A 60,948-nucleotide genomic window follows, 5' to 3' on the forward strand; every position below is an offset into this window, starting at 1 on the left:
AGTATAACCACATAGGGGGCACCTGGGTGGCTCAGTTGGTTAAGTGACTTCAGCTCAGGTCATGATCTCACGGTCCGTGGGTTCGAGCCCCGCGTCGGACTCTGTGCTGACAGCTCCGAGCCTGGAGCCTGCTGCGGATTCTGTGTGTGCGTCTCTCTCTGCCCCTCTGCCTGCCTCCCTCCCTCCCTCTCTCAAAAATAAATAAAACAGTAAAAAATAAAAAATAGGGGTGCCTGGTGGCTCAGTTAAGTGTCTGACTCTTGGTTTTCGGCTCAGGTCATGATCTCCGTTTCGGGAGTTCGAGCTCCACGTCTACTCGGCGCAGAGCCTCTCTGGGATTCTCTCTCTCCCTTTCTTTCTGCCCCTCCCCTGCTCATGCTGTCTCCGTCTCTCTCAGAATAAATAAATACACTTTAATAAACAAAAAATTTAAAAAACAAAGAAAGTATAACCACATATAGATAAATCTGCACGTATATTACATCTACATGGATTTCAATACAGCCATGACAATTAGAAAATGACACATGACACTTTGCTTGAGGACAGGCCCACCTGTCACATTTCCTCGGCAAGACCCGCTCCGCAGGAAATACTCCTCTCCAATGAACCAAATCATTCTTCCCCATGAATCATGCTCCCTCGGGTTCCTGTTTTGAGACCTGATGCGGGAATGACAAGGAAAGCCGGGACCTCTGGGAGCTCAAGCACACTTTCAGTCAAGGACAGTGCCATTTGGAGTTACCAGTTGCCAAGGCGACGGTATTAGGTGCCATAGAAATGGATCATTGACGGAATGGATGGATCGATGACAGGTTGGAGCTAGAGTTTCTTCATCGGGCATGAGGATTGTGTGGCTGGCTACTAAATTATTCTCACCACATATACAAATGCTTCTGTCACCTTTTTGGCTGTCTAGAGGAGGAGAAATTGTCCACCAACGGGTAATGTTTTCTAAACAGACATGGTTATGCAAAAGAAAAGAAAAAGGCCAGAAAAGAGAACTGTCCTTCTAAATCTTTAGGCTTTTTAATGAACCCCTGGAAAAAGCCAGTAGGTTCGACACCCGGATTCCATCTTGCACCTGCCCCAGGAGAATTATTGTCACTGCCTACGCGCCTAGGAAAATAGCTCAGTTTTAGCTTCCTAAGGTGATCTTCCTCCGGGGCAATTTGGGGTTACCACATCTAAAAGTATAAGCATGGTGCCTCGGGGATACATTTACAGTCAGTCTCAAATGTGAGGGCAATTACTACCCACAATGTTCTTCAATACCAGGCACCTACCTACTATTTAAGGTTCCACCTGAGCTGCCTACCGCAGCAGCCTCCAGCCCCGTGCGGCTCTCCAAATCGATTAAAAGTAAAATTGGAAATTCAGTTCCCCAGGCACACCAGCCACGTCCCAAGCACTCAGTAGTCACATATGGCCAGCGGCAACCGCATTGGACATGGAGAACGCAGACCATTTCCATAATCACAGGAAGGTTGATTGACGGCGTAGCTCGAGGGCGATCTGAAATGAACTGGTAACACCCCACAACTTCCGTCCTAAAGGATCGCGTCCCCCAGTGAGTAAAAAGGGTAGCATCGAACAACCATCTCAAATAAAATTTTCACCAAATATATGCAGACTCTTATCCGTGAGCCCCGTTCTCGCCCCATCGCTCCTGGAGGCCCAGCTGTTACTCTTGTTTAAAGAGCTCCTCATAGAAGAGAAGGTGCCAGAATGAGGCCACCTCCCCGTCACATTACCTTGGATGCCATCCTGCAGGGAGAGTGCACCGGTTGTTAACAGCTCTTGCGCTGAGCCATTCAAAACTGCCTCCCCGTTGGCTTATGAGCCTTGATCCTGAGACGCCCAGCAGCAAGGTCTGATGCGATTCTAGCTCACTGGGCGGGGTGGTGTTAATAATTCATCCCAGGAGGTGGTGACTGCTCCCGATGGCCGCCCACCTGTGGCACACGGGGCTGCTTGCAACCGATAAGAACTGGAAACCGGACCTCCCTCGAGATTACGTTACAGCCACTGCTGATCTCTGATTAGTCACCTACATTCCTGACCAGTCACCGAATATCAAAGTCAGGACCCCCAGTGAGCTGTGCTAAAGAAAAGATGCTCTTGGCTTCTCAGCTGAGCTCCGGCTAGGTCCTCGGTGAACAGACGTGGTCACCAGAGAATCAACTAGACAGAGACGAGCTCCCATTCCACCCCTTAGTTACGCAGATCTTTTTTTTTTTTTTAAGTTTATTTTTATTTAGAGAGAGATAGAGAGCGAGGGGGGCGGGCAGAGAGAGAGGGAGACAGAACCCCAACTCGGTACTCAAACTCACGAACCATGAGATCATGACCTGAGCTGAAGTCAAGAGTCGGACGCCTAATTGACTGAGCCACCCAGGCGCCCTTCCCAGACTTCTCGAAAGAGTCATTTGAACAATTTCTGTGTTCTTCCAGAGTTACGTTATGCTTAAATATGCATGTACATGCAAGGGCATGCATCACTTAATGCACGCAACCAGGAGCATACAACGTATGCTTCCTTCCTTCTGAGGTTTCCCTTACTCACTCTTGATGATCATTCGGCGGTGCTAGGAAACTTCCAGAGGCATATTGGTGGGGCACTGGGAATGGCAGGAGCACCCAGGTGTCTGTAGAGAATTTACAAATCATAAGTAGACCAACTAGGGGCACGTGGTGGCTCAGTCGGTGAAGCATCCGACTTTGGCTCAGGTCATGATCTCGCGGTCCATGAGTTCGAGCCCCGCATCGGGCTCTGTGCTGACAGCTCAGAGCCTGGAGCCTGTTTTGGATTCTGTGTCTCCCTCTCTGCCCCTCCACAATTCACGTTCTGTCTCTGTCTCAAAAATAAATAAACGTTAAAAAAAAATTAAAAAAAAAACATCAACAAAAAGTCTGCTTTACCTCATCACCAGGCACCAGTAATTCTAGACAATGTCAGGGATAAAATACTCCATCCCACAAGAATCTTTTGTTCATCTAAGTCTTAGATTAGGGGCGCCTGTGTGGCTCAGTCGGTTAAGCGTCAGACTTCCGCTCAGGTCATGATCTCACGGTTTGTGAGTTCAAGCCCCGCGTCGGGCTCTGTGCTGGCAGCTCGGAGCCTGGAGCCTGCTTTGGATTCTGTGTCTCCTCCTCTCTCTGTCCTTCCCATGCTCATGCTCATGCTCTGTCTCTCAATAATAAATAAACGTTAAAAAAATTAAAAAAAAAAGATTATAGCTCAACTATTTCTGTTGAGTTTCAATAATGTATTTGTAAGCTTCAAATTAGCACAGTTTGTGGATTATCCTTTATTTATTTTTTTAACGTTTATTCATTTTGGAGAGACAGAGGCAGAGTGTGAGCGGGGGAAGAACAGAGAGAGAGGGAGACACAGAATCCGAAGCAGGCTCCAGGCTCCGAGCTGTCAGCACAGAGCCTGATGTGGGGCTTGAGCTCATGAACCGTGAGATTGGGACCTGAGCTGAAGCCAGACGCCCAACCGACTGAGGCACCCAGGCGCCCTGTGGATTATCCTTTAAACAGCACTGAATTCTATGTAGAACTTGGGGATTTCCTAGTTACGTGGTCTTCCTCTAACACACAGACTCCGCCACATGTGTTCCTATTCAGAGTGAGATCATGTTGAATTAGAATTGTGCTCACCTTGCGCACAGGTCTATGTGTCCAGCCTCTGTCATATTTTGTACCTGTTTCTGGGCTTAAACAATAGATTAGAAGTAAGGATAGCCAGGGGCGCCTGGGTGGCGCAGTCGGTTAAGCGTCCGACTTCAGCCAGGTCACGATCTCGCGGTCCGTGAGTTCGAGCCCCGCGTCGGGCTCTGGGCTGATGGCTCAGAGCCTGGAGCCTGCTTCCGATTCTGTGTCTCCCTCTCTCTCTGCCCCTCCCCCGTTCATGCTCTGTCTCTCTCTGTCCCAAAAATAAATAAACGTTGAAAAAAAAAATTAAAAAAAAAAAAGAAGTAAGGATAGCCATATGCATTTTTTTTCTTTTCGGAGTTCTTTTTCTCATAGGAAGTTTTAAATGAAGTTCATCAATCATTAAAAAAAAAAAAAAAAAAATTGTAAAGAGCCAGAGTCAGCCTTTAGAACTGTCCCTTGAAGATCCCTCCCAGAGAAAATTGTGTGAAAGCCATGATCTGTGGCTTAGCAGTGGAGAAATTCCTTAGATTTGCAACCGCAAAATGTAAGGAAGTGGATACACATATAGGGGGGGAAAAAAGAACAGGTTTTAAAGAATAGCAGGAGAAATGGGCAGAAGACATGAACAGACACTTCTCCAAAGAAGACATCCAGATGGCTAATAAACACATGAAAAAATGCTCAACATCCCTCCTCATCAGGAAAAGACAAATCAAAACCACACTGAGATACCACCTCACACCAATCAGAGCGGCTAAGATTAACAACTCAGGCAACAACAGATGCGGGCGAGGATGTGGAGAAATGGGAACCCTCTTGCACTGCCGGTGGGAATGCAAACTGGTGCAGCCACTCAGGAAAACAGTGCGGAGGTTCCTCAAAAAAGCAAAAATAGATCTACCCTATGACCCAGCAATAGCCCTACTAGGAAGGGCTACTCCTAGCCCTACTCCGAAGGATACAGGAATGCTGAGGCACAGGGGCACATGTACCCCAATGTTTACAGCAGCTCTTTCAACAAGAGCCAAATTTGTTGAATTAGCCAAATTCAACAAAGAGCCTAAATGTCCATCAACTGATGAATGGATGAAGAAGATGTGGTATATATACACAATGGAATACTACTCGGCAATGAGATAGAATAAAATCCTGCCATTTGCAATGATGTGGATGGAACTGGAGGGTATTAGGCTACATGAAATAAGCCAGTCACATGTTTTTACTCATACATGGAATTTGAGAAACTTATCAGAAGACCATGGGGAAAGGGAAGGGGAAAAATATAGTCTGAAACAGAAAGGGAGACAAACCATAAAAGACTCTTAAATACAGAGAACAAACTAAGGGTTGATGGGGGGATGCGGGGGAAGGGGAAAATGGGTGACGGGCACTGAAGAGGGCACTTGTTGGGATGAGCGCTGGGTATTGTATGTAAGCAATGAATCATGGGAATCTACCCCCGAAGCCAAGAGCACACTGTATATACCGTATGTTAGCTAACTTGACAATAAATTATATTAAAAAAATAAATTAGGTAAAGCAAAGGATGCAATAAGGTATCATGAGAGACTGACTATACAAACAATGACCAGCTCGTATATAAAAACAAAGCCCTGAACTACAACCGTGCAGCAAGCTGCCCAGAAAACTGACCCATTACCTATAACCAGCAGCCCAGGAAGCCAGCCTGCTGGGTCAGATCTGCCAGGAACCAAACTGCTATCTATCTCTAGTAACAATCCAGGAAAGCCAAGCAACGACCCCAAAACCAACAGCACAAAACTGCCAGGACTACATTCACAACGGCCAAGCTTCTCTCATTTTTGTTCCCATTTCCAACTGAGGACCAACCAGAGAAAGCCAAATAAGCTCCCTAACTGATCACACAGAATGCCCTTCTACTTAGCCCGCCTCCGGATTCCCGTGCCAACTGCCTCCCGCTCTGAGCTTACCAGAAGCTTCCTTTCTCCCCGCCCGCCCCATAAAGCTTTCCCACTTCTGTGCCTGCCTCAGATTCTCTGCCTCAACACGGGCCACGGTGGCCGACTCCCTTGTTACATACAGCAAGCTCTGAAGGAACAGCCTTTGGTTGGAAATAAACAAAGACCAACCAAATGGAAACAATCAGCCATGAACTGATTTTGGTCAAAGAAACGCTTGAGAACTTTTTACTAAATGTAACGAACTCTCTAGCGAAGTTATTTTAGTGGAAATTTTCGGCTATGGAGACATTTGAAAGCTCCGAGAATTGATCTGAAGATAGAAAGACACGGATACCGCCATTTCTGGAATGTGTTGTGAAAAGGAATTTTTGTGAGTCTCTACCAAATTTATCCTGCTTATTTAAGACTTCTCCTGCTTGGGGGTGCCTGGCTGCCTCAGTCTGGAGAGCATGTGACTGTGGATCTTGAGTTGTGAGTTCGAGTGTTGCGTGTAGAGATTACTCAAAAAAGAAAAAGAAGAAAGACTTTTCCTACTTGCATATCTATTGCTTCACATCTATTCAACATACATATGCAAAAAAAAAAAAAGATCACTATTGGAATCGCTGGCAAATTATGCAGAAGTCGAGGCTTAAAAACCTATCAAGTTATTATTCGTTACTGTGACAAATGTGCTGGTAGAACGTTCCCCACTTCGGTCAAAAGATATATTCATGTAATTATAAAGGACCAGCCCACTACTCCTTTCCCTATTTTGTGCTAAAATATTTTAATTTTGAAACGTTTTACTGGCATGATTTTATACATACAAAGTTCAATAAAACACATTGCACTGCATTTATTTTCTGACAGTTGTCATTTGCTTCATTTCACGATTACGGAAAAAAATTTTGTGGTGTAGAAAAGGGAGACGTTAAAAGTGACCTCTGCAGGTGCCAGGTACTCCAAGTGTGCAGTTATATTGTCTAGTGGTTTTTTTTCTTTTAATATTTATTTTTGAGATAGAGTGCGAGCAGGGGAGGGGCAGAGAGAGGAGACACAGAATCCAAAGCCGATTCCAGGCTCCGAGCTGTCAGCACAGAGCCCGACGCAAGGCTCGAACCCCCGAACTGGGGGATCATGACCTGAGCCAAAGTCAGACGCTTAACCGACTGAGCCACCCAGGCGCCCCATCTAAGGTTCTTTTTTGTTGGCCGTGAGGGTTCCTGTTGTGTTAAATCACTCTAGAATATTGAACCAGCCCCCCAGAGGTGAGTATTTAGGCTGTTCTAAGTTTTTGGCTACTATAGATAATGCCGTACATCTGACCGTGAGGCACAAACAGATGGCAAACTGTAGGATACGGACTTCCTAACTGAACCTGCTAAGTCAAGGTTTCTGTGCTGTTAGTGTTTTGCTCCACACTGCACGAAATTACATTTCCAGCAGGGCCCGAAGACGCATGTTCTTTCCACCACAGCTTGGCTTGCTGGTTATCACTCTGTGTTACCAAAAGCCTTGCTGGTCACCTCTCCGAGGGATAAACAGGAGGACTGCTTTAATTGTAAGGGAAGTTAAGCCGCTCTTCACATGCCCGAGATCCACAGGACTTCCAAGAACCCTTTATGATTTACGGAAATTGACCCTCAACCTGTGTTGCAATTAACTATCTCCGTTTGTTCCTTGCCCGTTGCCATGCAGGATTTTTTGTTTTCTCTTTGAATACAGTTAGATTTCACTCAAAGTCTCTTCCTCCATGTTTTCCTTCTCCTCCTCAATGTTCGTCAAGGCCTTTGCTACACTAAACGTTCTAGTGTTTGAAGGGACAACGGCTCCAGGTGAGAATGTTAACTTATTAATGGTAAGCCCTTCTTCCCGCCCCCTTAAAAATTTACACATGAAGCCTTAAGGTGTTTTGAACACTCTTTTATGGAAAAATAGGTAAGATTTTGAAGGCCTCCCATAAACAGAAGTGCTATGGCAGGAACACTGTTGCCCCCCACCCCCAATACACACACATACACGCATGCACACACATGCTCACAGTGTTATTCGACTCATTTCAAGAGATCAGGAAAGACTTTAGGATAAAAGGCCGAAGGGGCACCTGGGTGGCTCAGTAGGTTAAACCTCTGGCTTCGGCTGGGGTCATAATTTTGCAGTTCATGAGTTCGAGTCCCGCATCGGGCTCTGTGCGGACAGCTCAGAGCCTGGAGCCCGCTTCGGATTCTGTGTCTCCCTCTCTCTCTCGGCCCCTCCACTGCTCACATTCTCTCTCTAAAACACACGTTAAAGATATATATATTAAAAAAAAAAAAAAGAGGCCCAAAAGTTTTGCAGCCCAGTCAGTTGGGAGTGAGGTCTGTCTCCACTGCTTGCTGACAGAGGGACTTTGGGAAAGTGTCTTCATCTGGTTAAGCCTCAGTTTTTGCAACCATGAAATGAGGGGTGGGGGGAACAGTATACCCTACCTCACAGGATTGTCTTTGGATTGCATGAGGTAAGGAGCCCATGGAACCCAAGATAGCTCATCATAAGCACCACTAAATGCGAGTTGGGATGCTGTCAGCCACTCCCATTCGTAAGTACCTGCTGTGCAGGAGGGTCCAAGATGCAGAAATACTCCCTGAGAAGCATAAGATGTAGACACGATCAGATGATGCAGGAATGCCAGTAACCGATATATCAGGCCAAGAAAAAGACACGAACAAAGGGCTATCTCTACACAAGATCCATTTGGAGCCTCTGAGCAGGAGGTGGTATTTGAGATGGTCTTTGAAGGATGAGGTAAGAAATCCTTTCCAGCACTCCAACAACAACAAAAAGGCAGAAAAATCGGCAAACGTCCAGGTTTAGGTAGACTGCAGGATACTTAGGAACAAGTGGTTGGCTAGACAGGTCAGCTGTAATCCGGCTGCTGTGGCCCTTTGTAAGGTCTTTCGAATGGCGAAAACACATCTCTTTTTCTCTTAACGTTGCAGAGAGCAGGGACTCGACGTGGCCGACTGCCCCTTTTCTCTTTTTAGGACTAGAGAACCCTTCCCCAACTGTTAGCTAGGTGCATGGCTGCTCAGCTAGAAACTACATTTCCCAACCTCCCTTGCAGTTGGAAGTAGCCATGTGACTCATCACAGAAGGTGAGCAGGAGCAAGGTGCACACGTTCGGCCATTGTGTGGCTTCCCCTTCCGTCTGTCCTCTTCCCGTGAGTTGGATTATAGACCTGGTGGTAAGCTTTGACCACGCAAACAAGAAGAGCCCCCAGGAAACGGTAGAGCCATTCTAGATGGTCTGTGGAACAGAAACACCTGTCCACACTGGGCTACTCACCTCCCTCTGGACTGTTGAGCAAAACAGCTCCTATTGTCTTTAAGGCTCTGCTCTTTGGAGGTCTCCATTTCAGCAGCTTCGAGAGTGCCCTCATTTATATGGTTAGCAAGTGCTGCCTATTCCAGATTCACAGATCTCGGAATGTTGTCTCCTATTACCAAATCCCAGGAAATGAGGTATTAATGGAGCTGGGGAAAGCTGTAGTTCATCACCCCAGTAAACAATGACTGAACTGGACTGGGACCACAATTCTTCGGCGGTTTGTTCATTCTTTTCCTTGGCGTTTATTCGATCTCTGTGTGTATGTCCCTTCCCTTCTAGAATGTATTCTCCAGGAAGAGACAACTCACAAATATAGGATGCTTTAAGGAGAGGATTGAATAAGAGAAAGATGATGCGTGGCTGATTTATAGGACCTGTACTGAGAAAACTCACGGAGTGGCCAGAAAAATGGTCAGAGCATAGCAGGCTACATGGAGACAATGTGGAAAAGGTAAAATTTGAATCCAGTCTGTGAAGGAGGAATGGCCTTATATTGGTGGAAAGGTAGGAGGAGGCATAAAAGGCCAAGGAAATAGCAAAACTCAAGGCAAAAAGAAGATTGGTGACTAACGCAGTAAAGAAAATGGCTCAGTTCAACTGGACCGCCATGTTAGAAAAAACAAGAGATGAGGTTCAAAAGGTCTGGGACACATGATGGAAAAATTTGAATGGGAGACTAAATACGGAAGAAGATTGTTCATCCGAGAGCCTAGGATTTTATAACAACTAAGTGTGGACACAAACTAAGTGCAATAGACTGTTTACTTATTGATATTTAATACATTATAACTTTAAATGCACAAACCAAACACAAAGCAATTTAAGTGTGCTATTTCCCCGATGATTTCACGATTTACCATCTACACGTCTCGGTACCCGGCAGGCAAAACTATCGTAAAGTGAACCTTTGTCTTTTTTCAGTCCTGTTGACTTTTCTGTGTGAGTCTACAAACCATCCTCATTTGGAAAGGACGTCCAAAGCCTAACCATCTGGTTCTTGGCCACTGTAAGCTCAGACAAAATGGTTCTCTGGGCCTCTCCATCTGCAAAGAGCCCTTAGCACCCCCTGGCTACTTACAATTTAAATATGTTTGAAGGAAGGAGGAGGGTAGGAAGAAAGGAGGAGATAGATGAAGGGAAGAAAGAGGGAAAAGAAGGAAGGGAAGGACTTGAAGCAGAATATGTTAGAAGAAACAAACATTAATGTCCAATGTGATCAAGCCACCTCACAGCTGTCAATGTCATGTCCAGTCACAACTGTGCTTCCTAAACCTCAGATGCCACGTAGCTATTGAAGATTGCACAGGGAACCCAAGAACAGCTTAAAGGTAACTACTTACTGTTTAAAAATTTACCCTCATTAACCACGGTCTGGGTCCTTTAGCAATGTACGGGGATCCTATGGACGGAGTTTTTCTTTACGCTATTTTAGATACATGGATTGATATAGATTTGAAGAACAACTAAAAGCCATTCATCCGGTCGGATACCTCAAACCACCATAAATCCCTAAAATGGGTCAACTCTACATTTCTGATTTATTCCATTAGATTTATGTTCACTGAAAGTGTACGGGTGCGATCATCCTGTGACGTTACTTTTCTTGCTTAAGTGTGTCACCAGAAGAATGCCAAGTGATAAAAACAACAAAGATCTTCTTCAGACTCCTGGTTCCAGGGGCATGGGGTACGTGACTCATCACAGCCTGCGTCTACACTGCAGGTATGTCATTTAAAAACATTTTTTTAAAGTTTTTATTTAAATTCCAGTTAGTTAACATACACTGCAGGTATTTCAAACGTCACAGTTTCAAACTGTGAATTTGTAAGCATTTTGACACAGAGGGAGTTAAGCCCTCCTCCTTCCAATATTACTGTTATTCAGATTCAAGATAGCATATCCTAAGACAGAAAGAAGACAGTATTTAGTTTCATCTGATACATCTATAATTGCCTGGAATTATGTTTGGGTCATCAAAGAATCAGATTCCCCAGGATTTTTCTATTTGGGACGTATGCCAACAACAGTTATCATCTTACTAAGTGCTCACTATGTGCCAAACAACGTGTATACATTTTCTGCACTTAACCCTTATGTTTTTTTTTTTTTTAATTTAAATCCAAGTTAGTTAACATGAAGTGTAATAATGGTTTCAGGAATAGAATTTAGTGATTCGTCGCTTATGTATAACACCCAGTGCTCACCCCAACAAGTGTCCTCCCTAATGCCCACTCATTTAGCCCTTCCCTCCCACCCAACACCCTGCCAACAACCCTCAGTTTGTTCTCTGTATTTAAGAGTCTCTTATGGTCTGTCTCCCTCTCTGTTTATATTATTTTTGCTTCCCTTCCCTTACGTTCATCTGTTTTGTGTCTTAAATTCACATACAAGTGAAGTCATACAATATTTGTCTTTCTCTGACTGACGTATTTTGCTTAGCATAATACACTCCTGTTTCATCCACGTTGTTACAAGATTTCATTCTTTTTGATTGCCAAGTAATATTCCATCGTGTATGTGTGTATATATTTATATATATATATACACACGTGTATATATATATATATATATATATATATATATACACACCCCACCATCTTTTTTAATTTTTTTAAATGTTTTATTTATTTTTGAGAAAGCGAGAGACAGAGCATGAGCAGGGGAGGGGCAGAGAGAGAGGGAGACACAGAATCTGAAGCAGGCTCCAGGCTCTGAGCTGTCAGCACAGAGCCCGACGCGGGGCTCGAACTCACAAACTGTGAGATCGTGACCTGAGCCGAAGTCGGTCACGCAACCGACTGAGCCACCCAGGCGCCCCACCACATCTTCTTTATCCATTCATCTGTCAGTGGACATTTGGGCTCTTTCCATACTTTGGTTATTGTCAATAGTGCTGCTATAAACATCGGGGTGCGTGTGTCCCTTCAATTCAGCATTTTTGTGTCCTTTGGATAAATACCAAGGAGAGAAGTTGCTGGGTCGTAGGGTAGTTCTACCCTTATGTATTTATTAGTCACCATTCTCAAGAGAAACAGAACCAAAAGGATGGATATATATATATATATATATATATATATATACACACACACACATATATGTAAGAGATTATGGAAATGGGCTCACGCTATTTTGGGGGCCAAGAAGTCCCATGCCCTTCCATCTGTGATCTACAGGAAAGCTGGTGGTGTAATTCAGTCCAAGGCCTGAGAACCAGGGGGCTGATGGTCTGTGTCCTAACATGAGTCCGAAGGCCCAAGAACCAGAACACCAATAGCTGAGGCAGGAGAAGACGGATGTTCCAACTCAATGACAAAGAGCAAATTCACCCTCCCTCTGCCTCCTTGTTCTCCTCAGGCCCTCAACGAATCACATGAGGCCCACTGTACTCAGTCTACCAACGCAAATGCTAATGTCTTCTGGAACCACCCATACAGACGCACCCAGAAATGACTGTTTTACCAGCTGTAGGGGGCACTGCTCAGCCTAGGCAAGTTGAGACATCAAAGTAACGATCACACTTCATTAGAATCCTCTGAGTCAAATACTAACTTCTTTTTGCAGGGGAGGCAAGCTCTAGATCCGAGAAACCAAGGAACTTGCCCAAGGTCACACAGCTGGTAAGCGGCGTTAGCAGGCAGACCTGGAAGCCAGTATTCTTAGCCACTGCGCTGGATCCAGGCAAAGGGTGGTGGCTGTCACTTAGCAGGTCCTGATAGAATCAAAACAAAAACTTCCAATTCCCCCCACCCCCCCCACCCCACTTTCCTGTTCCACTGCCTTTGGGAAACTTAAAAAAGGTTCAATTAGCACGTCACAACCACCTTAGAAAAGACTGGATCAAGCTAGAATCCTCAAGGAATACTGAATTCAAGGGACAATTTCCATGAGGTGAAAGGTATCCTCCCAGGTATCCTCCCACAGATGGCTTATTAACAGGAGGAAGACGGTATTTCTCCAGTGGAGAAATCAGACAACACCTCCACTGGGTGTCATAAGTTAGCATCACGAGTGAGGGGCAAATGGACACTGTGAGCCTCCAGGTGGGATTCCCTAAGAGGGAAGGAACATCAGCTCTGCGGTATGTGGCCAAGAATGCGTGGCCAGAATTGGATCGCGAAGGAACAACACGATACGAGGAAGGTCCTACAATAAAACGGAGTGAGAGGGACTGTATTCTTCCAAAATATCAACATTTTAAAGATAGAAGCAGCTCCAGTTAAAAGAGGCCAGAGTGGGGGGAAGAAGGAAAAAAGGGGGACAAATATAGAAGCTAGAGAGCTGACAACTGAATGCGCTACCTGACCCTACACCGGATCCTGCACGGGACAGGGAAAATGCCAGAAAGAGAGTGATTCAGGGGTAAAGGGAGCACAAAAGATAAAGCAAATAGGATAAGCAATTTAACAATAGGTGAAGCCCCAAGTGCCTGGATGGCTCCGTTGGTTAAGCGTCCGACTTCGACTCAGGTCCCGGTCTCCTTGTTCGTGAGTTTGAGCCCTGCGTTGGGCTCCAGGCTGACAGGTTGGGGCCTGGAGTCTGCTTCAGACTCCGTGTCTCCCCTTCTCTGTCTGCTCCTCCCTCACTCATGCGCTCTCTCTCAAAAATGAAAAAATGTTAAAAAAAAAAAAATAGGTGAATCTGGGCAAAGGGTGTGGGGTGTTTCTTTGTGCTATTCTAATTCTTGCACTTTTTATTCTTTTTTTTTTAATATTTATTTTAATTTTTTTCCCAACGTTTATTTATTTTTGGGACAGAGAGAGACAGAGCATGAACAGGGGAGGGGCAGAGAGAGAGGGAGACACAGAACCGGAAACAGGCTCCAGGCTCTGAGCCATCAGCCCAGAGCCTGACGCGGGGCTCGAACTCACGGACCGCGAGATCGTGACCTGGCTGAAGTCGGACGCTTAACCGGCTGCGCCACCCAGGCGCCCCTTTTAATATTTATTTTAAAAGAGAGCGAGCATGTGAGCATGAGTGGGGGAGGCGTGGAGAGAGAGAGGGAGAGAGAGAATCCCAAACAGGCTCCCAGCTGTCAGTGCAGAGCCCAATGCAGGGCTTATTCCCATGAACTGTGAGATCATGAGCTGAAATCAAGAGCCAGAGTCTGCACCAACTGAGCCACCCCGGTGCCCCACACTTTTCTCATTCTTGCAGATCGGTTTTAACAGTTATATACTTACAAAACCATTCTTTCTTTTGGTCCCAGGTTTGGTTTTGATAGGTTTCTGATGATTACAAGGCTAATTATATTGGTTGTATTCCCAAAGAAATAAACTCTTACCTGTTTTAACTACTGCAACGCTCTTTTCCCGTCCTTTTTCTTTGACACAACCAGAAGAGTCCCCCTTTCTCCTTTCTACCCAATCCCAACATGCAAAACTGTATCTGAGACTTACTTTTTTTTCAAATATTCGTGCTTACATCCTGGCCTTCCCAGAATCGGGGCAGCCCAGCACAGAAGTATCAAGATACTGCATTCTAGACTCCAAATTCTTTAAGATATGATCACTACTCATAAGTAGTCTATTCCCAATAATAAACTTAGTCATTCTATATGGTACCCAGATATACTACATTTGAATTTTTGGTGTTTTTTATTCAGAGATTTTTGAATTTTGATTTAAAAAAAATAATACATTAAAATATTATCTAGAATTTTTGGTGACCCCCCCCTTTTTTTTAATGCTTATTCATTTTTGAGAGACAGATCATCAACAGGAGAAAAGCAGAGAGAGAGGGAGACACAGAATCTGAAGCAGGCTCCAGGCCCTAAGCTGTCAGCCTGGAGCTCAACACGGGACTCGAACTCATGAACAAGGAGACCATGACCTGAGCTGAAGTCGGACGCTTAACCAACTGAGCCACCCAGGCACCCCATGGCGACCCCTTTAATTTTGTCCCTGAGGCAAGTGCTTCACTTGCCTCACCCTACTCCCAGCCCTGCTGAAATTCAAAGCTTATTAAAAAAAAAAAATTAGACGGGGACAGAAAAAAAGTATTGCAGAATCCTGGTGAGGTTATGTAGCTGTTTGGCTTGTTTTTCATTTGTGGTTGATTCTTCTTATGCTTTGAAAAGAGAAATTCTACACAGTATTGTCAAAAAGGCAAAGGAATTTGTACATATGCTGTAAGAAATATTTTCATTTGCTACAAAGTTTCCTAATCCGGCCAACCTCCAAAAGACCACGTAGGAATCGTGGACTAAGATATACAGCATGAAAAGAAGATAAAACATCCATCACGGGATAAATGGATAAACAAATACGATACGTACATGCGACGGACTATTATTCAGCTATAAAGAATGAAGCACTGACAAATGCTGCAACATGAAGAAGCCTTAGAAACTTTACGCTAAGTGAAATCAGCCAGACACAAAAGGTACCCATCTATACGAAGTGTCCAGAATAGAGAAATCCAGAGAGACAAAGTAGATTAGTCTACTGCCAGGGACTGAGCAGGGCCTGAGCAGAGATAGAAAAGGATCGATTGCTACGGACTACAGGGTTTCTTTCTGAGGCAAAAAAATAAATAAAAAATATAACCCAACTCTGGAATAGTGGTGATGGCTGCTCAACTTTGTATATACATGAAAACCCAGTGAACTGTACGCTTTAAAAGTACCTATTTGGGGGCCCCTGGCTGGCTCCGTTGGTAGAGCATGAAATTCTTGATCTTGGAGGGCTCAGGACTTTGAGTGCCACGTGGAGGGTAGAGAGAACTTAAAAAAAAAAATTAAAGTATGTATTTTAAAAGTATGTGAACTTATCTCAATAAAGCTGTTGTTTAAAAACAACAACAACAACAACAAAACAGGGGTGCCTAGGTGGCTCAGTGGGTTGAGTGTTGACTTGGGCTCAGGTGGTCATTTCCGGGTTCGTGAGTTTGAGCCCAGCGGCGTTGGGCTAGCTGCTGTCAGGGTGGAGCCAGCTTCAGATCCTCCGTGTCCCTCTCTCTGCCCCTCTCCCACTTGTGCACGCTCTCTCTCAAATAAATAAATTAATTACATTAATCAATTAAAAAATTAAAATTAAAAAATAGCAAACAGCAAGAAAAATTCACCACAGAACTAACAAGAATTCTAGATGTAAGAAGAGGAGGAAAGGTTTGTAAATCAAGAAAACATCCTGCTGAAAAGCAGGGACAGCTGGAGGCCGTGAGAGGCAGTAGCTTCCGCTGGTGGTGTTTTCTATGGCTCTGGTTCCGGCTTTGCTAAGCGTTTAACCTTTCTGAGCCATATTTTCTCACTTGCAGAAACATGGATAATATCCACTTCCCAGGATTAGTATCACGGTTCATGAGGTCACACGTACACAGGCTTTGACACTCCAAATGGGGGCAAATTTCCCTCTTCAAGAGGGGGTCAGGAGGCACATCAAACTTATTTTTCGAACTGCAAACATGCGCTGCATGCACGCAGGGAAAACAGTGCCCCTGTTTGTAGACATTAGTGACTACTGACCTACTTTCCTCCTTATTGGTAAATATTCGCCGAGTGTCCCGAGAACAAAGGGCGCCAGAAGACATGTTCTTCGTGTGTTTTAACAAGTGGGAATTCAGTCTTCAGCCACTCAGGAGTACCTCAGGAAGGTCTGTGACAAGTCTCTGTTTCATATGGCAAATCTGTCATCGGAAGACACGGCACCTAATTGGACTGTCTACTAGAGACAAAGAGAGATTTCAGAAGGAATCTCAAACACGAGAGGGTGGCAGAAAATCCCTACCGGGGTAAGCCACGTATATGCCAGGAAATAGAGCATATTTTATTTCCTAAAATAAGAAAGCATTAATAGCAAATTACTATTTTCTTAATTTTTTAATGTTTATTTATCTTTGCAAGAGAGAGAGAAAGAGTGGGAGCGGGGAAGGGGCAGAGAGGGAGGGAGACACACAGACACACACACACACACACACACACACACACACACACACACACACACACACAGAATCGAAGCAAGCTCCAGGCTCCGAGCCATCAGCACAGAGCCCGATGCGGAGCTTGAACTCACAGACCGCGAGATCATGACCTGAGCCACCCAGGCGCCCCGCATTAATAGCAAATTAAACAAAAGCAACTACCCCCAGCTAAGCCAAGAGCTACATCCTAAAACGGAGTGTGGACGAGAGAAATCCCGGCATGGGAACGAGGAGCTGACCCCTGCCATATTGATTCTTTCACATTCCATGCTAGGCCTGCCCTGGCCTTTTCTCTTTTCTGAAAGGTCTTGAAAAAGTATCCCTGAGGCTGCAAAGCAAGAAGCTACTCCTGCAATTCCCCTTCCAGGGCAGTCTGCTTTGCTTACAGCTCTCGGCTCTAAGGAGGGCCCAGATTTTGTGTCTGAGTGTTTGGTAAGGCGTCTAGGGACTGCAGAGACCCCGCCCCACACGGGCACGCTCAGGGGACAGGACCCGTGCCGGACCTCACAGCTTCGATCTCCAAGCGGCAACAGCCCCTCCAAGAGCCTTTGGAAGGCATTCAAAGCTTGTCCACAAAGAAATTACTTGCCATCACAGATCGTTGAAATAGTATGGAAGCTGCAACAGCCAAAGACTCCAGCAATCAGCACTGGACACGGACACTTCCGGATTTTCTAAAATGGATTTCCTCCTCCAGCAAAGCGAAATGACTGACTGATGATTTAGCAGGGTAGCCAAGGAACGCAAAAGCCTGCGTTATGGGAAGGATTACCAATTTTATAGGAAATTAAAACGAGCAAAAATGAGTCCCTCTAAACAAGGCAAATTTTATCCATGGCCTAACGCCATGCCCGAAGCAGCATTTAAATGATGATTAAATGAGCAATCTGCCAGATTATATCCAGTATTATAATATTAATTTTGAAAAAAAGAAAACTTATGTTACAACTACCCACGTGCTAACATCAACAACAAAAACCCTCTGATATAAACAGAGACAGTCCCAATTCCATTGTTATTTTTGGTTTAACAACCCAAGATTACAACCCTAAAGCTAGGTGAAACAAAAGGACAGAAAATAGTGTGATTTCCTGGAAATCCCACAATGCAATTTCACTTTGAACTTGCAAACACATAGCCCCACATAATCTGCATGTAACTGGGTGGTGTTTTGTTCTAGAATGATGGGCCCCAATTAAAAATAATGAGGCCTGTCTCCAGCCGCCAGACCCAATTAGAGATAATGAGGACTGATAGCTCCTGAAATAGATTCATTTTTCTCTGATAGACGAATTGGGACAGGGGCCTTGGTAGGGGTCATTGGGCCAGGCCCGGCAACAAAGCATGGGTCACTCAGGCTTAAGAAGCCCTCGCGAACCCAGTTATTAAATAAGGAAGTAGGAATAACCCCGCAAGACGTTCATCCATCAGCCACTTATAATCTGCCACATTCAGGTATGCACTGTTAGCCAAACATTGTGTCTGTTAAATATTAAAACTTTCTAATAATGACTATATCACTCAAAGGATTGTTTTTAAAAACACTGACAAAGACACGTGGCTGACTTCACATAGGTCTGTGCGTTTAATGTGTGCCTACACACACACACACACACACACACACACACACACACACACACACACACACACTTTATTTGGAGTATTTATAGACTTCCAGAAAGTTGCAAAAACAATGCCGGCCTTCCCTATATCCTTCACCCAGCTCCCCCTAATGACAACATCTTACATAACCTGGCACACTTGTTACAACAAAGAAAGGAAATCAACACTACCGTCTACTAGACTCATTAGCCTGGGAACGGAAGGAGTGAGACCAAGGTGGCGGGACTGGAATGGGGTGGAGGAGGGAGGCGCAGCAAGCAGGGTCTTCTACAAACCTCGGGGGACCTGGGCAACTGGCCCAATGGGGGAGCTGTTCAGCTGGTGGAAAAGGAGAGCACCTGGACAGGTAGAGACAGTCAAGCAAATTGTGCCCACGGACTCTGATTACCCTCTTCACAAAGGCCACCGCAAGCGGATAGCACTTCTGTGTCATCTGATGTCCTGTCTGGACGGGGCCCATTACTCAAGAATGAACAACAGTTATCAAGGATGCAGTGGTCTCACAAAAGCCTTCAAGGAGGAGAACCAAGGGGCCCTGAGGGTGATACATGTAGAAAGACTTCAGTGTGAATCCATCATCCCTCACTCCTGGGTCCCTGAACAAGATTTTAACCTCCAATAAAACGATGACTTTACTATCAAGGAGATGTACTGAAAACGTGTTGTATTTTGTCAAAAATAGCTTAATCTCAGGGTGCCTGGGTGGCTCAGTTAAGCCACTGACTCTTGATTTGGGCTCAGGCCATGATCTCCTGTTTGAGCCCCGCATCAGGGTCTGTACTGACAGCGTGGAGCCTGCTTGGGATTCTCTCTCTCCCTCTATCCCCCCTCTGCTTGCGTGCACGCTCTCAAAATAAACTTAAAATATATCTTAATCTAGAAGTGAAAAAAAGAAGTTTTAAAAGTTTGGCAGATTGTATTTTCTTTCCAAAGATGGTCACTACAATAAGCCCCCTTCCACCTGTTCTTCTAGATCTTTCCATTCCTCTATAAGAGATGGCCTTAAATTCCTTCTTGAATCTAGATGGGCTTGTGGCTCACCTTAACCAACAGAACGTGGCAGAAGGGACACCGTATGGCTTCTGGGGCTAGGTCAAAGACCCAGCTGTCATCAGCAGTCTGGCTGCCCTGAGGCCGCCATGTTGAGAAGAAGCTCGCTGTATGGAGAGGGTATAGGCATGCCCTTCTGGTTGGCAGGTTCTTGTTCTCCAGTCCACCCAGCCAGGGACCAGACTTGAGAGTGAATGAGTCTTCAGATACATTGAGCCCAGCTACCAAGTCACTCCCATCCCAACCCTCCAGTTTTCCCAACTGAGGACCCAGACATCGAGAAACCAGCTTCAGGGGAGCTGGAACTCATTACCCACAGAATCAGTCTGCACAAGAAAGGGTGGCTGTTTTATGCCATTAAGCTTGGGATGGCTTATTGATCCCAGTAATAACTGAAACCATGACAAATATACTCTCTTAACTGAAAAACATCAGTCCAATCCCAAAGTTAGCCACCGCTTTCCCAACCCCGATGAACACGTGGGAGGACACCCACGTCTGCTGAAGTCTCAAAAGCAGCAAGAGAGCTTCTAGAACCTCACTACCTAAGGTCTGGGAACCAGCAGCATCAGCACCGACTGGGAGCACTTAGAAATGTACAGTCTCAAGCCTCATCCCAGACTTACCCAGTCAGAACCTGCCTTTTAATGAGATCTCCAGCGACATACACGCATTGCACAATCTGAGAGACAGGACTTTCTGCTTCTGTCCCCACAGGTTCAACTGAATGCTTAAGAGTCACCTGTATTTTTCCCAAACCTATTTGTACCTCATTAAGCTTGCTGTTGTAATTAAGTAATTCATTCCACCATCAAGCACATTGATGAAATTCAAGCACACAGTCCTCAGTAGGTCTTACAAAGAGAATGTGGCCCAGGTGTGAATTTCCATGAAGTTAGTGAAGGGGAGAAAACTGTAAAAGACTCAGGATAAAAATCCAGAAGGATTCTAGCATGGACCACATGTTTGTGTCCTCCCCAAATTCCTGAGGCGGAGTCCTAATGCCCAGCGTGAAGATATTCGGCGGTAAAGTCTTTGGGAGGTAATTGGGTTAGATAAGGTCACCAGAGTGGAACACCCATGATGGGACTGGTGCCCTTTTAAGAAGGGCACGAAGGAAAGGCCATGTGAGCTCACAGCAAGAAGACAGTTCTCTGCAAAAGCAACACCAAGAACCCAATCTCCCAGCACCGTGATTAGACTTCCCTGCCTTCACAACTGGGACAAATAAATGTCTGTCATATACGGCACTCCATCTATCGTGTTTTGTTATAGCGGCCCAAGCAGACTAGCACAGATTCTGTACTCGGGGCTTTAAAGAGCAGTCTCCTATCATATGATCCAGCAATTCCACTCCTAGGTATATGCCCAAAAGAATTGAAAACAGGGGCTCAAACAGATATTTACACACCCATGTTCACAGCGATATTATTTACAATAGCCAAAAGGTACAAGTAACCCAAGTGTCTCATCAACAGATAAAACGTGGTATTTGTATGTGCATGTACACGGGCAACAGAATGTACATTTATATACATGTGCAATAGAACATTATTCAGCCTTAAAAAAGAAGAAAATTCTGACACACGCTCTAATATGGATAAATCCTGAAGACATCATGCTAAGCAAAACAAGCCAGTCGTAAAAGATTCAAAAGTCTGGATGCCACTTACAGGAGATTCCTGGAGTAGCAAAATGCATAAAGAATGGTGGTTCCCAGGGGCTGGGGACAAAGAGGAGGGAGTTAGTGTTTGTTGGGGACAGAGTTTCAGTCTGAGAAGATGAGTAAGTTTTAGAGATGAATGGTGGTGATGATTGCACAACATCATAAATATACTGAATGCTACATAAATGTATACTTAGAAATGGTTAAGGTAGGGGCGCCTGGGTGGCTCAGTCGGTTAAGCGTCCAACTTCGGCTCAGGTCATGATCTCACGGTTTGTGAGTTTAAGCCCCGCGTCGGGCTCTGTGCTGACAGCTCAGAGCCTGGAGCCTACTTCGGATTCTGTGTCTCCTTCTCTCTCTTCCCCTCCCCTACTCACACTCTGTCTCTCAAAAATAAATAAAAGTAAAAAAAAAAAAAAAAGATTAAAAAAAAAGAAATGGTTAAGATCATAAATTTTATGTATATTTACCACCATAAAAAATTATTCCATCCATGGAAAACCTCTCTCTCCATTTATTCCCATCTTCCTTCCAGACCTTTAAGAGTTTTAAAGCTTTTCTCCACAAAACTCCTTGGCAACAATGAACTAGAAGAAAAATTAAGAGAACAATTCAACTTATAGTACATCAAGAATAAAATACGTACGAATAAGTTTAACCAAGGAGGTAAAATATCTGTATACTGAAAACTTTAAGATATTGATGAAAGAAGTTGAACACTAATAAATGGAAAGATACTCCATGTTCATAGATTAGAAGAATATCGTTAAAATGTCCCTACTACCTAAAGGAATCTATAGATTCAATACAATCCTTATCAAAATTCCAATGCCATTTTTTCATAGATATGAAAAAAAAACACCCCTAAAATTTGTATGAACCACAAAATACCCTGAATAGCCAAGGCAATACTGAGAAAGAACAATAAAGCCAGAGGCGTCACACTTCCAGATTTCAAAGTATATTACAAAGCTCTAGTAATCAAAACACTATGGTACTGGCATAAAAACCGATGCAGATCAATGGAACAGAGAGCCCAGAGATAAACTCATGCATATATTGACTTATGACAAAGGAGCCAATTAATACACAATGAAGGAGCCAAGAACATCTAATAGGGAAGGGATAGTCTTTTTTAATAAAGGGTATTGGGAAAAATGGACAGCTACACGCAAAACAAACTGGATCGCTATCTTACACCACACACAAAAATCAACTAAAAATGCATTAAAGGTGTGAAACCATAAAACTCATACAAGAAAACAGCAACAGCTCCTTGACATTGGTCTTAGCAAGAATTTTTTGGATTTGACACCAAAAGCAAGGCAACAAGAGCAAAAATAAACATGCGGGACTACATCAAATTAAAAATTTTCCACACAGCAAAGGAAACCATTGACAACATGAAAAGGCTACCTATAGAATGGGAGAAAATACTTGCAGACCACCTATCTGCTAAGGGGTTCATACTCGAAATATACAAGGAACCCGCTCAACAGCAAAAAAAACCAATGGAAAAAAAAATGGGCAAAGGACTTGCCTGGACATTTTTCCCAAGACATACAATGGTCAACAGGTACACAGAAAGATGTTCAACATGACTGATCAAGGAAATACAAATCAAAACCACAGCGAGATCATCTCATACCTGTAGGGATGTCTGTAAAAAAGGGATAATAAAGGTCGATGAGGAAGTGAGAAAGTGGAACCCTTGTATGCTGCTGGTGAGAATATAAATTGGTGCAGCTATTGCGGAAAATAACATAAAGGTTCCTCGAGAATGTAACAGAACTACCATATGATCCAGCAGGCCCACTCCTGGGTATATATCCAAAGGAAACAAAATCACAATCTTGAAGAGGTAACTGCACTCCCATGTTCATTGCGTCCTTATTCACAATCGCCAAGGTATGGAAACAGCCTAAGTGTCTGTCAACAGATGAATGGATAAAGAAGATGTGATCTATACATACACACACATGCACACACACATGCAATGGAATATGATTCAGCCTAAGAAGGAAATCCTGCCATTTGCAACAACACGGATGAAACTAGAGGACATTATGCAAGGTGAAATAAGCCAGAGAAAGACACATAAGGGCATGGTATCACTTATATGTGGAATCAAAAAGAGCCAAACTTGATAAAACAGTAGATAAGTGGTTGCCAGAGGCTGGAGGAGAGTAGAATATGGAAAGGTTGGTCCAAAGGTACAAACTTTCAGTTATAAAATGAGTAAGATCTGAGGATCTAATGTAAAACATGCTGACTACAGTTGGTAACACTGTCATATGATTAAAATTTGCTGAGAGGACAATTTAAATGTCCTTTAAATGCGCACACAAAAGGTAAATATGTGAGGTGATGGACAGGTTACTTGACGGGAGGAACCCTTCCACCATCTACAGTTGTGTCAAATCGTCACATTGTACACTTAAATATCTCAGAATTTTGTCAATTATATCTCAAAAAAAAAAAAAAAACAATGGTTTGCATTCTTTGGCTATGTTTTTTTCTTTTAGCACGTAACATTTACTTTTATTGTGGTAAGGACCTCTAACAGGAGATCTGCCCTCTTAACAGAGAGCTGCAGGCATCATGTTGTACGGATCTCTAGAACTCATTTACATAATCGAACCTTTACACCTTTGAGTCAGCTCCCCATGTCCCCCTGTGGCCACCCCCTTGGCAATCACCAATCTACTGTTTCTAGGAGTTGCACTCTCTTAGGGATTTCAGAAGTAAAACCATGCAATATTTTTGCTTCTGTGACTGGCTTCCTTCATTTAGCGTAGCATCGTCAAGGTTGGCCAATGTCCATTTGATTCTTGGTTTTCGTTGCTACCGTGAGGTCGCATGCTTAAAATATTTTTTTTTAATTTTTTTTTTCAACGTTTATTTATTTTTGGGACAGAGAGAGACAGAGCATGAACGGGGGAGAGGCAGAGAGAGAGGGAGACACAGAATCGGAAACAGGCTCCAGGCTCTGAGCCATCAGCCCAGAGCCTGACGCGGGGCTCGAACTCACGGACCGCGAGATCGTGACCTGGCTGAAGTCGGACGCTTAACCGACTGCGCCACCCAGGCGCCCCTTAAAATATTTTTTAAATCCTGAGTCACCCAGGTGCCCCTCAATTGTTTAATTTTAAATAGTCCCATACGGTTAGTGATTACTGTATTGGACAGCAAAGGTCTATGCAATTATTTTTAAATCTGTTTCCTTCCCCTACCTCCCACTCTTTCAATAGACCAATGGTTCTGGGCCAGGGGCAACTCTCCCCCCGAGCCCCAGGGGACACTTATGTCTGAGGACATTTGTGGCTGTCATGATAGGGGAAAGGGTGCTACTCCCATCTAGTGGGTAGAGGCCAGGGATGCTAAATGTCCTACGATGCCCACCTTAAAGACAGCTCCCCCACCTTAAAGAATCATCAAGCACAATTGTCAATAGCACCAACGCTAAGAACGGGGCACAAGCTTTTTTTTTATGGTAAGCAAAGGCTTTCCTAATTTGTACAGCTGTGATATGCATTCTTTTGATTAAAAAAAAAAAAAAAAAGCTTAAATTGAGGTAAAAATAGAAAACTTACCGTATTAACCCTTTGTGAAGCGTCCAGCTCAGTAGCACTAAGGATATTCATTTCGTCATGCAACAGACCTTCAGAACTCTCTCATCTTTCAAAATGGAAATCCTATACCTATTCAATGGTAGCCCTCCGTTTCCCTCTGTCCCGAGCCCCCGGCAACCACCAGTCTGCTTGGTCTCTATGAATTTGACTATTCTAGGCACCGCATAGAGGTGGGATCCTACTTGTCTTTATTGCGACTGGCTTATTTCACTTAACATCACGCCCTCAAGGTTCTGTGTTGTAGCACATGACAGAATCTTCTCCCCTTTTAAGGCTGAATATTCCCTTGTGTATCACATTTAAGTTTGTTTGCTCGTTTATTGAGAGAGAGAGAGAGAGAGAGAGAGAGAGACAGAATCCCAAGCAGGCACCACACTGACATCACAATGCCCAACTTGGAGCTCAAACTCACGAACTACGAGATCATGACCCGAGCTGAAATCAAGAGTTGGACACTCAGCTGACTGCGTCACCCAGGCGCCCCTGGCGTAGCACATCCTATTTACCCACTCCACCATTGTTGGGCACTTGGGTTGCAGCCACCTCTTGGCTATTAGAAATCATACTGTGACATTGGGGCGCCTGGGTGGCGCAGTCGGTTAAGCGTCCGACTTCAGCCAGGTCACGATCTCGCGGTCCGTGAGTTCGAGCCCCGCGTCAGGCTCTGGGCTGATGGCTCAGAGCCTGGAGCCTGTTTCCGATTCTGTGTCTCCCTCTCTCTCTGCCCCTCCCCCGTTCATGCTCTGTCTCTCTCTGTCCCAAAAAAAATAAATAAACGTTGAAAAAAAAAATTTAAGAAATCATACTGTGACAAATGTGGAGGGGTCATTTACTGGATTCAAAATGAACCATTTTGGACGCGTTTCAGATTTACAGGAAAGTTGCAGAGATTACACAGGGACCTCCCACGTACCCCTCCCCGAGTTCCCCGTTGTCATTTCACATTACCGTGGTATGTTTGTCACAGCAATGGCAGTCCATTTCTATAAACTAGACTCCAGACTGGATCAAATGTTACCGGTCTTCCCACCATGTCCTGGTCTTCTCTTGGGATCCAACCAGGGTACCCATGTGGCATCAGTTCCTTTGTCCTAGCCAGTCCCCTCTGGTTTGGGACAGTTTCTTTTTTGTTATTTTTTTAAAAGATTTTTTCTGGTTTATTTTTGAAAGAGAGCACGAGCAGGGGAGGGGCCGGGAGAGAGGACCTGAAGCGGGCCCCGTGCCAACAGCAACGAGCCTGACGCAGTGCCCCAGCTCATGAACCGAGAGATCATGACCTGAGCCGGAGCCGGATGCTCAACCGACTGAGCCACCCAGGCGCCCCCTTGGACAGTTTCTTATACTTCCATTGTTTTTCAGGACCATGATGGTTTTGAAGGGTATGGATCTGGTATTTTGTAGAATGAGCCTCAATTGGGGATTGTCAAACATTCTCCTCATGAGTAGACTGAAGTTATTGTTTTGTTTGTTTGTTTTTAAGGAAGATTACCACAGTGGCGAAATGCCCCTGTGGCTTCTCATCCCGTCACATCCTACCAGGGGGTGCATGGGGCCCCCCAGGGCATCACTGCTGACATTAGTATTCATCACTTGGTCCAGGATAGAAGTTACTGGGTTTCTCTAACTGCTGGAAGTTGGAGGGGGCTCAGGAAGACAAGCGCAACAGTGAAGGGGGAAAGGGAAGATTCATGTTCCCATCCAGGATATGGAGGTTGTCTACGTGGAATATTCAGGATTCTTCTGGAAGGAATGTTTGTTGTTCTTGCATTTATCCATTTCTTTCATCATTTATATCAGAATGTACTCATGGATAATTATCTTACACCGTTGGTTACAATTAAATTTTTTGAGCTGGGGCCAATCCTTCCTTTCTAAAGGAGTGTATCACCAGCTACTTTAGATCTGATGCTATAAAGGGTCTCAAAAGTTGATAAAACGGACTTTTTCTGAGGAATCTGCCTTGCCTCCAAGTTACTAGTATCATTGATAATTGTGACAATTAAGGTCGCGCTGATCATTCTGGGCAAAACGTTGTTCAACCCGTCTCCTTTTAGGCAGGGCTAAAATAAGGACCAGTTGCAAAGCACTTCCAGAATAATCCTGAGAAGCTTACAAGCGTCCCCCCAAGATGGAGCTGTAAAACCCTTCTGGGAAGGTACTTAATTGGTCCAATGGAGAAGACAGGGTCATTATCACTGAGCTGGCCCATCGGGGTCACAAATCCCTGGGTTCAGGAAAAACAATAAAACCAGTGTGGGGTGCATTTGCCTGAAAGCAAAAACAGTTTCTCCAGTCCAGGACAACATCCACTTGTGTGCTTTCATTTTGCTCAGAGCACTGTTAACAAAACAATGTTCGGATCAAGAATATTTGGAATAGAGCGTTCACTTGGATAAATGGTTTTTTGTTTTTGAGAAACCACCCCTGAAAAGTCAAGAGAATTCTATTAAATCTTTTAAGCATTCCAGCTTTTTGGTTTTCTTCTGAGACAACTTGTTCTTTTGATCGAAAAATGTCTTACCTTTGCATCTGAAGCCAAAGCAGAGATGGGGGTGTGGGGGACTTATTTGAGCGTATAAAGAAGTTGTATATGAACCTAAACTACCGTTGAAATGGCTATTTTGATTCTACAAGTTGAGCATTTTTAAATATGTCGTTAAAAATCAAGAAATATATTGGGGCGCCTGGGTGGCTCAGTCGGTTAACTGTCCAACTTCGGCTCAGGTCATGATCTCGCGGTCTGTGAGTTCGAGCCCCGTGTTGGGCTCTGGGCTGACGGCTCCGAGCCTGGAGCCTGCTTTGGATTCTGTGTCTCCCTCTCTCTCTGCCCCTCCCCCACTCATACTCTGTCTCTCTCGCTCTCAAAAAAATAAATAAATAAAGATAAAAATAAATAAATAATGAACATTTAAAAATCCATATATAGTTGAAAGAATTTGGTCTTACTTGCTCAGAGTCCCAAGCACATACTGGCCGGTCACTTATTGTAGCACTGTCTGTACTCAGGACTGTGTGTATAACTACCCCCTTTTCTTAACACGCATGTCATGGGGTTCACAGTCTGGAGCTCCACCAGAGGATTTTCAAAACCAGGGGCATTGCACTTGGGAATCCTTTTCATTTCAGGTGCAGATTCATTTCCGAAGTGCACAGCCCTCCCTGGCCCTTGGTCCACGTGCATGACAACTTTCCTCCCGGTGATTAGCAAACAGCAGGTACTGGTTTTGACAATGAGCTCTCTTGGCCCGGCCCATCTGCCGCATTCCCACTGCACACCCCACTGTGACATTGCTCTTTCAACGAATTCTAATGGAATTTAGAAGGGTTAGAGAGAGGCACACCGAGGCATCCCTTCCGCAGAAGCACTTGGTGGGTTTCAAAGCACGCAGAATGCACCCGTCTCTCACACGGGCTAGGTGATGAAACAGGCATTCTCCGGAACCAAGCGTCCCAAACAAGTCAGGCGCTAGGACCTCCGCCGTATTCTCCAGGCTGAAATTGCGGAGGCCTTTTTGTCCGTTACAGCCAGGCATGTAATCAGTGATTGTTCCTATTGTAAATCCCAGATTCACCATCTGTATGCTCCAAAGGGCTGGGTGATTGTTAATACCCCATCCCTATGGGATTAATCTGCAATTTCACACTAAATGATTTTTAAGTATAATTTGTTACAATGATACAACATTACCATTTCTAAAACAAACAGCCGGGATTGTTACCTTGCAATAAAAAGCAGAGAAAGTGTCCACCAAGTGCTATGTATGAACAAGTTTATGCGCTGTTCTGTTTTATTCACTTTAGACATCAGTGGGGAAAGATATTAGAAAGGAAGAAAGAAAGAAACAAAGAAAGAAACACACACAACAAAAAACCTGGTCCAGAGCCTTGGGAAAGGGGCTTTTAGTAAGAGAGCAGGCTGCTTTTTGTTACTGGGGAACAGGATCTAAACACGAAATAGTGGTAGTCAGAGTTCCCTGAACAGTCTTTTAAAACCCCTCAGGGGTGTTTGTTGTTTGCAGGAGAAAGCGGCTTGCAGCGAAACATTGGAGCTTGGATTCTCTGTTGAACAATGAACATTTAAAGATCTTTTTGTGCACAAAGGAAGATGCCCCCAAGAACAATCTGTAATAATAAAAGAGGGGCGCCTGGGTGGCTCAGTCGGTTAAGTGTCCGACTTCGGCTCGGGTCGTGATCTCACGGCTCGCGGGTTCGAACCCCGCATTGGACTCTGGGCTGACAGCTTAGAGCCTGGAGCCTGCTTCGGATTCTGTGTCTCCCTCTCTCTCTGCCCTTCCCCTACTAGCGCTCTGTGTGTCTCTCTCTCTCTCAAACATTAAAAAAAAAAAAAAAGAGCTGGCATGAAGCATGCAGAGTATTCCTTTTCACGAGGCACAGAGGCATGCTATTTTCTCATGTCTTAATTACACAAAAGGTATTACTCCAAACGTTGTAACTATCCACTTCAAAATATATTACCTTCAAAAAATGCACTTATTTGAAGTCTAACCAAAGTGAGGATACCGGATATTTTCACCTACTTTACTAAGAAGGAAGCCTTTCCATTAGACTCAAACAAATACAGCAAATTTATTTTTCCCCCAAACTTTCTTCTGGTGGGTTCAGATGTTCCCTTATGAATCAATGGTTTGAGAGGTCAGATCCACTGGCTTAGCACAAAGAGTTATAAAGCGGTCTGCACATCTAGTGTGCTCAACTCCATTTATTTGACTCAAGCCCATAAACAGTGTGTGACCTCTCTGGGGCCAGTGTGACCAGTAGCAATTTCTTGGGACGTAGCTGCATCCTTACCAGTGGGACCTGCCTGGTCCCAGGCCCTGCATCCTAAGAGATGCTTAAGATGCCCCGCCCATGAGAAACTACGGTGTGGAAAAGTACAAGGGAGGCGTCCTCCAGACAACCTCTTCCCCATCCCGACACGGTCAGGTCAGGTCGGACAGATCAGTTAAGCCAAATCAAAGGGATCTCCTCATCTCTCCTGTGGGGGCGGATGACACCTACTTCACAGCACCCTAAGGACCGAGCTGGATGTGCAAAGCACTCAGCACAGCATCGAGCAGAGGAAGTTGTGGGGGGGAAAGGGTAGATCATCTTTATTAACCACTGATGATCCTTCTTGGCTTTTAATAGCAACATGGGTGTGGCCACAGATGTAATTTTTGTCTTTACTCTAAGAAAAACAAAGAGCAATTAAAAAACGTGTTCAAAAAACAAACGGCCGAGACCTAGACAGTAGGGCAGAGCAATAAGGAAGTGGCCAGGCAAGGGGCAAATCGAAGAGCGTAGGACAATCCCTCTAACTGTGGGCAGCTGCGTTCAGTCCCAGCTGATGACTGCCTCGTGGGGTTGCTGGCCAAGTGGCCAGCTTTTCCAATTTTTCAAGAAAACCTAGAGAGTTGCCTGGGTGGCTCAGTCGGTTAAGCAGCCGACTCTTGGTTTTGACTCAGGTCATGATCTCACGGTTCGTGAGTTCGAGCCCCACATGGGGCTCCGCGCTGACAGCATGGAGTCTGCTTGGGATCCTTGCCTCCCTCTCTCTCTGCCCCACACCTGCTTGTGGGCACATGCACTCTCTCTCTCTCTCAAACATCTTTAAAAAAAAAAAAAAAAAAGGCTGGAAGTCCTACTTTTGAAGGATTTTTAAATGCCGGCTTTTAAGTTTTTGTGTTTGTTTGTTTTAAAACCCTTGAGCCAAAGCCTGTCTGTGGATCACGCACCTCTGGTTCAGGATCTCTCATCGAAGCCAGTAGAAAAAGACAAAGAAAATGGAACACAGAATAGAGTGATAGTCTCAATTCTGTCTAGTAATGTAGACTCAGATTAGATGTGAAGTTGTATGTTAACTACTCCCCCATCACAGATCTAGAGGCTGCAGCCATTACCCTGCACAACGAGAAAATACAAGAGCCACAAAGTGGCCAGATGAAATCAATTCTGGAATGGAGGGAAAACACAGCCTTCCCCAAATGGGATTGCCCAGTGGGATTTCTTCCTGGAATGAAGGTGAGGGCTTAGACTGGGTAAGACTGTGGACTGGGCAGACGATGAGGCCCTTGACTAGATTTTCATACGTAAAACAGCACGGTTGTGAGGGGTCATGAGTAACTTCTCCCTAGAAGCCGGGGGAAGGCTGTGTCAAAGCGTTCAGATCACTAGAGACCTACCTAAGTTCAGATTCTCCTGGTTAAAAAATCTGAGATAGTTTCCCAAAGCAACCCAATCGATTCCTTCCTTTTTCCAGAAGAATCTAGCAACCGAATAAGAAGTCCCTTTAAACACACAAAACCACCTGAAACATATACCTGGTTCGAGGAATACGTACCCCACAGAAGGCGTGCTCCCCCAGCCTCACACAGCCCTGCAAGATGGGCGTCGTTACTCCCCTGCAGAGATGGGAGAACCAAGGAAGGGGGAAGAATTCATCCAAAGCCCTGCAGCTAGGGATAGGCAAGAGAGGGACAGCACTGAGAAGGGAGCCACCGCTGTCCTCTCCAACCAGTTGAGCCTCAGGGAGCATCTCCTCCTGGAGGGCCCTCCCTGTGTTTAGCGTCCGCAGGGAATGGAGGGTTCTGGATACATACTCCAATTCATATGGAATTGCTATGTTATGAGGATGGGTTGTTCACTTTGCCCAATATCAAACATGCTTCAGGTGAAGATTATGCCAAACAACTTGACTGGTCTGTTTGACCAACAGATGGCCCAGCCTTTTAACACATTTTTACTGTAAATCTCTAAATGCTCGAAATCTCTCAATCTCTAAGCATCTCTAAATGCTTTGTTTCGTGCTTTTCAACTTAAGCCAGATAGGAAAATAACCACCCAGCAGCATCAATGTGGTCATTATCAAGATAATAGGTGTTGAAATGGATAAAGGATTAAGTTTTTTCTCAAAGCATTTATTTCTTCACTCCTCTGGATTATCAGTTAGATGTAAATATAGCATTTTTTTAAATATCTGTTTTAAAGTTTATGTTGCAAGAGAGAGAGAGGGAGAGTGAGCACGTGCACAAGTTGGGGAGGGGCAGAGAGGGCAGGGGAGAGAATCCCAAGCAGGCTCTGCGCTGTCAGCACAGGGCCCGATGGGGGGTTTGAACTCACAAACCTTGAGATTATGATGTGAGCCGTAACCAAGAGTCAGACACTTAACCGACTGAGCCACCCAGACGCCCCTATACTACTTGTTAATGCAGCAGAGACTTGGTCCAGAAAATTATTTACGTAGACCAACCTGGCATTCAAGTTCAAGGAATACTGTGGAATTCTGGCATTGGGGGAGCTTCAGAGATGGCATCCAACTGGTTTCTGGTTTCAGAATCCCCCTTCACCAGTGCCCAGTCTCTGTATCGACAGCTGGGGTGAGGGCACTGTTTACCAGCAGAGGAGACAGGCCAGCCTGGGATCACGGTCACTGTTAGCAAGTTTTTCCTTATCCTGATTAATAAGCCTCAGAACCTACCACCTGGTGGTGGCTCTATTTTGCGAAGTCATAGACAATAAGGCCTCTGGTTTTTATTCTCTCGGCACTCCAAAAAAGCGGCCAAAAGAAACAACTTTTTCAGAAAGGAAAGCCTAGATATATTGCCATAAACAACGAAGTGAGGTTATTATAAAAGGCAGTTGGGGGAAAAAAATAGAAATAACGCGGAGAAGGCTCCGGCAACTTGCTCAGTGCACATTTGAGGGTCACACTCTTTAACAGGCTTAATTTTTGTTTGTTTGTTTTTTTTAAGTTAGTCACAACCTTTCTGAAGAGTCAGACAGGACAACGGTGGAAACTGGTCTGGAGTTTCAGACTAGAGGCAGGAGATCACAAAGATACAAAAACATTATAGTATTCCCTTCCTAGAAACACCGGAGGGTTTAGCATCCTTTTATTAAATAAGATGTAGGACAATTATAAGCGGCAGTTCCTCTACAAACGCGTTCCCAAAGAGAACCATAATACACGTATCAGTCATGCTAAGAGGAGCAAAGGAGATCAATGACCAGTGGACTTTCATGGTCTCCCACAGAAAAACAACAAACTCTGCTCTCGTCTTCGAAAGCTGTGTTCACACATTCAACAGTGGCTTCCCAATGCTAGTGAACCTACCTCTTAAGAAATCAGAATCAGAAGGTACTTTTAAGAGAGCCATGAGTCTTGGGGAGTAAAGACCGGGTAAGCTTTCTGTCCAGAACTTTCTGAGAAGAAAATGCCACCTAACTAGTTTTTAGCAATGGGACACAAGAAAAAAAGCTTTTTAAAAGCCTGTAAATCTCCAGAGTGCCTACTATGCGCCAGAGACAGCCCAGGAGGCTGTGGCTTTGAGGGTTTACTGTAGTATAGTCATTTATGAGGGAGGAAAAAAAAACACCACCTTGAGATTTCTGCTTCGTAGATGTGCCCTGCGGTTCACTGTACCAGCCAGAGGTCAGAGCGGAAGACAGAGAACTATTCATTGCTACAAGTCATGTAATTCTGACCACACTCCCTTTCCCTCTTTACCATGGGAAACTCAGAACAGTTAAGCAAAATAAAAGTCAAAAACTTTGGAATTAAAGAAGAAACGGTCAGAGCGTGTGATAAAAATCGGGCTACTTGAGCTAAAAAAAAAAAAAAAAGCTGCTTTAACTTGCTAAGTGAATATATTGTAATCCTTCAATACGAACGCTATACTTACACATTGCACACAAGGAACTGGTCTTCCCACGCATGAAGGAGTTGGGTTTTAAGCTCATCGTTAACATCATAAACAAATATTTTGCCCACAGCCATAGGCACCCTAGCTCCGAAGAGACCAGACAAATAACTACTGCTCAACCACCAACACGTATCAAACTCAGGCCCAGATTAGAGCATTTTCCACTACGTCAATCCAGAGCGTAAGCAGAAAATCCACATACCTGTTGCTTTCATTCCTTTCTGCAGATTTTCTATAAAAATCAGAGGTCTGGTGAACAGAGTGTCTGCTGAGCCTTTTAGAAATCTTGCTAGCAGGAAAGCTCGTACCTTTGCAAAGTCAGGATGGATCTAAGACCCTCCCCATACAGAAGCAAATGATAAGGAGCCGCAGAGCCATGGACACAGGTGAACTTCATGATCACCTACTACAGGTGTCCACACTTTACCTGAGAATCACGTGGGACATTTGTGAAACAAGGATTCCCCAGCTCTTTCCTTTTGTGGTTTTAATTTCACCCCAGGTGACTCTTACACTTCAACAGGCTTGAGAAATATTCGTAAAAGGGAAAAATAGACGCATGTGACAAAAGAAGGGTTTCTGCTAAGTTACCTGGGTTTTCTGAATACCCTCAACAGTAGAAGTTTGAGTGGCAATATTTTCACCAATCATTCCTGAAGCTGAGAACTTAAAATGTCAATTCTTTAGTAAAATGGCCATAGTTCCCAGCCAAAAACCCATGCAGGGAAGCCAAGTTTTCAAAGCCAAGTTTTCTCAAGGAAAAGGGGAGGTTTTGAGGACTTTCCAGAACATCCTTTTTTCCTTTTTTTTTTTTTTTTTTTTTTTTTTTTTGTCTTTTAAGGAAGGGTCCCTGCTTGGCTTTTCCATAGTGCACGAGTCTGCAGAACTCACAAACTGGATGCATTTTATTTAAAAAGCTTTACTGAATCCATCAACTTTCAGAAGAGAGACTTTCTTTCCAAACTGCTGTGGAGATAAAAAAAATTGTACCTTAGCGAAAAGGGCTGTTACCTCAACAGGAGATTGTGAAGTCACCTCTGTTTACACACAACTCCATTAAGGATTAACAGAAATAAACTCAAATACTTTGAATGCTTACCACTTAACCTTGGAATTAATTATTGGTCTCTAATTATAGGTCACCAAGGGACACTTAAAGCCGTGTTAACGACTTTTATAAACAGGCAAAATGCAAACTTTCAATAGAGGTAGGTCGGAGAGAAATGAAAACAGAGTTTCATGACCATGACCTTAACTAACACCCGTAAACTACATTCCCCCACTAGAGAAGGCAAGTGATCTATTTACTCTTGGCAGAGAAGAAAGGACTAAGGGCGCCCAGGTGTTAAAGGAAAACCATTCAGGAGGACATGGACCAGCGCCAAGGTCACAGCCCACCTGAATGAGCAATGAAATCCAGGTACACCCAGCCTTAGGGAGCCCCGGCTCCTTGCGGGACTTAAGCACGGGCTAGGACACGCTTCCCAACCACAGGCGTGGAGACGCGGCTCCCTTGCCTGCTACGGGGATGCAGAACGCGAGGGCAGCCACAGAAAATTCAAGAAGCGCTGGGCGCCCGGCCTGGCTCGGCCAGAGTGGCGCAGCCTCGAGCCCAATGTCCACCCGCAGGTGCAGGGGCCGCGGCATCTCTCCGCTCTGGGTTCCAATCCGGACTCTGCCACTTACTGGCCGTGCTCCTTCGGCCCCCTCGTGACCGCTCAGAGCGTCAGGTTCGCCAGAGGCGAAAAGGGGACCATCGCGTCTAAGGGGCCGGCGTGAAGAATAAACGAGGAGGTAGAAATACATAAGGAAATGAAGCCAAGGGTGGCCGTGACGATTAGTGTGGTCATTACTCTGGCAAATGATTCCAACGGAGGCTCAGGAGCGAGGGCGCCGGAAAGGCAGACTTTCTCGGGGGATCACACTGACTCCAGCCCCCTAAGGGGGGCCGCGGGGACCTTTGTCCGCGCCCGCGCCGCCCGCCGCCGCCCGCGGTCCGCGCCACCTTTCCCGCGGCGGGCGCCGGGCGGGGCGGGGCAGCAGGCGGCGCGGGCCGGGCGGCGGGGAAGGCGGGAGCGCGGGCGCACCGGCGGGACCCGGCCCCCAACGGCTCGGCGGGCTCGGCTCGCGGCCCCGGACCCCGAGCGCCTCGGCCGCCGAGCCCAGCCGCGCGCGCACGCGCGCGCGCTCCGGGCGGACTCACTCTCCACGCGGGATCCGGGGGCGGGGGGAGTGCGGCGCGCAGACCCGGGCCGCCCCCCAGCGCCGGGCCGCCGCGCTCGGCCCGCCCCCCCCCCTCGAGGCCTCGGCAGGTGGAGGCGCCCGGCGCGAGCGCTCCCGGCCGCGCAGCCCCCGCCCGCCCGCCGCGCGCCAGCCCGCGGGCGCAACTTTCTTAAAGGGACAGGTAGCCGGAATCGGCGTCTACCTGGGCCCCCCCACCTCGCCGGGCGGCCTCAAGGCCCGTCCCGGCTTAGGGGGAAAGGGGAGTTTGCCGCCGAGCTCTCCTCCCACCCACCGCCTTCTCCCCCCCGGGGAAGTGACGGGTTGCAAGTTTTAATGCACCCGGCATCCTTTTGCAACTTAATTCTTTTGGTCTAAATCGCCCTCCCACTGCTCCTCAACGCATGCTCGCCGGCATGCAGTTGCGGCCACTGCTGGCAAAGTTTGAAGAGGGGTGCGCCCCGCCCCACCCCACCCCACCTAGAGCCCCGGGGCGTGCAAGGCTGGCGGCTGCTGGGAAACACTCGCTGCAGTCCCCTTGACCCTGCCCTGTAACTGACCCTTGGGGAAAAAGCCCCCTGCACGGCTACTGCGCATGCTCTGAGCTGGACAGCTCCAGAGAGGGAAATTTAAAAACGGTTCGAGCCGCGACGGCGGCCAAATTGCTGAACGCGAGGGGCGAGCGCGAGGGAGCCCCCCTCCGGAACCCCCGCCCGCCCCAAGAGCGCCTGCAGCGGCGGCCAGACGAGGATCGGCTCCAGGTACCGCCTTGCGGGGTCGGCTTTGCTGCCTTGCATTGCATTTCCAGGGTGGAGCCCCGGGCGCAGGGGCCGTGGGGGCTACCTCTCTCTTCTCCCCTTTTCTCCTTCCCGGGAATCCCTGAATGACTTTTGGGGCGGAACTGAGATTCTTGGGTGGGTTTCTGTGTTTGTTTCAAGGTTGAAGTTTGGGAAACTTCGGCAAATTTTGTGTTTTTGTTTCTTGATTTTTTTTTTTTTTTAAAGACTGTGTGTGGATGTGGTGGGGGGTGGGGTGGGGTGGGAGGTTGGATTGGTTTTCCAGCCAGGGCATGTGGCATTTCTGAAGGCATTTCCAGGGCGGGAGCCCTGCAGGGATTATTCCCCTTTGCAAGTGGGAATTTGGCCCTCCCAGAGAAACATACATGACACGTCAAGCTGTCCTTTTTTATTTACCTTTTTTGTTTAAAAAAAATAAATAAATAAATAACTGAACAATAAAGTAACTGAGCTGCGGTTGAAAAGAGGCTTGGAAGGGATTCAGGTTTTTCTGATTCCTATTTTGCAAGTCCACATTTTCCACGACTTGACATTTGGATTCTAGAGCCTTCCTCTGCCCTTCCCCCATCAATTCGAAAGAACCTGGAATTTCATTCCATTCTCTTCATTTGCTTCTGAAACTCTGTAGAACTGCCCTGGGAAAGTGACCTATGATGCCCAGAAATCTTCTAGTACTTTATTCTTTCTTTCTTTCTCTCTTTTTCTTTCTTTCTTTCTTTCTTTCAAGTGTTCTGCTGGTTGGTTGAGCTTCATCCTTCTGAACTGTGGGAAAACTGGGGTTCTGCCCTGTCCACACCATCACTGATGGGAGCTTTGTTTTCTGCTTGTCTTTTCCCCAAGGAGATGATAGAAAGTGACATCTCATCTATGATGTCAGGAATTCTGCAAAACTCAGGGCAAAGTCATCACCCCTCTCCACAGGAGTACAGGTGAGGGCTTCAGCAAAAACAAACCATTTTTTTTAATTGTTTAACGCGTTTATGTGCTGCTTATTGTGTCTGCGCAAGAACTATTGTTACCTTAAATTTTGCGGTTTTGCAAGACAGCCGGAAGATCTCAATTTCAAAGTTGGCCTCTCTGAGGGTGTCTGGGCTTGTGGCCTGGGGCAACGGGGACCACTCAAAGGCCAGTCTTTTGTCTCCTCCAAGAGAGGTCCCCTCCTGGGTGACAGACTGGGCATCCTGGTGAATGTTAAGATGACAGTGGCAGTTACTGCTTCCCTTACAGTGTCCTAAGATTGGCTCCAGGAAATGTCCCCCCAAAGCTTTGGGGTGTGGGGGAGGAATTGGCGGCCACGCTCCTTGGATGCTGCAGAAGTTGGGAGCGGGAACTCCTGAATTCCTAGCCTGACTGTGTGACTTTCAGCAAGGCCCTTGACCTCTCTGGACCTCTGGACCTCATTTCCTTATCAGTTAAATGACGCTCTTGAGTGTATTTGAAGAATAAATTTGATGGAGCTGAGGCCAAAATAAGTTGTTTCTTGAGACAGGATGAAGCGAGATATACACGGGTCGGGGGAGCTCCTCAGAGTCCTTTGCCCGTTTTTTTCTCTTCAAGCCTCAGAGCTAGAACAGCCTCTCGGGGTTCGACTAGTCCAGCCCCTTTCTTTTACGGTTGGGGAAACTGAGGCCAAGAAGGGAGAAGGGGCCAAGAAGGTCACACAGCCAAGGGAGGGAGGAGGAGAAAAAAGGAATGAGCTGGAGTTCCCTCCCAGCCTCTCTCGCCTGAGGCCAGGAGGCCTGACTTGGTTCCCAGTGCCCCACCTGTCAAGGCAGGCATCGTGTCCATGGGTTGAGGGGGCACAGCCCAGATTATGGAGTGGGGACAGGACCGGGGCTGGCCTGGGAAGAGCAGGCTGTCACCTCGGATCAGACCTGTTTACCCAGGGGCTGTCTGGCCTCCTGGGGCCACTACAACTCACCAGCAATGCCTTCTGGGGCAGACGACAGCCCCCAATTAGAGCGAGGTTTGCTTCCTAAGGGCTGTGGGCCTGGAGGCTGCCTTCTGAGATCCGAACGAAGACGCAAATGCAAAGAGATGTTTGCTGAGATCTTGCTGTGTGCAGATCTGGGACTCCACATGTATGCTAGGCATGAGGCAATCTGAGAGCACCTACTGTGTGCCCAGCTTGGGAAGTTGCTGTGATGAGCCCCCATTGCACAGATGAGGAAACTGAGGCTTGGAGACATTAAGTGAAATCTTTAATCAAGAACCCACCACCAAGGACCGCTGGGCTTCCTTCCAGCCCTGAAAGGGTTTAAATAATGGCAGGTGTAGTGGGGGCAGCATAAGGGTGTTAGGAGCTTGGGCCCTGAAATCCTCTATAATCCCGGTTGATTCCTGAGCCTCAGTTTCCTCGTTCATAAAATGGGGCTAGAAATAGTACCCACTGCATGGAGTTATTATGAAGATGAAGCAACAATTTCTGACTCTGCCACTTGCCAATTGTATGATTCTGGGCGATTTCATTTCTACACCTTCATTTGTCTGTGTCTGTAGCAGGGATAATAAAAGCTACGGGTTTTAAATGTAATATCTATGGAAGTGTCTGTCACCCAGCAGGCACTCAGTGTATCGGGGTGAATCTCCCTCTGTCCCCCCCCCGCCGGAAGCCCGTGGGAAAACAGGTCCTTCCCCTGGACCAGCTGGAAAAGCTCAGAACCATTGATTCTTACTGTTGCCTAAAGCACCCCATAAAAGCATCAGAGTTAGGGAATCAGGTGTTTAAACTTTTTTTTTTAATGTTTGTTTAATTTTGAGAGAGAGAGACAGAGACAGAGCACGAGCAGGGGAGTAGCAGAGAGAAAGAGGGAGACCCAGAATCCGAAGCAGGCTCCAGGCTCTGAGCTGTCAGCACAGAGCCCAACGCGGGGCTCGAACTCACGAACTGCGAGATCATGACCTGAGCTGAAGTCAGGCGCTTAACCGACTGAGCCACCCAGGTGCCCCAGGAATCAGGTGTTCAGAGCAGCTGCTCTGGAGTCAGATGTGCCAAGTTCAAAGTCCAGCTTTGGACATGTCACGTGATTTGCTTGAGTCTCCTAATCTTTCCCATGAGCACGATCAGGGCGCAGTCGCTGCTAAAAGGACTGAATATATTTTATGGAGCAAGAGACACAGAACCAGCATTTGCCGGTTCTTACTACTTAGTTCCATTAACAAGTGTTAAGTTTCTGCAACAGTTGGGGTCTCTGGAGGGCCTTCGTGTGGGGGCCCTGGAGGAACAGGGTGGATGAGGGGGTTCCCTGAACCCAGATTTCCAGTACTCCCCAGTCGGGGCTCCCACCAGCTCCAAGCCTTGGGGTCTTGGCCAGCCCAGCTCCCAAACTGTCTGGGGTACTGAGCAAGCTGTCCCTCTCCAGAAATAGGGCAGAGCAGGCAGTAAGCTTACTGGTGTGTGTGTGTGTGTGTGTGTGTGTGTGGAGGGGGGGTGTCAATGCCTACCCAGTTCCCTGACCAGCTGGCAGGGGCGAGGCAGTGGAGCTAAGAGAAACAGTCTTGCCTCAGCACAGGATGAGTGGCCTGAGTGTCCTGCCTTATATTTGCATGGGTTTGGGGCTTTCTTGTGTTAAACAGCTACCATGTCCCTGAGGGCAGAAAAATAATAATGGTGACAACAGCAATAATAATAATAATAATGATAATAATAATAATAGCAGCTGATGGTTTCTTAACCCTTTACTACCTGCCTTCCCTGTGCCGAAGCCATCCTGTGAATGTGGCACTCCTGTGCCCATCTGGCAGATAAGGAAACCAAGGCTCAATCTGATTAAATGGCTTTGCATGATGACACAGCTAGTCGTGGCCAAAGTACCACTCGAACCTGAGGCTGTCCCACCCAGAGGGCGCCACGACCACTACCCTCCCGCCCCACCCCGTGCCCCTCAAGTGCTGGAACACAATAAGTTGCTTTGCCACCTCGCCACTGTGTGACCCCCAGACAAGTCACTGTCCGTCTCTGTGCCTCAGTTTCTTCATCTGTGGAACGGAGCAAAGGGAGAGCCCAATTCACAGGTCATTGGGAGTATCCGGCACTTTCTGTCTAGAAAAGGTGTTGGGCCAGGCCTGGGATAGAGTGCTTTCTCAGGGAGGGGAGGTTTTATGATCGCGGAGTAGACTCCCTGGCCCCTTCCAACCACTCCCATTTTTCTCCCTGAATAATAGCCTTGGAGAAGTTTATGGGCTTCTCATTCCCCCTCTCCCTTCTCCAGGGAATGGCTCCAAGGACCACTCAGGCTGCTGGTCAAGCCTGGTTCCAGCCCCCAGGCAGCCCTCCACGCAGCCCTCCATCCCCAAGGGCCGCCTTGGCCGTTAACTTTCAATGGCTGTGTGCAGAGAGGGAGGGAGCGGGGGCAGGGGACAGCAGCTGGAGGCCGTCCTGTCCCCAAGGAGCGGTCGGGGGAGAGTCCGTGGCCGGGCCTAGACAGCAAATGGCAGCAGCCTTCCCCGCCTGAGACGCTGGGGCCTGGGGGCCAGGGCCAGGGGCAGCCGTGACCCCGTGGACAGCACCAACAGCTCACGTCCCACGTGGGTTCGACATGGGTTAGCCGGTTTCCCTTTGGTTCAAAGCTGGGAGGGAAGTGCTCCCTTCGAGGTTCTGCGGGATAATTCGAGTTACTAAGCACCTACTGTGTGCCAGAAAGCTGCGGAGCTCCTTAGCAAGTGCACCGACCCCATTTTATCTCCATGGTAACAACCATGGAATAGGTGCTGGCATGATCCCAGTTTACAGACAAGGAGACTGAGGCCCAGCATCTTGTCCAGAGGCATACGTTCAGGAAGGGGCAGAACAGCGTTGTTTTGTTGTTGTTGAAGTTTATTTATTTTGAGAGAGAGAGAGAGAGAGAGAGAGAGAGAGAGAGAGAATGCATGTAGGTGCGGGCAGGGAGAGAGACAGAGGGAAAGAGAATCCCAAGCAGGTTCTGCACTGTCAGCGGGGGCCTGCTGCGGGGCTCGAACTCACGGACTATGAGACCATGATCTGGGCTGAAATCAAGAGCCAGATGCTTAACTGGCAGCCACCCAGGCGCCCCCAGGGCAGCAGATTTCAACTACCTGTCCCCACGTTTGGAACTTATTCTAGAGGTCAGGTCCAACAACCTCCTTTTACAGATCGGGAAACTGAGGCCCAGAGGAAGAAGGCTGACTTCTGGCTCCTTGGACGTTTACCTTCCACAGCCATGCGGCTCTGTGGCTCTCCTTACAGATTCTGATGCCAGACTCTCAGTTCCTCCTCTAAGAAATGGGCAAAGCCCTTCCTTTCCTTGGACAGTGGTGTTTTCATCTGTGGATCACAGTGCTGGGCACACGATCGATCATAAATATTCATCAGGTAGATGGATGGATGGGTAACTATCACTTGAGAAACAGTATGTCCATGGAAATGTAGAGAGGCTTTGTGCTTAAGTGACGACAGAGTCCCGCAGTGTGGACCAGGGTGGACAGAGGCCACCTGCCTTTCCTCTTAAGCCCCCCGCTGAGCTGCGTGTGGGGATGGTTTAACTCCCATATCAGTGTGGCTCCACCCATCAGTTGTAACCTCCTTGCAGGGGGGAGGCTGGGGGCTCCATCTGTCAGGGGCGGTGACGCTCCCAACATCCTCACACCCTTCCTCCCTCGAGGTGGCCAGAACAACTCCTCCAGCTACCTAACAGGCAAGGGAAAGAGAGGTAGCCTTTCTGGGGTCCAGCCTTCCTGGGTTCACCCCTAGAAACGCGTGTGCACGCGCACAAAGACATACACACACACGCCCCCCACCCCACCCCTGCCAAGTTCCAGCCAAGTTCTAGCAAGGAGAGATTCCCTTTTCCAGCTTCCTAATCAAATCATGTCCTATTACGCTCACTCTTGGCCCAGTTGGGAATCCCCTAGCTTGCTCAACTGCATTTGATTTTCTTTTTCCTGTGAACGGTTACAAAAGATGTTACAAAAGATGTGTTAGCTAAATAAATACCGCCGTGAAATGCTTAATCCGTTTTGTGTAAAGGGTTGGATTGGAAACAGGAACAGTTTGTGGTAATGTTAAGAGCTGCCTACTAAACCACATCTCCAGAAGGCAGGTAAAAACCTCCTTGTAATCAGAGAGGAAGTGACGTCCCGGGGCTGGATGCGCCTCTGCTCCGCGGGGATGGTGATCTGACTCCCCAGAGGCAATACGTGCTGTGGGGTCTCCTCCTAGTGACCATGCAAAAGGCAAGAGGAGAGAACGCAATGGGGAAGAAAGAAGGAACGGGGTCTAAGCATCTGTTGGGTGCCGGGCCCCATCGTACACATCATCTGATCTTATCCTCACAGCTGCCCTCTGTGTGGGGGGGAGGTTATGATGATGATTCCATTTTATAGACGGGAAAATTGAGGCACAGGGCAGGTAAAGTGATTTGCCCAAGGTCACATAGCTACAAAGGGCTTGGAGTGGGATTTCGGCCACAAGTGGATTCCTTCTACCTGGGCTGGGCTGGGGTACCCTTCTACCCTTTCCTACTCCAGCAAGGATGTAATAAATGTCCACAGGGTGCCAGGCCCTGTGCCAGTGGCTGAACAAAATAGAGGGTCTCCCAGCCCTGGCCCTCCTAGAGTGGAATGACTGGAAACGTATAAAGTGAATACCTCCTTAAAAAATGCTAAATGTTCTGCAGACACACACAGGAAGGACCACTAGGGGTGTGGGTAGCCAGGGAGAATCTCTCAGAGGAGGGAAGATTTAGGCTGAGACCAGAAGCATGAGAAAGAGCCAGCCATGAATGAGTGCATGGAACAGCATTCCAGCCGGAGGGAACAGCAGGTGCAAAGAGAACTTAAAATGCTTGAGGAACTCAAAGTTCGACAGGTTCGCTAGAGCGGAGGAGAGGAAGGCATGAGGGGAGGGGTGGGAGGTAGCCAGGGCCAGATCATGGTGGGGAGCTGAAGCCTTACTCCCCTAATGGGTTTTAAGGACAGTGCCAGGTTCTGATGTCCCTTCCAAAAGGTCACTCTGACTGCTGGGTGTTAAATCCATCTACTCCACAAATAGTTGTCTAGCAGTCAAGCCACACACTGTTCCACACACTTCCTGTGGTTTACCCTGAACCAAGAACACCTCTGTTCTGCACATGAGCTAACAGAGACTCAAAGGCACCGAGTCACCTGCACAAGGACCTCTATTAGGAGTAGAGCCAGGACTGGAATCCAGGTGTCCCTGGGCTCACCCCCTGCAGTGCCTTGCCCTCCTGGCTCATCTTCTGTCCCTCCAGCAACATGGCTGATTAATTAAGGACACTGTTAATTCCTGTCATCAGGTTGGTCCCCTGGTCACTTAGGATGGCAGCCAGGGACTCCATTGCTGTGTGTCGCTTTGCCCAGGGCCATCACAGGGTCCCCTGACCAGGGACCCTGTCACTATGGAGGCACCCAGCAGATCCTTCTAAAAATGATGACGATGATTTACCCTTCCCGCCCACAGCTTGATGTATTTCAGCCAAACTGGCACAGAGACCAAGTAAAGAGGCTGCGGGGTGGTGGTTCAAGCCCCAGCTCCTTTGCGTACACGCTGTGAGGCCGAGGGCTATCGCTTCCCCTCTCTGAGCCTCAGCTATCCCATCTGCGAAATGGGTTTGCTAAGGAGCCTTCATCCCACAGGCTGTCGAGCACCGAGGGAGGTACAGACCGGAGAGGGCTGGCGGGGAGGTAGGCACACCATGGGACCGCTCCTCCATTCTGTGCGTTCCTAAGTCAACTAGAAAGTTCTCTCCTCGGGCAGAGGGGCAGTTCTGTGCTTGCCCCACAGCCTGGCAAGTAGGAGTTGAGGAAATACCTATGTTTACTGAGTGTTGGCTGCACGCTCTTTAGAAGATGTTCGTAATCACGCGAACCGCACCATGCCATGCACGTGGGTGGACTGGGCGCCCCACCCTCATGGCCGCCTCAGTCCTTACAACAAACACCCTGCGAGGTGGGTACAGGCACTAAGCCGTATAGAGGAGCCAACTGAGGCCCAGAGAGGCAGACTACCGCAGACCAGTCTCACAGCTATAAAGGGGCCGGGTGGGATTCAAACCCAGGCCTGGCTGACCGTAGAGCCGACACTTGGAATCACTACCTGGAAATGCCCGAGAGAAAGCAATGGGGGGTCGCGGGGGACAGGCCTGACTCGGGTTCCCTAGCTGGGCGGGGCCCGGAATGTGTCATTGCAGAGGACTCGGGAATTGTGATGAGCAAACTCACCAGGGCACACAGATGAGGCAGGTAAAATGATAAGCACGTAGTAGGCACTTGGAAAATGTTGGTCGGATTATTCCACTGACGACCGAGTATTCTGAGGTCGGTTTCCCCAGGGTACCACCTTGCTCCTCACCAGGCTCCGCCCCCTTCAGCATCCTCCCACTTCCTGGCAGAGGTGGGCCGCCCACCTCTGCGGTCCCCCCACCCCGAGTGGCCTGGCAGGCTGCGTGTGTCCCAGGGGCAGCCCCACCAAGATGGAAAGGGCTCAACCCCATTGTGTTCCAGATGGGTAAATAGAGGCCCCGGGGAAAGGTGCTGGGGCGGGTACCTGAGGCCATTGGCCAGAAGCTGCTGAGATAAATTCTCCTGGCTCGCCCTCACCTCTCCCATCTGTGAACAGGGGTGATGACACCCACAAGGTGTGTGTGTTAGTAAGGAAAAGACGGATGTGTCCCCGTGTGGGGTGGAGAGCTGATGGTGAGCTACTGAATTCAGAAGGGGACTCTGGGGTGCCAGGCAGGTCTTTCTTTCCTTCTTTTTTTTTTTTTTTTTAATGTTTATTTATTTTTGAGAGATCAAGACAGAGCACGAGCAGGGAGGGGCAGAGAGAGAGGGAGACACAGAATCCCAAGCAGGCTGCAGGCTCCAGGCTCTGAGCTGTCCCCACAGAGCCCGACGCGGGGCTCGAACCCACAAACCGCGAGATCGTGACCTGAGCCAAAGCCAGACACTTAACCGGCAGAGTCACCCAGGTGCCCCATCATATTCTTGACCATCACTTTAGAGTAGATGCCATTATTATTCCCGGTTTATACACTGAGCCCCAGAGCAGGTGACCGTCACACAGGCAGGAATCTTTAGGCCCTGGTCCACCCGTGTTGGGGTTCATGCCTGCTCCTAACCACAGTCTAGTTTGCCTTCCTAGAGCGCAAGCGCACGTAGGACTCTAAGGGAACCTCTACTCTGCCGCCGTTGCTTTGTGGCTGGGGAAACTGAGGCCCGGAGAGGGAGACTCACTTGCCCCAGATGATAGAACTGTGGAAACGTGACCAGAGTGTTTTACCTGCAGACTGTTCCCATGAGTCATAGCTTCTTTGCATCAAAGGGAACTTGGAGGCTGCTTGGGCTCATCCATCCAATAGGAGCCTGACCCCCATCATCCCTTGACCCCTGCTTGAATGCTCCCAGGACGGGGAGCTTACTACTTTGTGAGCCACCTTAGTACAAGGCTCCCATTTTTACAGAGCCGTTCCCTGTCACTTCCTCGCTGGTGGGAGGTGAAGTGGGGAGTTTTTTGTAATGGGACATACTAAAACTCCAAATTCCATTGCAATCAGCTCCTGAAATTTCCAAACCCAAATCAAATTTCCAATTTTAAGGCAATATAGACACACCAGAGATTTTTCCATAATGATCGAAAAGACTGTTCCAGACCACCATCACCTGGTAGAACTTTCTGTGAAAAGACCGTTCCAGACCACCACCACCTGGTAGAACTTTCTGTGGTGATAGAAACGTTCCAATTTTGTGCTGTCCAGTACGGCGGGCACTGGCCATGTGTGGCCATTGAGCACTTGAAATGTGGCTGGTGTGATAAAGAAACTGGATCCATAATTTTAATTTTAATGAATTTAAATTTAAATAGCCACGTGCGCAGGGCGCCTGGGGGGCTCAGTCGGTTGAGCGTCCGACTTCTGCTCAGGTCGTGATCTCACAGCCTGTGGGTTCGAGCCCCACGTCGGGCTCTGGGCTGACAGCTCGGAGCCTGGAGCCCGCTTCCTGTCCTGTGTCTCCCTCTGTCTCCGCCCCTCCCCCACTCTCACTTTGTCTCACTCTTGTCTCTCAAAAATAAATAAATGTTAAAACAAATTTTTTTTTTTTAATTTTTTTCAACGTTTATTTATTTTTGGGACAGAGAGAGACAGAGCATGAATGGGGGAGGGGTGGAGAGAGAGGGAGACACAGAATCGGAAGCAGGCTCCAGGCTCTGAGCCATCAGCCCAGAGCCTGACGCGGGGCTCGAACTCACGGACCGCGAGATCGTGACCTGGCTAAGTCGGACGCTTAACCGACTGCGCCACCCAGGCGCCCCAAAACAAATTTTTTTTAAATAAATAGCCACGTGCGGCTTCCTATTGGATAGCACAGTGCTAGAATTTTCTAGGATCCACAGAGCCCATTTCTTCAACCGTTCCTTGTAGGGCAGGGAGAAAGGACAGTGGGACTGTAACCAGCCCAGTCTCTTGCTGGGGGACCCTAGACAGGCCTGTTTCTCCCTGGCCTCCGTGTCCCCATCTGGTAAATGGGAAGGTGGTAATGATAACAATACCTGCCTGACCGGCTTGGGCACACAGTGGGGACTCACCCACCCCAAGCTGTGTCCACAGGCTTTTATAAAATTAAATAAAGTTAAGCTGGGCCTTTTATCCCCTCCCGGCCCTTTGGACAGCAGGGAGTGGGGCATCTGGAAAGCTGGGTCTGTTTGCTCATTTGTCCAATCTGTGAGGACTTAGCACATACTATGTGCCTGGCCCCATACTGGGCTCTGGGGTACAGCTGCTCCCTCAGGGGGTTCAAGGTTCCCTGCTGCAGCATCAGGTTCTCCGGGGGCCACCTAACCCAGCAGTGGACTCAGCCCGGGTCCTCGCATGGAACTCTACGCATCGACGAGGGACAGGTCATAGGGACGCTTCACTAAGCCACCGTGGAGAGAGGGCTGGGCCGATGGGCCTCTGGGCAGGGAGCAGAGGAAGGGTGGAGGAGAAGGGGACAGAGATGGTTGAGGACCCAGGCTGGGCAGTGGGGACGAGACACTCCCCAGTTAGGCCCTAGAGCACCGCACTCTTCCCGTGATCCACAGCGAAGAGGGGCCCGAATGCCGGCTGATGAGACAGCAGAAAGCGAGCCAGGCTTCGGGGCCAGCGGATCCCCGGCACAGAGCCTCTGGGCATCCACATCCGCTGCAGGAGACCAGCTGGGCCGGTGCCAGGCACACTGACACAGACATTTTGGCCTGGGCAAGAGAGAGACCCAGCAGGGGGAGCAGGGCCTGGCCACCGACCCCCGGGATGAGCAGCAACCCCCCACGAAGGGAGAATGGGGACCAGGCCTGTGTCGGAAGCTGAATATGCACTGGCTAGTGTGATCCTCAACACAACCCAGGGAGATATGGACTGTTATTCTCCCATTTTCCAGAGGAGAAAACAGAGGCCCAGGGGCCAGAAGTCACAGGGATTCATCTAGTCCAAGCTTACACTGTGCCCAAGACCCTGTTTCACCACCTTGGGGCTGTCCTTCCCCCAGAGCTTTTCTGGGAGGTGCTAAAATACAGTCTCCTGGGCACCACAGCTCAAGGAGGGGGGGACCCCAGGCTCCGGGCTAGGTCTCGAACCCTGCATTTCAACCAACTCCTGGGCAATGCTGTGTACACAGCCCCCACTTGAAAGCCCCAGGATCGTGGGGGCGGGGTGCATCACCCCCAGGTCACATCTAATTCTCGGCCCGTTGTACCACAAAAACAGCCTCAGACTGGCGCAGACAGACCTGGGTTCGAGTCCTGGTCTGGCCTCAGCTTCTCCATCTGTAAAGTGGGGCCGCCTACTCCCCGTCCCTGTCCTGGAGGGGTTGCAAGGGCTCAGGGAGGCGGAGGATGGCTCAGTGAGCACCAAAAGTTCCGGACACCGCGGCCATTGTCACACCATTCTTTGTGTCGGTGACCTGGGGTCAGCTTACTTCGACCAGCCAAGCAGGCACTGAAGTAGCACCGCTTTGTGCAGGGACACCGGGTGATACAGGGCTCAGGGCCAGCCCTCGGTGGTCCAGCAGGCAGGGCAGGGGTGGAGAGATGGCTGTACAGACTCACAGGCCCTGGCAAGGCGTAGGGAGCCGTCAGGAGGCGGAGGGGTCCCCGAGCTTGGGGTCTGGATGGCAAAGACTTCCCGGAGGAGAAGCCACACTCCTGGGCTGGAATGAGCGCCCCCCTGCCCCCTGGGAGCCGGGAGCCCTAGCCCTGGTCTTTTTCAGGACTCCGAATCGGGAGAAAACGGCTTCTCCTCTCCCAACCTCAGTGTCCCCATGGGTAAAATGAGGGGTGGGGTCAGATGATGTCTGGAGGGACTCTGGCCGTCAGAAGGCAGTTTGGAGTGAGCCCGCAGGGATGGGCACCGTTCGGGTGGGGGGAGGAAAAGCTAAAGGGGGCATTCCCGGCAGGGGGGAATGGCTATAATGCAAAGACGCAGAGGTGCGACGGTGCCTGGGTGTCCCGGGGGCAAAGCGGACACTGGGTGGCCCCAGTAGGGATGATGCCGAAGGAATGGGGAGCCAGGTGGGACACCCAAATGGCAGGGAAGAAAACCACATAAATTACAACCAGAATAGCACCATTTACTCGGCCCCTCTATGGGCTCAGCTACATCGATACCCTTCCGGGATCCTCGCGTTATGGGGAAACAGGCTCAGGACAGTTAAGGGACTGCTGAGGGTCTCAGTTTCTCTCTCTGTAAAATGGGGATAGCGTGGAGCCCAGGGTCTGGCATACAGGAAGTGCTCAATAAATGGGAGCCGCTAGTGGAAACAGCAACAGAGGCAGGTCCGCGAGACCAGAGTCCAAAGCTTCGATGTACTTCTAGTCCTCTGGGAACCTAGCTAATGTGACTTTTGACGTTAATATTGGTATTAATAATGACAGCTAAGTCAGACACCGTTCCAAGGGCTTTACACACTTAATCCTCACGACGCCCTATGAGACGAGAAGTGTTGTTAACCCTATTTTACAGATGGAAACTGAGGCTCAGAGAGGTTAAGTCAGTGGCCCTGGGCACACAGGTGATTAGAACCCAGAGCCCAGGCTCTTAACCACTCTGGGAACTAACCACTCTGGGTCACCTGCTGCCAGAGACTTTGCTCACTGGTGGCACGCAAGAAGCCGGTTCGTTTGCAAGCCCCCCACCACCATCCCGGGGACTCTGGTAGGGCCCCACCTTGAGAAACCTGCCGGCAGTGGCTCACCTCTGTCCATCCCTCCCTGCTGCCCCAGCGCCAGACGGGGCCACGTGGGCAGTAGGGAGCTACAGCAGGTAACAGAGCAGGAGCAGGGTTCACACCACCAGCCTCTGGGAGGTGGGCCAGTCATGGGGTGCAGAGGGGTGGGTGGGGACCAGCCAGACGTCCCCAACAGCGGGCCCTGCCCTTCGGCCTTACCCCATGGTCTCCACGGGCCCGAGGGGACAGATGGCATCGCCCAGGCCTGGGCCGCGGCTGTCACTCGCCAGATGAGTTACGAGCAGGCTGAAGGAGTGGCAGCCGGGGGTGGGAAGGGGCTACAAAAACAATTGCAGGGAGACCCCGGGACAATGGGGGCCACGTGCCACGGGGGCAACAGTCGTTTGTCGCACAATGGGCCGCCGGGGGGGACAGAAGCCAGGCCAACTGCTGCTGCTGACAGGGCCGGCCGGGTTTTCAAATCGTTTCCAGGCCCTGTTTTCCTACAAGGCAGCCAATCGCTGGGGTAGCCGGGCGGTCACCTGATGCCAGCTTGGTGGGCTGAGGGCCGAGGCCCGGCGACAACCGAGCAGTTGTGGCCATGGCAACGCTAATTGTGGCCCTAAAACAAGGGGAGAGAGAGAGAGAGAGCGGATGAGGTGGGAAGGAGGGGGAAGAGAGGCTGAGACACCAAGGCAGAGGAGAGGGGACGCTAGCTGCGGTGGCCTGCAGGTGACAGAAGCCGAGGTCCACCGTGGGTCCCCTGTCACATGCAGGACAGGACAAAGCCAGAGGCTGCATTGTTTTTTCTCTCTTCCCCTTTCCATGAAGCCCCGACACACTCCTGCTTGAAACGTGGAGCTTGGAATTTGGACCTCGGGCCTCTGGGCTGCAAACCAGAAAGCCCCTGGGCAGTTTGCAGCCACGTTACGACGTGGACGGGATGCTCCCGTGGGGCATCTTGGAGCCTTGTGGCAAGCATGACGTCGTGGGTGCTGGGGGTCATGGTTACCCCACATCGGGGTACCTGCCTGCCATCCTCAGTGGGCAGCCTCTTCCTTCCCGTAGAGACTGATGGTTTTGCTCGCACATCTGTTGAGGGGTGGTGGGCCTGCGTCCCAAGTGGAGGCTCCAGGGGCTTCCTGGGGTCACGGTGAAGAGCTCCGCAGCCTTCAGGCTGTGCTGCCTGGTTTCCAGACCCCCCGCTTCCTGTTACACATGGCTTTGGGCCAGTGACTCGGGGCTCTGAGCCTCAGTTTCCCCATCTGTAAAAGGGGGGGGATGTGGGCATATCCTACCTCTCAGGGCTACTGTGGGGATCGAGCGGGATCGAAAAGGACTGTGCTTGTTGAGCACCGAGCCCTGTGCCTCAGTTTCCCCACCCATACAATGGGAATCATAATAATACTACCTCATGAGGTGACCCAGAGATTTAAACGGGTTTCTGCCTGCGAAGGGCTTGATACGGTGCCGGGCACGGAGTAAGTGCTCAACAAACATGAGCGTTTATCATTCTGGGGGGAGGGGCTAACGTGAGATGTGTTAAGTGGGTAAATGAAGGAATGAATGATTTGAGGATGTGTGGTCCTGGCCGCCAAAGCGGGAGGATCCTGGGTCCCCATGTCCAGCCCCGGGGACGGGCAGGTTAGGGAAGCTGGGGGAGGTGAGGGACTAAGGGGGCGATTCCAGAGGTGGGGGGGGCCCCCCCAAGAGCTGGCCTGAGCTCCCCGCCCCGCCCGAGCTCCTGCCCCTCCCTGCAGGCTCCTGGCCGCCACCACCGGTGAGGACGACCTTCCCGGGGACCTGCAGTCGCTGTCATGGCTCACAGCTGTGGACGTGCCGCGGCTGCAGCAGATGGCGAGTGGCCGCGTGGACCTGGGTGGCCCCAGTGCACCCCACCCACATCCAGGTAGGCTCAGGGGTGAGGTGGGGGCGGGGCATGAGGGTGGTGCAGGGGAGGGGCGGCGCTCAGCGCTGCCACCCACCCGCCGCCGTATGTCTGTGGCCAGATCTCTCTCCGTGTCTGGGCCTTTGTTTCTCCATCTGTAAAATGCGACTAATCATGCCTTCCTCAGAGGGATGTGGTTCATTCATTTGCTCACCACTGTGCACCAGGCCCTGTGTGAGCTAAGGTGTCGGTGAAGAACAAAGACAGCCCTACCCCAACCCTGATATGTCTTGAAGGTCTAAAGCAGTTAGCAAACTGTGGCCCGCGGGCCAGATGCAGCCGGCAACCTGCAGCCTGTTTGCTTTTTTTTTTTTTTTTTTTTAATTGCCTTCGTGTTCAGAATGGTTTTACATTTCTCAAGGATGGTAAAAAACAAAAACAAACAAAACAGAAGACAGAAGCTATATGGCTGGCAAAGCCTCAAATATTTGCTCCCTGGCCGTTTACAAAAGCCTCCTGAACCTGATCGCCAAAGAGGTCATACGTGCAAAGTGCCGAAGGTCCTGGCACACAGTAGGTGCTCAATAAATGGCAGCCAGTCACAGTCATAGCAAGTGGACTAAATATTTAGAGACCCAGAAAGCACTAGAGACCAACAATCAAGGAAAACCATCATCACAGTACGTTAAAAGGACCGACAGTTGAGAAATTCGTGTCTAGGATTATTTCTTTCGTTGAACAAACTGTTCTTGGCCAAAACATGTATAGCAGGGGTCAGCAAACTTTTAACGTAAAGGGTCAAGGAGTAAATATTTTCGACTCTGTGGGCCATACGGTCTCCGTTGAGATGCTCAACTTTGTCACTGTGGCACAAACCCAGCCCTAGACAATATGTAAACGAAGGGATGTAGTCGCGGGCCAGTAAAACTGTGTTTACAAAAACATGCTGTAGGCTGGGTTCGGCTGGCTGGCCGTGGTTGGCCAAGCCCCGATCGAGAACTTCCAGCTGTATGACCTCGGTCAAGCACCCTCCCCCTCTGACCTGTGTCCTCCTCTGCGACAAAAGGACAGCCGCACTGCCCTCGCGGGGCGACGCGGACACGTGACGCCGAAAGCTCCTTGCACGCACAGTCGGGGCTGTGTGGCACACGAGCGGGAACCCTCCCCTCTCCACCGTGTTGCCGCACGCCTCCTGTGTCCCTGTCTCCGTGCCAGGGGTTTGGAGCACTGGGTCATATAAGATGTGGTCCTAGTTGTCAGGGAGGAGCTGAGGGCCTGGTCAGAGAGAGGGCAAGGCGGACAGATCACAGGCACAAGGGCATGAGCCCAGGGGGTGGCGGCCAGGACTCAGAGGAGAGCTTCCTGGAAGAGGAGGCCCCCCGGGCAGGATCATCTTGCAGGTCAACTTTGTTTCACCTGGAACGTAGCCCCAAGTCAGAATGGTACAGTGAGCATCTGTGATAGATTAGCCATGCTAATCTGAGCTAATCCTTGGCGGACGAGCAGGAGTCAGCAAAGGGGAGACGAGGCACAGAGGCATTTAGAGCTAAGCCTAGAGGACTGGGGGGTGGAGGCACGTTTTTGAGGAGAGAGATGAACATAATGAGTTGATGCTTTAGCTTCACGATGGACGAGAGCCAAGATGTTCATGACGTCATCATCGTTAATTATCCGCTCGTATTTATCGAGAGCTTATGTGCCGAGCAATGTAATGAGCACAACCTCCTGACAACTTCATACGTAGGTAATCTCGGTAGTGCCGCTGTACAGATGGGGACACTGAGGCTGGCCCAAGGTCACACAGCTGGTAGGAGCCCACTGGTCACTCCCACGCTCCCGGGCAGTGGTTTGCCAAGCACCTGCTGTGCACCTGGGTGGGGGACGGCTCCGTTCTCTGGAGGTGCCCGGGGACTGAGCTGCTCTGACCCACTCCTCCGGCCCAGCAGCATCTCTGTGCTTCCCTTTTGCAGGTGCCTTGGCCAGGGCAGCCAGCCTGCATGTGAGAGCCACCCCAGGTCCACTGCTCCACGGCCCGGCTGGCATGGTCCCCCCAGGCATGCTAGGCCTGGGCCCCATAGCCAATCACGGAGCCAACGTAAGCGCCACCACGTGGGTCGGGGAGCTAGAGCGGGGGGTCCTCCGGGGCTGGGGTGCCCCACCCTCACCCTGACCTCTGTCCCCCCTCTTGCGGCCTCTGCAGATGAACCAGATCCCTGGGGGGGGCCAGCCCTCTTCCAGCCTGCAGAACCAGCCACAGCTGTACTCGCCCGCCTCCCAAACGCAGTTATCGCTGCCCCCAGGCACCCAGCAGGTACCGGGGGCTGGCGGGGGCCCCTGGACTCGGAGACACACACCCCTGCCTTGGGCTGGCCAGGGAGCTCTCTGAGCCTCAGTTTACTCCCCTGCAACATGGGCATAACATTCCCCGTGTGCGTGTCATGGAGTCCTTCATTCAGTCCCCTAAAACTGCTGCGCGGGGCAGGGACAGGATTATCTCCCGGGGCCATAGACCTGACATCTTGCCAAACAGCATCTCCTGAAAAGGGAGCCCGGGGTCGGGGCTGGGGGGCGTCCTGTGAGTGGCTTATGCTCTCTCTCACCTTTTCTCTCTGCCACCCTTCCCTGCCACGCCCGTGAGAAGCGCCCCCCTATGGGCCTGTATGGCTCCCCGTTTGGAGCACGGCCTCCCTACCCCCAGCCCCGCATGGCTGTGCATTCGTCTCGGGAATTGCACCCCAAGCACTACCCCAAGCCCATCTACTCATACAGGTGAGGTCCGGGACGGGCTGGGGCCACGGGGGGCTCGGGGAGGAGAGGGGCGAGGCTATCCCAGACAGCTAGATGTGGTGCGATGGCTCAGACTTGCAAGGGGGAGTTTGGGGGGGAGTGGGGAACCCCCAGGTGGGACCTGCTCGAGGAAGGCCCGTCGTGTGTCCAGTCAGCCCCCAGGGCTGAGCACCCTCTCCCGACTGTCGCTCATAAACTGTGTGGCCTTGGGGAAGTGGCTTGGCCTCTCTGAGCCTCAGTTTCCTCTGGTGTAAAAAGCCATCGAAACAAGAGGACTGTGTACCTCACGAGATTTGGATACGGCTGGGGCGGGGGGGGGGTAAGCAAGCCTGGTTAAAGTCTAAAGGCCCGTAGGCATGAATTATGGAGAAGGAATAAAGAGAGGAAAAGCACTTCCTCAGATTGGTACCAGTGTCCGAGCTCAGGGTCAAGGAGAAGGGCGGGAGGTGGGGAAAACGTAGGGCCGTGGAAAGGTGCCAGAGCTAACGCCGTTGGAGCGTGTAGGGCCTGGTACCACTGGGGTCAAGCAGGGCAGGCTTCCTGGCCGAGGAGACCTGGGGCCGTCAGCCCGAGCCACCATCACCCCCGCCTTCTCCACCCTGTGCCTCCAGCTGTCTGATTGCCATGGCCTTGAAGAACAGTAAGACAGGCAGCCTGCCTGTGAGCGAGATCTACACCTTCATGAAGGAGCACTTTCCCTACTTCAAGGTGAGGGGCCCCAGCCTGGCCTGGGGGTGCTGGAGCCGCCCCGGCCTCTCGTACTGCCAGAACCCAGGACCTGGCCCCGGGGCCACACCGGGTCGCCCTTTTAGGCCCCCGGTTGTGTCCACAGGCACCGTTCACACAGTCAGGGGCAAAGAAATCCAGAAGGGAAAGGGGGCATCTGAGCTGGGCTCTAACGAGGGAACAAGTTCACAAGGCACCCGCGGCAGCAGGGGAGGGGGGCGGCGGGAAGAGGGGCTAAGCTAGTTACTCAGCACCGACTCGGTTCAACATACGGATGCAGGGGCACCTGGGTGGCTCAGTCACTTGAGTGTCTTGATTTCAACTCAGGTCATGATCCCAGGGTCATGGGATCAAGCCCCACGTCGGGCTCTGTGCTCAGCGTGGAGCCTGCTTAGGTCTCTCCTCTCTCTCTCTCTCTCTCTCTCTCTCTCTCTCTCTCTCTCTCCCCCCTTCCCTCCTTCTCCCGGCTCACGTGCTCTCTTCCCCTCCCTCTGAAAAAGTGAACAATTTCAAAAACATACTGATGCAGAACACAGGCTTGGCAAGAGCTTTTGCCTCGCCGAGCCTCGGTTTTCTCATCCGTAAGATGGGGAGGATAATACCCCTCTGCCAAGGTAGGCGAGGACTCTGCGTGTAAAGGGCCTGGCAGCTCCTGGCACGTGGTTGGCCACTAGGAACGTTAGTTTTGCTGGCATCCAAGCAAACTCGGGCGCCGGTGGTCAGAGGGTCGGTACCAAGCTGTGAGGTCCCCGACTCGGACCGTGCCCTCCACAGAAAATGCCGCACACGGTAGTGTGTGCGGGAGGGGAAGAGGCCATGAGGTGCGCTGTCGTATCTGCTTACCTCACAATCAAGTATGAGCGCTGAAAACTGTCTGGCATTGAATACACTCGGCCAGTTATCCGTGTATTCGCATCGGCTTGCTTGCTCGCCGAGCGGGAGAGAAAGGACGGAAAATTCGGCATCCCCGGGCGGGTTCTCAAGTAGTAACTGTCGGCTGGAGCCAAAGTGCACCTGCCCCTTTAACAGGGCACGGGCCCTCCAGTTTGCCCCAGTCCCTACCGCTCTCTCTCGTCTTCCCAACTCAAGGCGGGTGTCGGAGTGTTGTTTTGCCCCGCCCCTGCCGCGCCTGCCCCTCTAGGCTCGCCTTTGAGAGGCCCCTGGAGAGGAAGAGCTCATAGGGAGGTCTCTGAGGGGGTCTCCTGCGCGTCCGTCTCTCCCCACAGACAGCTCCCGACGGCTGGAAGAACTCGGTGCGGCACAACCTGTCCCTGAACAAGTGCTTTGAGAAGGTGGAGAACAAGATGAGTGGCTCCTCGAGGAAGGGCTGCCTGTGGGCCCTGAACCTGGCCCGCATCGACAAGATGGAGGAGGAGATGTACAAGTGGAAAAGGAAGGACCTTGCCGCCATCCACCGGAGCATGGCCAACCCCGGTGAGGCCCACACGCACCGCCCGGCCCGGCTCTGCCTGCGTCCTGCCTGGCCGGCACCAAGTCTCGGCCCCGATGGGGGGGGGGGGTGGCACACGGGCCTCTGGTGAACTTCCCGCCTGTGAACTATGCCTCCCCTCCCTCCCCCCCTCCCCTGTGGCTGCTCAGCTCAGAGCCCTGGTCACAGGCCTGGGAAAAGCTGTTCAGTCTCCCCTCAGCAACCCCTAGTTTCTCCCAGAGAAACACCAGACGAGACAACCACGGGATGACGTCAACCACGGGATGACGTCGCTTTCGTACTTCTCCTACCACATCGGCACTGAGTTTTAAAACCATAAAATAATAGGGGCGCCTGGGTGGCTCGGTCGGTTAAGCGTCCGACTTGGGCTCAGGGCATGATCTTGTGGTTCGCGGGTTCAAGCCCCGGGTCGGGCTCTTGGGCTGGCAGCTCAGAGCCTGGAGCCTGCTTCGGATTCTGTGTCTCCCTCTCTCTCTGTCCCTCCCTCATCACGCTCTGTGTCTGTCTCTCTCGCTCAGAAATAAACGTTAAAAAGACTTTTTTACATATTAAAAAACATAAAATGATAAAATAAGAAAGTAATAACACCCAGTGTGGGCTAGGATGTGGAGAAACAGGCACCTCCGTGTCTAACTGATGGGAACCTAAGTGAAACTTTTCCGGGACACAGTAATAGAACAAAACCCTGCAAACTGTACCTCATTGTTTGCAGCAGTTATTATTTTTTTAAGTTTATTTATTTATTTTGAGAGAGAGAGACAGGGAGAGTGAGTGGGGGAGGGGGAGAGAGAGAGAGAGAGAGAGAGAGAGAGAGAGAGAATCCCAAGTAGGCTTCACGCTCAGTGTGGAGCCCGACTCGGGGCTCGAACTCACAAACCGTGAGAGCGTGACCTGAGCTGAAACCAAGCATCGCTTAACTGACTCAGCCACCCAGGCACCCCCTTGATCCGATCACTTCTGGCCACGTGTGCTGAGGAGATCAAAGATGTCAACAAAAGGCTTACACACAACGTGATTCATCACAAAATTATTTCTAACGGTAAAAAATTGAAAGCAATCTAGACATCCTACAAGAGGGGATTAGTTAAATAGACACAATGTCATACCATGCAAGGACTAGAGAGAAAAATATTTTTGGAATGGAAAGAAATACTTCCAACACAACAGGTGAAAAAAAGACAGGTTATGAAGCAATAGCACACGGCCTCATCATATTTTAAAATGCATATGTGATGTTACATGAACATATACATTTATATATGTGTGTATATCCACTCATATGTGCGTATATGTACTTATGTGGACACACACACACACACACAGAGACTAGAAGAAATATACCAAACTCTTTACTGTGAATGAAGAGACCACTGGTAATTTTTATATTCTTCACGTTTCTGTATTTTCCAAATCTACCCTGTTCGTGAACCTCTTTGCTTATGAGAAAAAAATATGGCATGTTTTTTTTTTTTTTTTTTAATTAAGAGATGTGAAGGGGAGGGGAAAATGTGCAATGAAAGGCCAGTCCCACCCAGCCTTAGGAATATGTGGCCTGACTCCATGGGGATTGGCATGCCTGGTGTTTGCATATGAAGGAGGACAGGAGTATAACTCAGACACGAATAATTCAATAAAGAGAGGAAAAGGGGACCATAGCAGGGTCCAGAGGCCCTCAGTGGAATGAGTACCATGTGATGCCCACCGCTCAGAGAGCCCAGGGGTCTGGCTTGAGACCTGAGGCCAGCCCTGACACGTTTAGAGTAAGACCCAGGTTGGAAGCGTCCTCTAAAGTGAGTGTAACCTAAATCGATCCCGGGACCCTAGCGGTCCAGTCTCGAACTGGTGTTACAGTCCAGGAGACACGAGCCAGCAACCAAAAGTAATTCCACAGTCATGGTCTTGTTCATATCCAAGGCCGTCAAGGAGGATCCGGCTTTAACTCACAGCAACACTTCTTAATGTCTCTTGAGCAGCAGGGAGTGGCTAGGGCCCCTTGCATGCTGATGCATTTTGTCCCCATGTCGTGAATTTGTAACCTCCGCCTGACCTCCTCTTGCAGGGCGTTAGGAGCTCCGGGCGAGGTCCTAGGGTTACTGCACTGTCCCAATGAGAGGAGCTCATGTTATAATCCTAGGCCCTTCTCATTCCTCAAAGACCCTACACTGTGATTTCATGACGTTTCCCCAACAACACTGTGCAGAGCGTATGATGCCATCTCCTAGATGAAGAGACTGAGGTTCAGAGGGTCCAAGAGGTTAGCTAACGGTCACGCGCATGGTGTACCACTGGGGCCTGGGAACTGCAGGGTGGCTGCTGAGTGACCTCTCCCACTTGCCTGCAGAGGAGCTGGACAAGCTGATCTCGGACCGACCGGAGAGCTGCAGACGCCCTGGCAAACTGGGAGACCCCGAGGGCCCCGTGCTGACTCATGCCACCACGGTGGCCATGGCCCATGGATGCCTGGCTGTCTCCCAGCTTCCGCCCCAGCCACTGATGACCCTGTCCCTGCAGTCCGGCCCCCTGCACCACCAGGTCCAGCCCCAGGCACATCTCGCCCCAGACTCTCCCGCCCCGGCCCAGACCCCACCGCTGCACGCCCTGCCGGAACTGAGCCCCAGCCCCCTCCCCCACCCCGCCATGGGAAGGGCGCCCGTGGACTTCATCAACATCAGCACCGACATGAACCCTGAGGTGGATGCCCTGGACCCCAGCATCATGGACTTCGCTCTGCAGGGTGAGGCCGGAGGGGGGGGGGGGGGGGGCGGAGGGCCAGGAAGATGGGGGAGGGCAAGAGAGAGGAGGTCTGTCTGCATTTCCACCTCCGCTCATTCCTTCAACAAGCACTCCCCAACCGCCTAATGACGGTGAAGTACAGCCAGCATTTAGTGAGCGCTTACTGTATACCAGGCCTCGTGCCAAACGCGTCATAGCCATCACCCCCATGTCACTCTGCATCGGCCCTGGGGGGCCACTGACATTTCACGTCCCCATCCTGCCAGTGAGGAAACTGAGGCAGAGGAGTGAGGTCCCCTGGCTCGCCGGTGGCCCAGCCGGGATTTCAACCCAGGTCCATCCGACCCCCAACTTTTCCTCAGTAACTGCTTCCACTCGCACGTGCCAACCTCATGCCGGGTCACACTCTGGCCCCCACTGCCTGCCACACAGTCGTCCCTGATACACAGGAGCTGAGCGGATGACCGAACGAACGAGGGAGGTCCCTTGTGACTCATCCGTTCACGACCGTGTGCCAGCCAATGGCCGAGAACTCCTCTGCCCTCAAGGAGTTCGGTGTCTAGAGAGGGAAACGGACCGGTTGGCAGTTTGTTAGTTAGCAAGCGAGCGAGTCACGTACAGCTGTGAACTGGGTGTATCCGGACCTCGCCGCCTCCTGCCTGTCCCCCGAGATTATCATGTAGTCAAACTGTGTTGTAAACTGTGTTGTGCTGTTCTGTCCCCTGACCTTGCCACAGTGGGACCCCTTAGTGAGGGTAAGTGCTTCCCACACAGCCCCCCGTTTAAGCCCCCGAGGGGAGGAGGAGTGGGGGGGCAGGGGCGACTGTCTCCATTTCATTCCAAGGAGCCTGAGGCTCCGAGACAGAAGTGACGTTCCCAGGGATGCCCAGTGGGAAGGGAAGGGGCGGCTAGAACAAACTTGGTGTCTCCATGCTCCCCTGCGGTACCCGACTTTGAACCCCAGACACGGCCTTTGCCCTTCCTTAACATAGGATTTGAACTCGGGTCTGTTTGACGCGAAGCCAGCTCACCCAACCGCTTTTGTCTTTGAAAGGGAACCTCTGGGAGGAGATGAAGGATGGGGGCTTCAGCCTGGACACGCTGGGGGCCTTCGGAGACTCCCCCCTCGGCTGTGAGCTGGGGGTCTCGGGCCTGACCCCCGTCTCCGGCGGCAGCGACCAGTCCTTCCCAGACCTGCAGGTGACGGGCCTGTATGCTGCGTACTCGACCCCAGACAGCGTGGCCGCGTCGGCCACAACCTCGTCCTCCCAGTACCTGGGCAGCCCAGGGAACAAGCCCATCGCCCTGCTTTGAGGTGACGCCTCACCTGCCCCGGCACCCGGAACCCCGGGCTTGGGGTTCCTGGACGCAAGGCCTCTTACGTCTCCATCGGCACCCCGGGCCCTCTCGCACCTCCGCGGGAGGCCTTTGGGGCCACCTCGAGTCAGAAGGGCAGAGGACAACGGACGGGCATTGCAGCCTCCCTGACCTCCTGACACCTGAGAACGAGATTTCTCCAGCCTGCATCCCCACTGGGCTCCCGAAACGACCCGCAGTCCCCTCTGGGGTGGGACCGCCATGGAAACACCCCGGCAGGGAGGCCCTTTAATTTATTCTTCTGGGATT

General features: G+C 49.6%; 1 protein-coding gene across 1 annotated transcript; it reads left to right on the forward strand.

Annotated features, from left to right (window-relative positions):
• The first annotated feature begins 37,405 nt into the window (after positions 1–37,405).
• On the forward strand, positions 37,406–60,636 carry FOXN4 (forkhead box N4). Its single transcript, XM_030335685.1, has 9 exons — positions 37,406–37,491; positions 51,499–51,647; positions 53,597–53,721; positions 53,827–53,937; positions 54,268–54,395; positions 55,025–55,121; positions 56,366–56,573; positions 58,931–59,323; positions 60,377–60,636. The coding sequence occupies exons 1-9, from the start codon at positions 37,406–37,408 to the stop codon at positions 60,634–60,636; spliced, it is 1,557 nt and encodes a 518-aa protein (XP_030191545.1).
• The last annotated feature ends 312 nt before the right edge of the window (positions 60,637–60,948 follow it).

This window comes from Lynx canadensis, chromosome D3 (genome assembly GCF_007474595.2).
Source record: "Lynx canadensis isolate LIC74 chromosome D3, mLynCan4.pri.v2, whole genome shotgun sequence".
NCBI lineage: Eukaryota > Metazoa > Chordata > Mammalia > Carnivora > Felidae > Lynx > Lynx canadensis.

Bases quoted from the DNA above. Each gene is read 5' to 3' on its own strand.
- FOXN4 (XM_030335685.1), top strand. From the start codon at position 37,406: ATGATAGAAAGTGACATCTCATCTATGATGTCAGGAATTCTGCAAAAC. The intron at 54,396-55,024 runs GTGAGGTCCGGG...CTGTGCCTCCAG, and splicing joins AAGCCCATCTACTCATACAG to CTGTCTGATTGCCATGGCCT. The intron at 55,122-56,365 runs GTGAGGGGCCCC...CTCTCCCCACAG, and splicing joins AGCACTTTCCCTACTTCAAG to ACAGCTCCCGACGGCTGGAA.